We start from the raw sequence: 72,089 nt of genomic DNA, 5'->3' as shown, positions 1-72,089 counted from the left end.
CTGCCACACCTCCTCTTTTTCCCCCACCACCAGACCTTCCCTCTCTGTCTCATCTCTCACCTCCTGATGTATCCCACCAGACCTTCCCCTTGCTTTCTCTGCTTTTCCCCTCACCTTTATCCCTTCCATTACCGTCTTCCCTTTCCCCTCGTCTGTAATTTCTTTCCCCCCCTATCACTCAACCCTTTCTTCCCTACTCAGCCTTTCCTCCCCCTCCCCACCTATGCTTTCTCCCCACCACATTACCCTGTTCCCCTCTCCGCTACCGTTCTTAACCTCACCTCAATACTCCTTCCCCCACCACACCACGTTTTCCCCACACCATGCCATCCCCTTCCTTCCACCACCCTCTGCGCCCTTTTCTCTTCCACATCCACATGACAACCACACCCAACCACCTACTCTCTCTCTCTCTCTCTCACACACACACACACACACACACACACACACACACACACAGGAATCCCAGCTACCTTCGCCAGCCTCACTTAGCATATCTCATCTTTAAAGCTTTAATGACGTCTCCGTAATATACAGAGGGAGAGGGGCAAATGTACCCTGAAACTTAAATATTTCCCTTTTCTTTTCTTTTTTCAACAGCACATTTCGGGGGGTAATTTTTCTCTTTTCGTCTTTCCAGTATGTTTTTTTTTTTTTTTTTACTATTTTCCTTTGATCACTTCATCCGTTTCTCCTGCTTCAAAGTGCCTTTTCTAGTTCTCTTTCCTTGTTTTTCTTTGTCCTTAATTCTCTTTGTCTTAATGTACCTTCTTTCATTTCATTCCATTTTTCAGTTTCTTTTTATTTTCACTTTACATTTTCGTTCATTTATAATCGTTAGCTCCCCTCTTTTCTTTTTACTTCTTATTCTTTAGCTTCTTTCACAATACTTTCCAGTGTTAACATTCCCGCATCAATTTCCAGTATTTCTTTGTGTGTGTCTGGAGTCCTTGTTATGAGACGAGGTGGGTTTTATTTCGTCGACTGAGGGAGCTGAAAAATGCATCCACAGTTTGGTGTTGTGTCAAGAGAACGCATTTTTCCTTTCCTGTTTTATCATCATTTTTATCGCTCCACCTTCCTTCCTCTCCCTGTGCCTGCCTACCTACCTCGTTATCATCTCTTCCCTCCCCCTCTGTCTCCCCCGTTATTCTGTTTTCTCCCACACTTTCTGATCTTTCTCTCATCTCTCCTTCCCTACGCAGTCCTTCCTTCCCTCCTTTCCTTCTTTCCCTACAGTTTCCTTCCATCCCTCCCTCCTATGCGCTATCCTCTCTCTCCTTCACCGTCGCACTCGCTCATCCTTTCCTCTCATACCTCATCCTATCCTCTTCTTTCCCCTCTCTCTCTCTATCTAATCCTCTTCTGTGTTTTTACTAGCCTTATCTTCCTCCCCTCACTCACCCTCCCCACAATCCTCCCTTCCCCATCCTCGCACTATCCACATCTTCCCTTTCCATATTTTCTCCCCCCTCCTCCTCATGACACCCACTACCATATTTACTCTTACCTATCCTCACGTCCCTGTCTTTATCTCCATTCTTTCTCCTCTCTCCCCTCACTGTCTGTATTTCCCCACTCTTCCTCATCCTATCCTTACATCCCTCCCCCTCCCCTCCCGCCCCCACTATCTTATTCTCCCCCCTCCCTGCAAGTTCTTTATCCTGTCCCCCCACCCCAGAGGCGCTCCTGTAAGGGTAAGCAAATACTGTTAGTCGTGATGAGAGGGGCAATAAGATGGGATGCTGAGGCCGCGGGGGAGGTGGCGGTGAAATGTGGGATTATCTGGCAAGGGGGTGGTGAAATGTGGGATTGTCTGGCAAGGGGGTGGTGAGATGTGGGATTGGTCGTGCCGTAGTTTTTTCACACACACACACACACACACACACACACACACACACACACACGCACACACACGCACACACACACACACACGGCTCAAGACTCTGGTTGCTGAGATGTGTGTGTGTGTGTGTGTGTGTGTGTGTGTGTGTGTGTGTGTGTGTGTGTGTGTATCATCCTTTCCTTCCGTTTTCAGTACGTCAATTTTTATCTCGCCCTTTGCTGATCATATTCCTTTGGTCTTACCGTCTTGGCTTGTCCGTTCCTATGTGTGGCTTCATCCCGTCCGTCTCCCTGTCCTTGCTTTCCTGTCTGTCTGTCTGTCCATCCGTCTGTTTGTCCGCCTGTCTGTCCGTGTGTACCGTAAATTCACATGTGTATTTGGCGAGAGAGAATTTTCCTACACTGACATTCATTTATTTCGCCTTAATTATTCCACCTTTTGTCATCGTCGTTTATTTACATCCTTGTCTTTGTCCACTGTCTACTTCCTTCCTATTTTTTCAACTCTATTTTTTTTTATTCAGTGCCTTTTACTCCACATTTTTCTTTACTGTATCTTTTTCCTTCATGTTTTTCGTTCACATTTTCATTTTTTGTTCTAGCTTTACTTATGTTTATTTTTCTTTTTATTGTGTTTTTATGGCCGTATTTATTTTGTTATTTTTTACTCGTTTTCTTACTCTGTTTTTATTATTTATCTTGTGTTTTTATATTTACTCGTATTTATATTGCGTAAGCAACGTTGGGTCTGGTTAGTACTTGGATGGGTGACCGCCTGGGAACACCAGATGCTGTTGGCATCCCTACGTGTCAAGTGGGGTTGGTGGAGGATTAGTGCCCCTCCCTGTAAAACAGTTAACTCTGAGCCCTTGGCCACCCCGTCTGGGATACATGGCGTCTGGCAATGGATGGATGGATGGATGGATTAAAAGAGAGAGAGAGAGAGAGAGAATCCTATTTATCAAGGATCTTAACAAATCCCTATCATACTTTACTATTATAATAAGTCGTTTTATTTTTTTTTCTCATTCTATCACTTTAAAATTCACTCTGTTTAATCGTAAATGTTATCAGAACTATAGGAGTGAAAGAAAAAGGAAATACAACTAATTCATATGCCAAACTTAAGCTCAAGAATGTTTGTAAATGCAGTCGCTGTGATAGTAAAGACAAACCACCCTATTTTATTTACAACTTAAGAAATTTTGTGAATACGGTGGCTGTAGGAATAATAAAAGGTGACGTTAAAGCAGCCAATCCCTTTAAAAATTAAGCTTAGGAAAGTTTGTAAATATGGTAACTATATGAGTAGGTAGAAATGAAATAAGGTCGTCATATTTACACATTAAGGTCACTATGGTCGTTAATAAGGTAGGAGGTTGTATTAATAGAGACTGGATAACTTTATAAATGAGGCCTAGGTATCTTTATGAATGAAGAGAGGAGAATAAGCAAACCATCTCAGTCATAACTTAAGTTCAAGAAGATTTGTAAATAAGACTCATGGTCCTCGGGGATGGGGGGGGGACATAAATGGGCATAGCATTTTTGGCTGAGGATCTCGAAATAAGCGCCTACCGGGAAAATGAAAAAGAAAAAAAAAATGAAAGACTCAATTATCCATGCGCATTCACCTCGCTTGGGTCTTTAATTTCATTTTATTTTGTATTTTTAACCCGGCGTCTGGTTTTAATCGGATGGCTGCCTGCGTTCATCGAGAGAGACCCGGCAAATAAATAAATGAATAAATAAATCGTATGTGGCGTGCGATCATCGAGAGGGTCCCGGTTAATAAATAAAAGAAATAAATAAATCATAAGTGGTGTGAGTGGCTGGGTTTGAAGTTGGGTTTGAATTTGACTTGTATGCTCGCAGACCGAGACGTGATATATATTTCTCTCTCTCTCTCTCTCTCTCTCTCTCTCTCTCTGATATTTGATCGAGAGACTTTTTCAGCTGGAGAGGTTAGGTGAAGCTATCATCGACTCCTTCAGTACTAGGCTATTATTTATTATTTTTTTTTTTTACACAATAATCGTCCGGCAGCACCAAGAATATAACAAAAATAAAAATCCTTGTTGAAGGGCTTTGAAAATTAATCCGGACGCAGTGATATGGGGGGGTATTGGTGTTAATTTAAGATTTTAGGTGGATGTTTGTTCCTGTCTTCTGCATGTATTCTAAATGTACTGTTTACCCTCATTAATCCAGTGGTGTCTTCCATTATACTCAAACTACCACCACCATGCGTTTTGATTCGACGTTTTTGCCCTGCTTTGTACTCTTTCCTCCTTGACTTGGCCTTTTGCTGCTTATTTCACGTAGCTTTATGGCAGAAAAAGACATTAGTACAGCCCTATATTCTTTACACAGCACATCTTCGTGACTGGCACCGTATTCTAATATTAATCTTCTGTTACAAATATGGCAGTTTTAGGCCAAATTAGAGTAAAAAGAGTATAGTAATAGGTGCTTTGATGAAGGTATATTTATCTCGTCCATTTTGAAAGTCTCGCCTAAGCTGAAGAGATTCGTTTGGTGACCGAATTGAAGTGAAAACTGCGTGATGGGATTTAAGTGATTAACCTTTTGTCTTGTGGAGAAATATGCGGTAATTATCACTTCACCGTAAATAGGCACTGGGTGAGCAGACTATGTGACAAAAGGAAATGGCTATGGTTGGAACACTTCATACCACCACTTGGGCACCATTTGCCACCATATTTCGTGAGGCTTAAGGATCTCGCACAGTATGATGTTTAGGGAACGACAAGGGTGTTTTTGTGACGTGTTAGTGGCTTCAGGGAAGAGTAATATAACTATACTCGTTTTACACCAACTTGGCCTAAAATCCCTCTCTCTCCATCTTGAATGCTGAGTTATAAAAATAGGTCGATACTAAAATCTGATGGTGGTTAGAAAGAAGCTCTATGGAAATTATATAAAACGGTAGCATTGTTTCTCTCAGTGCGTTGTGACGTTATCTGCAGAAGGACGGAAATCTAGGCCAAGTAAAAAAAAACTAATCTAACACATGACATCTCCCTTTGATACACTGGGTTTTAACTTGGGTTACTCAGAGTTACCCGCTCAGCATTACAATTACCCGGCCACACCTCACTTTTGCCGTCCTAAATACCACTTTCTTTTTCTCTCTCTGTTTTTCTTTTTTCTCTCACACGTTTAGCGAGAGTGAAAGAGATTTGGGGAATAAGGAAATACTTCACCCCTTACCGTATTCCCTTCCCTCATATCTGTTCATTCTCTACCTCCCTCCCCCCCACTACCTCCCCTGTTACTGCCTCTCCCTCTTATTTTTCCCAACTTTCCCCTTCCCCCTCCCTTCCCCCTCCCTTCCCCCACCTTTCTCCCCCTCCTCCTCTGACTCCCTCTGTCAATTACCTCGATCTTCACTGTTATTGCGCTTTTACCAATTTAGCTCAAGATCCAAACACTGTCAATAACATTCCCTTACACAACACACACACACACACACACACACACACACACACACACACACACACACACACACACACACACACACACTAATTTAACCTGTTGACAGTGAAGGCTTCCTGTCTCTCTCTCCATGGCCAAGTCCGCCATTTTGGTTCTGGAGAGAGGTATTTCATTCCATCACTTCATATAAATTGCAACCCTGACCTGGATAAGGGCAGAGAAATGCGCAGTTTTTTCATTACCTTTTTTTTTTTTTTTTTTTTTTTGCTGTCGTTGCTGTTGTTGTCGTTGATGGTCTTAGTGTTGTTGTTTGTTGGATACAGTACAAGTCATGGCCAAGGTATTGGTAATGTTTGTTATTAGTAGTAGTAGTAGTAGTAGTGGTAGTCGCAGTAGTATAGTAGTAGTTGTATGGATGGATGAATTATTATTATTATTATTATTATTATTTAGTATAGTTAGTTCCTTTATCAACCGGTTTTGTGCTATGGCCACACTTTTGTACTTGCCAGAATAATTGAAACTTTATTTATTATTTATTGAGTTAAGGAGGATATAAGCAGTCGAAAGGGTGCCCTAGAAATATTTCGCCCTACTAACTACTAGAATTTCTCCACACCAGTTCTCTCTTGTTGTAGCCTGATTTAAATATGTAATACGTCCATATGAAAGAAAATGTTTAAGGAATTTACAATGGCGAGAATGACAAAAAAGATTATTATATATGTTAACAAATATTTGTGTCTGTTTACCAGTATTTGATTGCTGTTACCACCTGTCTGTTTACCTGGGTCTGTGTGCATGTTTACCTGTATCAATCTGTGTATATCTATCTCTCCATCTGTCTGTCCGTCTATCTATCCGTATATGTATCTATTTTTTTATCAGTCTGTTTATAACTTTGTAAATAAATGTGTAAATGTAATAAATTCGCGACACGGACCATGCATTTATCAGTTTATTTCTGCCTTTCTGTTAAGTTATGTATGTCTGCCTCTCTCTATATCTGTCTTTGTCTGTCTGTCTGTTTGTCTTGTGTTTTTATCTGACTGTCTTTCTGTTTATCTATCTGACTGTCTGTGTATCTATCTAACTGTATGTCCTATCAATCTTCGTAACTTCCTCTACATTAATTTCCCTTCCCTTCTGGATTTCCGTCTTACCGTTCTGCCTTCCTCCTCCTTCACTCTGCCCTTATCTATTTTGAGATGTCTATTACCGCGTCCGTGATTATCCATTTCGATCTATCATCTATCTATCAGTCTCTCTATTAATCTATGTATATCTAAGTGTCTGTCTGTCTATCAATCAATCAATCTATCTATCTATATTTATAAGCAAAAATTCTGAAATACATAAATGGAACGAAATGGACATGAAAAAGGGTAAATGTTACACGAAAAATGAAAATGTTTAGCAGAGAGAGAGAGAGAGAGGGAAGGGAGGTTGATGACATTTATAATAATAGCGAAACTACATTTATTGTGAGGAAAACAATTTCATAATATTAAAGTAAGAGTCATTTTTAATACCGGCACTGTCAAGTAAGAAATATTACGAGAGAGAGAGAGAGATTCCCCTACTCTGTCACAGTCGGATTGATTTCCCATAATTTTTTCCTCGTGTCAGGGATGCCATTCATTCTTATCCAATTTTCCTTCTTTTCCACAATATATTTGTCATTCTTTTCCGCATATTTTCCTCTTTCCATTTCTCTAACTTCTCCTCTTTTCCTCACACCATTTCTATTTCTTCTCGTTATTTTCCTTTCTTATATTTACTTTATTCCTCTGTCCTCCTCCAATATTACTTTTGTTACCCCTTTCATGGGATTCTTTTTCGTTAATTTTTCTCTACATATTTCTCATGCGTTCTTCTTCCTTTACTTTTCCCTTTTTTATTGCGTTCTTTCTGTATCCATTTTTTATTTTACTTTATTTCCATCTTCATTTGTTACTTCCCTTTTCATTGCCTTCATTTGCATACATTTGTTCGTTGTATTCATTTTCTATTCCCTTTCTTTTCTTTTGTGTTATTGTTTTATTCACACACACACACACACACACACACACACACACACAAAACCACTTGTGTAATAAATCAGTTAAACTCTCTCTCTCTCTCTCTCTCTCTCTCTCTCTCTCTCTCTCTCTCGCATTCTATTGTTTACGTCCTTCCTCATATGTGACCTTTTTCATCGCTCGCCTCTTCCATCTTTCTTCCCTTTTTGCATGCTCCTTTTCATTCCCTTCCTCTCCCACGCTTCCTTCTGTACTGTATAAATATGTAACTCATTCCTCGTCATCCCCCTCCCATCTCTCAAATATCTCTTCTCTCTCCTCTCCTTTCCTCGCGTCTCCTCTCCTCGCCTCGCCGATCTTAGTCTCTGCTGCCCTCACCCACCCACGAATTATCTCTTTGTCTCTCTCTTCTTTCCCTCTCTTCGCTCCGACACATTCATCCTTCTCTCCTCTCCCCGACACACACTTTACGTTCTCCTCGCAACTCTTCTCCTCCTCCACTCCCTTCTCATACAATTCTTTCTTACATACGGTATCCCTAATTATCATCTTTTCCCTCACGCATCTCTGCTCTCCTTGCTCACCATTTCCCTCCCAAGCACTCATCCATCTCTCCTCTCCTTTCCTTTCCTCTCCTCTGTGTTCCTTTCATGCCGTACACACTCCTCTCCTCTCCTCTCCTTTTCCCCACACAGGCACTACTTTCCTACTCTCCTCTGGTCTCCTTTTCTCACTTCTCCTGTCTTTCATACAAACTTGTCTCCCTGCCCTTTCTCCTTCGTCCTCCCCCCTCCCCACTTCTTTCCCCTCTCCCTCCCTCTCACCCTCCCCGTTTTCCCTCTTCTCTTATCTCTTCTCCAGCGCTGCTCTTCTCTTCCCTCCCCTCCCCACACTCCTTTCCTACGTTCCTTTCCTCCCTGCTCCATTTTTTGCCATTTACCTCTCGTCTTTGAAGTCTCTCCGGTCTTATCCTCCCCAGGTGCGCTTGCTGACTCTGTGGCATTCTTCAGAGGTAGCGAGAGGTAACAGGAGGTGGGAGTGAGGTAGGAAAACGAAATATATTGGGAGAATCGGTAGGACTGAGGCATTATTGAGGTTAGAATGAGGTTAGAAAGAGGAAAGGAGGAGGTAGGAAGAAGATAGGAATGGGGTAGGAAGAAGGGCAAAGATGAGGAAGGCAGGGAAAAAAGAGGGAGCAGGAGGGAGATAAAAGAATGAGGATGAGGAGGTAGGAAGGGATTGGTCGAGGTAGGAATGAGGTAGTGAGAGGTAGGAGTGAGGTATGAAAAGTAAGTGAGGAGTGGGAGAGGAGGAGAAAAAATAAAGGGGGGGGGGAAGAGGAAAGGAAATATTTGAGATGTTGCAGAGAGGAGGAAAGAGGTAGGGAGAGATGAGAAGGTAGGGTTCTCGGAGAAAAGAAGTAGGAGGAAGAGAAGAAATTAATAGAAAGAGAGAGAAAAAAATAGAAAGTGAGCTGGAATGAAAAAAAAAAAAAAAAGCAGAGAGAGAGGCAGAGGAGGAAATAGATAGGAAAAGGGGAAGAAAGAAGAGAGGCGAGGAAAAGGAAGAACTGCGATCACTGAAGGAAAGATGTAGGAAGAGAGGATAAGTTGATGATGAAGAGGAAGATACAGAGAGAGAAAAGGTAGAAAGAAAGAGGAAACATGTAGAAAGAGAGCAGGAAAGAAGTAGAATGAGAGCAGGAAAAGCATAAAAAGAGCAGACAAAAGAGGTGGGAAGAGTGGGAGAAAGAGAGTGGGAGAGAGGAGGGAAGAGAGAAGGAAGCGGGTAGAAAGAGAGGAGGAAAAAGGTAAGGAGAGAGGAGGAGAGAGAGAGAGAGAGAGAGAGAGAGGAAGCAGGGCATGGTTGACAGGTGGTGCATTTTGGTATGATTTACAGTGGTAGGTATTTCTCGTTTTATTGCCAGAGAGTACGACATGGACAGCTAGGTCAGAGGTGCACACACACACACACACACACACACACACACACACACACACACACACGGGGAATACAATAACCTAACCCCTTAAGTACGATGACGCCTTGCTTATCATAGTTTTGCTTTCTGTAGACAAATTTATTCATTTTTAATCCCTTTAGTGTTCTACTAAGCCCATGAAAACAGGTCATAATTATTTTCTTAACATCACCAGACGGTTTTACTCAAGCAGACCCTCTCAGTCCCCAGACGCTTATTTATTTTTTCCCTTTCTTATCTCCGGACGGTTTTTTTTTTTCATTTTTGGGTAGTCTTTTCGAACTGGAGGGGTAGACCTAGCATTCATTAAACGTATCACAACTGCAGGTTAGTGTGTAAGTTTAATTTCCCGGTGCTTGCGTGTGCTTGCGTGAATAGAGTGAACAAGATAGCACTGAGGGAGGTGAGAGTCGGGAGCAACGTGGGCCATATACAGCCTTCATTAACAGGTATTTTCTTCCAAACGTGTACCTGAACTGAATAAAACATAGCCTAGAGTAACAAGAATAAAGTGAAAATAAAATTCACAGAACTGAAGGGCTTAAACTTAACCTCCGAGTATTTATGTCTTTTTTTTATTTTAGTAGATTTTCGGATGATTTTTATTTCCTGCTTCTCTCTTTTCCTTGTCATGTTTCTGCATCATTCCCATAATATAATTGTAAGATACAGGGTTTTGGTGGTGGCTGTGATGATATGGTGGTGGTGGTGGTGGTAATTGTGGTGGTAGTGGTGGTGGTGGTATGGTCTTGAAAATGGTGGTGGTGGTGATGAAAATGTTGTGATGATGGAGATGGTGACAGTGGTGGTGATGACGAGAATACTGCTGCTCCTGATGATGATGATGGTGATGAGAGATGGTGTTGGTGAAAGTGAAAATGTTGACGATAATGGTGATAATGGTAAAGAATAATGACGTGACCTCTGTGTGCCGCCTGTCAGTTTATCATGTCAGAATTTTTGGAGGGTTTGTGATAACTTTTACAATGCTGCCTTCTACATCAAGCATTTTTAACTTTCAAGCAACAAATTTCACTAACTTTTTCAGGGTCGAGGTCACAGAAGTCCGAGACCATGCATAAATTTGTGTGTGTGTGTGTGTGTGTGTGTGTGTGTGTGTGTGTGTGTGTGTGTGTGTGTGTGTGTGCTTTAATTTACTTCACTGGTATTTGCGACCGTCAATTAGCTTCATACCAGAGCTCGTACATTGCTAAATAATAAGTCATCTATTCTGAACATTATACATTTTGATTTTGAGAATAAAAACAACAGCAACAACAAAACAACAACAACGACAACAATAACAACAACAGTACCAACAACAACAATGATAATAATAATAATAATAATAATAATAATAATAATAATAACAGTAATAATAATAATCGGTATATTGATAATGCAGTACAGCCGTCGGTTGAAAATGTACGGTAGTAATACATGGCTAATGTGATTGATATTAATGAAAAGGATGTTAAGCTAATTGGGCTGTTGCGTTAATTAAATTGCAATCATCATGGTCATGGAACGAGGTTTGCAATAATATCTGTGGGCAACTTGTTAGCTAACACTTGTAATTGTGAGTCAGTATTACGTATTTTGAAATCCTGTGTATATTTTGCCATGGCGTTATAGCCTGGTGATGATGGTAGCCGTGGTTGGTACTGTGCTAGTCTTTGTAACGGTTCGTACGTGCCCTTATTAGTTTAATCCCGTTCGTGTGACTGGTAGACATACGCGATGGAGGGAGGTTGGGGTGGAGGGGAGAAATTGGTGGTGTCTCGGGTTGGATTGCATCTGCCTGCTAAACGTTCACAGGAATTCCCGGTACACACTGTCTAGGGAGGACATATCAGTGGTGTGTGGGACCCTCTCAGTACAGGTACGTGCTGTGTCTATACCCAAGATAATGTCACATACTCTGTTTTTTATTCGCTCCACTTGCTGTTTTTGTGCCCCTCCAGTGCAGTTGTAACCTCACTTTTTGTCTCGAGCATGAGGGTAAAGGAGCAGTCCAGCCCCCACCCCATATCATCACTCCCTTTGTCTTGTTAGCCCTTCCCCTCATCATTATTCAGACGAGGGATGAAATCAGGCAGGTTGTGAGGGTAGACTTTTACGAGTTTCATACTACAGCCTCCTCTACTTTTTCTTGATTTTTATTTGTTTCACAAGTGAGATTTGTTTCACGATCTTAAAATTGCGCCCTTAACTTTTTTTTTTTTTTTTTTATCGTGCTCCGTAAACTGTGTTCTAAGGCAAATAAATGTACTATTCCCTCCTGTCCATCGCAGTTTTAACCATTCAGTCATGTGTAGCCTAATCCAGCTTTCAAACACCAAGCCAACTGAAAGCATCCCTCCTCCCTGTTGAATCCATATGATAGCCAGTTCTCCCTCCATCCCAAATTACGTTATATTTTGCAACATATTACTCTTTTTTAATCCGAAGTATCCCAACCCTCTTAACCCCCAAACCACTCCTATCTAACCCCAGTCCACCCCTGCACAAGATTAAAATCAGGCCGTCTTCCCTACAGCAGTAAATATTCTGCTCTGTTCTGTTCTGTTCTGTTTCATTTGGTTTTACACAGGCCCATACCTCTCCAAACTCAGTCTCTTGAGCAACCCCTTCCAGACTCATAACCAGCCATCTTTTCCACGCTCTCCAGTAGATATTTAGCTCTTTTCAGTTTTGTTACATTTTATTCTGTTCAGCTCCGTCTTCCCCTCATTTCCAATCCCAGGTAGCACATATTTAATTCCTAAGCCACTCCATCTGACCCGTAACTCGCCTCACATATAACCACTGTCACACCACATCTACCTCCTAAGAACCCCTAAGCCAGTTAACCTCCTTCTCCTCTTCCTCCACACCCGGCCATAATAACATACAACGCGTCATAATTAACATGCTAATGAAGACTAAACGCAGTCCCGGGAAGTCATTACGAGGGCCTTGTCCTGACCTAACCTTCCCCCTGGCCTCTTGTGCCGGTCAGGTCACGGGGAGAATGAGGACTGAAGCTCTTAATGAAGGGGTCAAATCAGGAGAGTGAGAAAATGAGGATAAGGACTGTAGGATAATAGAGAAAGTCAGTAAGAAAATGTTGATTCAATGACATCGTAGATATGTAATCAAATTAGATGCAAATCTTTGACGAGAAGCCGATGGAGGTGCTCACTGTCCACTCCTGTGATGAAATGCTATTTGTAAGTAAATCTATAACGATTTCACTCTTGTAACAAAAAAAAAAAAAAAAAAAAAAAAAACTATTACTCTTGGGTGGTTATTCATAAAACTTATCCTAAGAATAGCGAGGGAAAGAATACTCTCTCCGTGTTCCCTGTGGTTACTCAGGGAATACGAGTATACTGAAAGTGGAATTGTGTGGAGCAGAAATCCCCAGACCTAAAGAATCCTATAAACCGTCCTCATGGTCTCAGTACTACCTTTTTTTATTAATATTAAATACTCTTGTTTATAATTAATATTATCTTCGTTATTTTCCTTTTCACTGCAAGTCCCCCTTTTCCTATCTAAACTAGCGGTCTAAAGAAATTAAGCAATTCATAGCATGACGGGCCCGGGTTCAAATCCCGCTGGTGCAGGGAACAGTTTAAGGATTTGAATTTCATAAAATCAGACTTTACTGTTCTACCAGAAGACCCGCCGACATGTCGTAAAAATACCCCCGCTAATACCAATACACCAGTCCTATATGAGACAGCCGTAGCATGTATTCAGTATGGAAGGTGGGTGTTAGCGCCGAAGTGGTGACATGTAGAGGTGTGCGGTACGTAGGAGGACTACTGGGCCTTGAAAGCAGGCTGTGAAGCCTATGCCCAGAGTCGGTCACATTAAAAAAAAAAAAAAAATGACTGTGTCTGACTATAGCAGTCAAATCAAGCTAGGTAGGTAACAATAGCTGCTACAGGAATGGCAGTTTAGCTGACTGCTCTCGCAGTTCAGAGAAATAAAATACAAACACCTGAAACTAGGGATGGGGTCGTTGTGGCATAAGTTGTTACTCGGAGTCGCGGCACCACTCTGACTTATGAAGGTCATACGTACTAGATGAAGTCAGACGGTGACAGCAATGGAAGTGTACTCTCAAGGGCATCTTTGGCCTAGCACGTACCTGACACGTCCATCTTGTGCAGCAGGTAATAAGAGTTAATTTAATGTCAGGTGTCCATAGCTCGTCATCCCCCAGCCATTACTCCGTGCCCTTCACCCTCAGTCTCACTTCTCCCTTCAGCCTCTGGAACTGGGTGTCATCTGTCCGTCTTATACCTCTCACCCTCACCCATCAGTCTCACCTTCATCTTAGTCGCTAAGCTTCACCTGTCCCCCTCACCGTCACCTCTCATCGCCACTCCCCGTTCAGCATCACCTCTCACACCCCCACCATCCACATCTAACATATCTTTTACAGTCGCCCCCACTCTCCTTTTACCTGTCACCTTCACCCCTCTCACCCTCACTCTTCACCTTTCGCCCCCCACCCTTTTACCCCTCACCTCTCACCCTTACCCTTAGCCCGTCCATAAATTTCGTGTTATTATTTTCTATTACCCCTTATTCCTGATAACATTTCAGGTCCCTCACATCATCCCCATCCTCTTTGGTACACGATATACCTCCCCTCTCCCCCTCACCTTTTCCTCCTGTTCCTCCTCCACCACCAGCACCACCACCACCACCACCACCACTACTACTACCACCACCACAATCTTCTTTCTTTTTCATCTCCTTTTCTTACTCATCATCTTGTGCTTTGTTACTTCGGTTTGCAACTAATGAATTATATTCCTCTTAATCTTCCTCCTCCTTCATCACTCCCTTCGTCCTCTCTTCCTTCTTCCCCTCCTCTTATCCTCTCCTTCCTCCCAAAAAAAATAGATGGGTGGTGGAGGAGGTAATTTTTATGTATGGCTGGGAATATCAATGGTAATTTTGTGATTTCCCCCCCCCCCTTACTTTGCATAATATGTTGAATAAGTTTAGATCCAGCACATTTCTTCTCTTAAGACTTCTAGCCATTGTGTGTGTGTGTGTGTGTGTAAACGTATGTATGTAAATTTTTTTTACATAATGAACTTAATCTACTTTTCTCATGACATCAGCCTTCGCATTCCTCTCAGATGTATTATTATTATATTAAAGTTAGAATCATATTTTATAATTATGTCGCTGTTATTTTTATGCGCATTTTCACGGGCTCGGTCATTGCGAGAATTTATAACACTGTTGTTCAAATAATACAAGCTTTCATAAATTTTGTAACGTTGTTTATTTCCCGTATACCGAGAATTTATGAGTGCACTGGAAAGGTATGATATTATTCACTACTTGGAATTATATCTCATGATGGTTTATGAAATATACATGCACGTACACTTGGGTATACTCACATGTACACATACTGTTCAGCACACACACACACACACACACACACACACACACACACACACACACACACACACACACACACACACACACACACACACACACACACACACACACACACACACACACACACACACACACACACACACACACACGAGCGTCCCCTTCTTCCCTTTCATGTCCCTAACTACATCAAGCCATGATTTGTTGGACCACATAGGGCAAAATAGGATTTCCCTTTGCCTGAGAGGAAAAAATGAAAGAGAGAGAGAGAGACGTAAACATTTTTTTTTTTTTTTATAAGATTTTGGTTGAGGCTGAGAGAAGCTGCGCTGTGACTATTTAGAACTGATATTAAATTATATTAGTCTCAGCCTCTATCTGGTTATTGTTTATTTATCTATCCGTCACCCTACTTTATATCTATATCCGTATAGCCATTTCCCACTCCATGTTCACTTCTTCTTCCCTACTAACATCATTCCCCCCATCCCTCTCATTTCTTGCTTTTTTTTTTTTCTTTTTTTTTTATCCCTCACCCTCTCCGTTCCCCATTGCCCCTCCGCCCCTTCCATTTTTCTTGTACATTCTATCCACATCTCCCTTTCACCCTACCCCCTGCCACTCTCCTCATCCCCTTCGTTCCTGTATCTCATCTTCTTCCTCATCCACCCATCTATCCATGTCATTCCCCTGCACATCCACTCCACCCCTCCCATGCCCTTCCGTAGTCCCACAACCCCCCTCCCATCCCCCCAGTTCCCCTCCTCATTCTCTCCATCCCTCCATCCTTCCTCCCTCCCCCTCCCTCCAAATCTGCCTCCCCGAAATCCTGAACCGATAACATGTTAGTTAAAATGGTCGAAGTTGGGCTGGGAATACATTTTGTCCCGGTATTTTGGTCTCCTCTCCCCACCTTCCTTTTCCCCTCCCCCTCCCTCCCTCTCTATCACCTCCCTCCCTCCCCCCCTCCACCTTCCCCTTCCTCGTCCCTCTCTCCCCACCTTTCTTTACCCGTCCCCCTCACTTCCCTCCCCTCTTCTATACCCCTTCCCGTTTTTCGCCTTCGGCTTTTCCTTCATTTTTTTTTTTTTTTTTTTTTCGCCGATTCTTCCACCTGTCATCGCGTGATTTTCCTCTTCCTGTTTTATATATATATATATATATATATATATATATATATATATATATATATATATATATATATATATATATATATATATATATGTGTGTGTGTGTGTGTGTGTGTAGTATATATGATTGTTTAAATGATGTTTCGTACATAAATTATGTATTTTTAAAATTGCACTGAACGTAATTGTCAGTTTTTTTTTTTTTTTTTTTTTTTTTTGTTTATCATCAGTGAATTAATTATGCATCAAGGCTAAATATTTTGAATGGAATAACCAGTTTTAATTCTAGTTTTGATTTTGATTATCTTATCCTCTCCCTCTCCGTAAGCCTTCGCCTCCCTCTATTCTCACCCTGTCTCTTCCTTTCCCCTTCTCTCTCTGTCTACATCTCTTCCCTCTCTTCTTCCCCTCTCTTCCCTACCCTCCTTCTTCCTCTCCCCACTCTCTTTCTTTCCCATCCATCCTCTTCCTGTCTCTACCTCCCTCCTCTCAGCCTTCTCTAATCACCGTTCCCCTCCTCTCCCTTCCCCCTCCCTCCTCTCCCCTCCTATTCTCTCCCTTTTGCTTCCCTCCCCTCCCTTTCCCTCCTCTCCCCTCCCCCTGTCTCCATATTTCCTCTCTCCTCCCCATCCTGTCCCCTCCAAACTCCTCATATCGCTTGTTCCTCCCCCTCTCCCACCGTCTGCCCTCATTCCTGCAATTCCCTGCCCCTCCCCTTCCCTCTCCCCCACCCATCCCACTCCTCTCTTCCCCTTCCTTCTCCCCTCTTCCCCCATGCAGGTATTTTGTCCCCAACTATTTACTGGAGGAAAGTGTCCAGTCCTGCTTGCTTGCGAACTTCATTTTTTTTTTTTCCTGTCGCTGTCTTTTTTTCGTGGGGGGAAGGAACAGGATGAGAAAAAAAGAAAAAAAGAAAAGAAAAAGATTCTGTCGTGGTTTAAGAAAAGTGAGCATGAGTGTGTGATTGTTATATTTATTTAGTTTCTTTGCATTTTCATTTCTTCATTTGTAAATTTATATGAATTTCGGCTGTCAAAACATGTAAGGGGAGATTTACTGAATGAGCTTGGGTGGTAGGCGAAAGAACCTGTTATTATTATTATTATTATTATTATTTTTTATAGTTTAGTATTATTACTTTTATTTTATGGAAGGTAATAAAGATTGACATCCCCCCCTCATTATTATCGAGAAATTGTAATAGTGATTATGAGTATGATGATGATGATGATTCTACACAGTGAAGATATAACCTGGAAAGATAACGTTAACCCTGAAATTAATATGGAAATGGAGAGAAAATCCGAATGTGCAAGTAGTGTGACAAAATGGATTAGAATTAGGCAAGGAAAACAAACGTTTGGTGGGGGGAGTGGTGGTTAATGCAGAGACGTACTGAAAAAAAGGGTGAAAAATTGTAGACTAGAACTGAAAATTATTGAAGTAGAACATGGTATGAATAATGTAGGGGAGGTATAACAGGCATGATGCTATGAATGTTCGGTAGAAGGTGGGAGTTGTGACAGTGTGAAGTGTGAAAGTGTCAAGTGCGGAAATATCATGGGTGGCAGTGTGGGGTGTGGAGTTTAACAGTGTGGGGTGTGGAAGTGTGACAGTGTGGGGTGTGGAAGTATGAAGAGCGGCAGTGTGGGATGTGACATTGTGAAGTGTGGCAGCGTCAAGTGTGAAAACGTAAAGTGTGGCAGTGTGAAATGCGAAAGGGCAAGGCGTGGCATTGAGAAGTTGCAGCAGTGTAAAGTATAGCATGATAGTATGAGAGGTAGGGAAGTGAGACTTCTGGCAGTGTGAGTTGTGGGACTAAGAAGCGTGTGAATTAGGGCAGTATGCTTTGAGACGTAGCTGAGTGAGATGTGAGTGTCAAGTGTGAGTGAGGTGCATGAGTGTGCAGTGTGAGTGGGGTGTGTCATTATATGATGTGGTTATCTGCTGTATGGTTACTTTTTAACGAACGCCCTGTGCAATAGACACGAAGAGAGAGAGAGAGAATGTGGAATAAGGAAATAGAGATGGAAGTGGAGAGGAGAGAATGGCAGAGAAAAAGAGAATTTCGGATATAAGTACTGTGAGAAAACAAAGACAGAAAAATGATGCAAAGTTAGGTAAGCCGCAGAGAGAGAGAGAGAGAGAGAGAGAGAGAGAGCACTACGTCAACAACATCTTCAGACGGCAGAAAAAAAATCACGTTTTCCATTCCCTCTTCCCTTGAGATTCCAACCTATTCCTAGTGAGACTACTTTTTTCATATTCTCTCTTCTTCACCTCCTTAAAATATTCCCAGTATCTTTTTACTGTTTTCTCTTTATTTCTATTTTTTTTTTTTTTCTTCAGATATCCCTAGTTTTAGTTTTTTTTTCTGATTCCCTCCTGATTTATTTGATCCCTGTTTTTATTCCTCTCTCTCTCTCTCCATTCCATCACTCATTTACCGAATTTTTCCAGTCTTTTCCTTCTGCCTCTCTTGATCCTTCTCTTTTTTTATTTTTCCTCCTTTTCTTCTTTTGCCGGTTTACAGCCTTTGTATTCTCGTTTTTCATTTGGAGTTTATGTTTTCAGGGGGTACTGTCCTTTGATGTCCTCTCCCTGGTTATTTTTCATGCTTCTTTTTCCAATATCCTTTTCAACGGCACCGAGTTTTACCACGCTGTTTGCCCTTTCATATATATATATATGTGTGTGTGTGTGTGTGTGTGTGTGTGTGTGTGTGTGTGTGTGTCTACAGTATGAATATATGTGCTCATATCCACAAGGAAAAGGAAGCACGATATATCTCAAACGCAAACATCGACCTAGATTTGGTGTTCTTGTCCTTCCTTCCTTTCATTTTCGTTTTACTTCTCTTTGTTGTGTTTCCTCCTTATCTCCTCTACTTGTATCACATCACCTCTGCAGTTTTCTGCTTTTCCGCGAGAATGCACACGCGTACAGGCAGACACACTTGTAGATTTAAGTACACACACACACACACACACACACACACACACACACACACACACACACACACACACACACACACACACACACACACACACACACACACACACACACACACACACACACAGATATGCCTACATAAAAGCACACAACCCCCTACACACAAACAGACCAGCAAACAGATAAACGCACGTAAAAACACAACCCCTCCCACACGCATCTCGTCCATTAAATCCAAACAGGTGAGAAGTAGGCGTCAATTAATCCATTCCCTAAGGGTGAGACTGAGGAAAAGTAAACTAATTAGGGAGCACCAGGTGATAGACGTATTGTAAACAGGTCGTAGCACTTACAGATACCGAATTATGTTGCCAGTTTCACCACCTTTATATTATCCTTTATCTTACTAGTGCAAACAGTGCCAATTTTAAGACGATATAAATTGCATAATGACATAAGAGATAATGTTGAGGAGTAATATGCAAAATAAATAGTAAAGGAAGAAGTGTTGCGAAGGCTTACATGCTGACATAATTACGGGCCAGTGACGTGTGTCGGGGGCCGGGTTAAAAATGAGAGAGAGAGAGAGGGAGAGAGAGAGAGAGAATGACGTCTTTTCTGTACTATTTGTGCCCACAGGTGATTTTTACGTACTGTAGTGTAGGGAGGACCTCGCAGTGAAGGGATGAAAATAGTCACCCTCATTCCCTTCACTACAAGAGGATTTTCTAAGGATAATAAATTCGACTGGTGTAAGCACAGTAAAGATAAAATCATCTGGTGGTGGTGGTAGGCATTAGAATTCCATCGTATAGTGGTCACAAGAAGAGAGAAAAAAATCTTGTAGTAGTCACAAGAGCAGAAAAATATTCGTGTAATCGTGTAGTGGTCACAGTAGCAGGAAAATAATCGTATAGGGGTAAAAAGAATGATAGTTAATATATATATAAAAAAAGGATACAGTGATAATAAACATGAAATAAAAGACATCGTTATGAAGGAGTGAAATCTATCGTATTGCGGTCAGAAGAGCAGAAAAGTGATTGTATAATGGTAGCAAGAATGAAAGTAAAGGAAAATGAAAGTGATAATGATGAATATAAGACATCCTAATGAAGGGGTTAATTCAACAACACTAAACCCCACGTATCCAAGTTCATAATAAAAAAAAATAATCATTAAACTTTTCTATAATAAAAAAAAGACTAAAAGTGCTTCATCAAGTTGGCAGCGGAGAGGGAAAATGTGGCCTCATTCTGGACACTCTTGAAAAATGGCGAGACGGTAAGCCAGACCGGCCGAATTTGCAAGTTATGTTGGCAAGAGAGAGAGAGAGAGAGAGAGAGAGAGAGAGAGAGAGAGAGAGAGAGAGAGAGAGAGAGAGAGAGGAGATAAAAGAAAAAGGACGAGAAAATGGCAAAAGTTACATGGAGAGGACAAAGCGACTTGAAGAAAACGTGAGAGTATTAGCATCTTGAATAATGTCAGCGACATGATGTATTTGTATTTGAAGGAAAATATTAGTCTTGAAAAAGATATACACGAGTCTAAGGAAAATGTTAAGATCTTTAAGAAAAATATTGAAAGACAGTACTAATTTGGATGTAGTCTCATGAGCTGAGTAAAATCGTCTAGCGATAATAATAATAATAATAATAACAATAATAATAATAGCAATAATAATAATAATAGTTAAAATCCGTTATCGTACTAAAGGGTTTAAAAAGTTAGAAAAAATATATATATAAAGCAGCCTCAGAAAATACCTCATACTAACCCTCCTCACCACATCACCCTGTCCCATCAATTTCGTCCTAAAAAAAAAAAAGAAATGATGCTGAAGTAAGTTTATGGTCAAAGATAAATTAGGGTAAATGTTACATGGATCTCACGGAAGATAGAATGCTGGAGGAATGTTGGAGAGAGAGAGAGAGAGAGAGAAAGAGAGATGGGGGGGTGGGGGAGGAATGAAAGCATCTCAAGAAGCCACAAAATATACAAGTAACACACACACACACACACACACACACACACACACACACACACACACACACACACACACACACATAGTCGCTCAACATCAGGAGAAAAAACCATGCAACTCCCGAAAACCGAACACGGAGGGGGGGGGGAATAAGAAAACAAAGCCAGAAACCAGGAGAACGAGGCAGGTAAAAAAAAAATGAAAAAATGAAGAATTCTTTTAAGTCAATGTAGCATCAAATTTAAAAAAAAAAAAAGAGAGATAATACTGGAAAGGAAAAGACAAACAAGGACCAAAAACAGGAAGAAGATTGATTGAGAAAAGCTAAACGCGGAAAAAAAAAAAATGTATGCGAGAACCAAAAGGAAAAAGCACACAGGGAAAAATACAGAAACCAAAGCGAGAAGGAAGAAAATAAAAGGAAAACAAAATCGAAAGGCAGGAAAAATCATCATAACACCAAATCAGAAAGAAAAATATATTTAAAAAAAAAAAAAACATATATACCGCCCCAGAAGTTGCAATCTTGACTCGCTGGAAAATTTACAGGAGGCAAAGCAAGTAAGGAGAAAAAAAACGTAAGGAAAAGACGTGGAAAAAAACAGAAAATTAAAATCCCAACCCACTCGAAAAATTTTGCAGGTCAGAACCGGAAAAGAAAAAGAAGGAAACCAGGATGATGAAGGAAGAAAAGAACTAAATAAAGTAAAAATAATCTAGAAGTCGAAATCCTAACTCGCTGGAAAAAAAAAAAAGGTCAGGCAAAACTGGTAAGGAAAAGGAGAGGATGAGACCAAAAAAGAAGACACACACACACACACACACACACACACACACACACACACACACACACACACACACACACACACACACACACACACGGGAAGTTGAAATCCCGACCCAGTGGAAAAATTTGCAGAAACAGCGGTGGGAGCTTTGTGCGTAAATTTAGCAATAGCGGAGGCCCTCTTGTCCGCCGTAAACCATGCAAGACTGCGGCTCTCCAGGGTATAAACTCAAGCCACAAAGACCTGTCCTATTGGGAGGGAAGGAGAGAGAGAGAGAGAGAGAGAGAGAGAGAGGATAATTTCTCTGAAGGCAGTGTACCAGGTTTCGAGAGAGAGAGAGAGAGAGAGAGAGAGAGAGAGAGAGAGAGAGAGAGAGGAAGGAAGTGGATAATTTCTCTTAGGCAGGGTGTACATTTTTTTTTTTTTCCAGGGGGAAGGGAAGGCAATGGAATGAGATTATGGAAGGGGAAATAAAAGAAAGGGAACCGAAGAGAGGAAAGGAAAATGGAAAAGGTGAAAGGGAAGGGGAGGGTCGATTCTTGATGGGAAGCACCTCCCCCACCTCCCCTCTCCTTTCCCCCACCCTCCCACCCCGAATCTCTCCAAGGGATTGTGTTGTGTCAGATTCTTGAACTTGAGTGTAGTTGTGGTCCCGTGGTGTGGGTGGGAAAGGGAAGGGAGGGGAAGAGAAAGGAAGGGATGGCATGGGAAGGGAAGGGAAAGAAAGGAGGGGATGGGGAAGAGGAGAAAAACAAAGGAAGATTCTTGAAGGAAGGAGAGGGCAGGGGAAGGAAAGTAAAGAGGAGGGAAAGGGAAGTTAATAAAGGAATTAGAGAGAGAGAATGGAAGGATATTTAAAGGAAGCGAGAACAGGGAAAGGAAGGGAAGGGAAGGGAATTCGAAAGGATGGGAATTAAAGAAATGGGATGGTAAAGGCAGTTATGGAAAGGGAGAGGAAGGGAAGAGAAAAGAATGGAAGGACAGGGGAAAGGAAGAGACTGGAAAAAGAAGGAAAGGTAAGATGGAAAGAGAATTTTTGCCTAAGGGAAGAGAAAAGAAGGGAAGGGGAAACAGAGGAAGGAGACTAGAAGGGAAGGAGATAGGAAGAGAATAGAAAGGAAAGAAAGAAAATGAATGGGAAAGGGAGAAAAGGAATTGAAAAGGGAGGGCAGAGGCAGGACCCCCACTCAGCATCACCACCACCAGTAATCTCTAGGATAAAAATATTGTCTAAGGTTCTTGAACATGGAGTGTAGTTGAGCTCTTGTGCCTGGAAACGAGGAAGGATGGAAGGAAGGAAGGAAAGAAGTAAGGAGGAAGAAAGAGAGAGGAGATAAGAAAGAGGTGGGGTGGGATGAAAGGGAGGAGGAAGTGGAGAGGAAGGAAAGGGAAGGGAAGGGATGGGAAGGGAAGGTACTGGAAGGGAAGGGAAGGGATTTGAAGGAAAAGAAAATAGGCAGGAGGGAGGGAGAAAGAGAGAGGAGATAAGAAAGAGGTGGGGTGGGATGAAAGGGAGGAGGAAGTGGAGAGGAAGGAAAGGGAAGGGAAGGGATGGGAAGGGAAGGGACTGGAAGGGAAGGGAAGGGATTTGAAGGAAAAGAAAATAGGCAGGAGGGAGGGAGAAAGGGAGGGAGGAAGGAAGGAAGGAAGAAAGAGTTGTGGCTTAGTTTTATAACAAGGAGGAAATTTTGAAGAGAAAGTGTCCTTAAAGTGAATGCAGTTTAGTTCTCATAATAAGAGGGAGAGAAACGAGGAAGAGAAGAGAAGGAAAGGGAAGGGTAAGGAAGGGAAGAAAGACATACGGAAAGAGTTTGTAAAGGGAAGGGAAGGCTTTTGAAAGAAGGCGAGACTCCTCAGAAATTTCTTAAGGAAAATGTTGTGCCAGGTTCTTGAACTTTGGATGTAGTTGAGCTCTCGTGTTTATGGTGGTGATGGGAGGAGAAGGGAAGGGAAGGGAAAGGAAGGGAAGGGAAGGGAGAGGAGGGGAGGGAAGGGAGAGGAGGGGAGGGAAGGAGAAAGGAGGAAAAGGAAGACGAGGGGAGGAAAGGGAAAGGAAGGGAGGGAAGGGAAAGGAAGGGTTGGGTAGGGTAGGGTATGGTAGAGTTAGGAAGGGAAGGGGAGGGAAGGGAAGGGAAAGGAAAGGGAAGGGAAGGGAAGGGAAGGGAGGAAAGACGGAAGGGGGAAGGAAGGAAGGAATGGAGAGGAAGGGAAGGGAAAGTTAAGAATTAATTTCAGAGGGAAGAAAGAAGAGTTTGTAAGTGAGATTTTTAAAAAGAGGACATTATCTTGAACTTCCATGTATAGTAGTTGAGCCGTGTTAATGAAAGGGAGAGGAAGAAAATGTTTTAAAATTAGAAGTAAGATAGGAGAGGGAACTGTGAGAAGTTTGAAGGATGGGTGTAGTACGACAGTTGTGGCTACGATTCATTTGTGAACGAACGCAGCGAATAGCAGGCTTTTGTCCTTATGCAGTCCACCATATTCCCTTTGGGGAATGAGGAGGGGGACTTGGGGACGTGTAAAATAAGTATAATCACCGGTATATACTAAGTTAATGTATTGGTAATATAGAATGAGGTGAAGTTACAGATGGAAAAGGATGGAAAAGAAGGAATTAGGAAAGAAAAAGGGGGACATGGAAAAGATTTTGGAAAGAAAGAAAGTACATTTCTTTCACTTTTTTTCAAGCAACGCGAAGACTCAGAAATCTCAAGGGAAAAGTTGTTGGCCTGGTTCTTGAACTTGGTGTAGTTGAGCTGTGGTGGTGGTGGTGGTGGTGGTGGGAAAGAAGGGAAGGAAAGCAGAAGGTAAGGAAGGAAGGTAATAGCAAGGAAAGAAAGGGAAGTAATAAGAAGGGTAGGGAAGGAAACGGAAGTAAAGGATAATGGATACGAGAGAGGAAAGTAAGGCAGTCCATTAAAAAGAAGGGAAAGGGATGCGAATGGAGGAAGGGAGACATTGAGCAATCAAGGAAGGGAAGAAATACTCTTGTGTTAAGGAGAGAACAGCAGAAAGGGAAAGAACAGAAGGAAAGGGATAGGATGGGAAGGGAAGGAAAGGAGCGTGAAAGGCTGGAGCGAGATGGACAGAGGGGAAAACAAAGAAAGGATATGGAAGGTGAGGGAAAAGATAGGAGGGGGTGGGACGGGAAAACAAAGGAAGCATAGAGATGGAAAGGAAAACAGTAGAATGGAATGGAAGGGAAAAGAAGAGAAAGGATAGGAAATTGTGAGCAGGAAAAGAAATTGGAGGAGAGGATGGAGGGAAAAATGTAAGGAAGGAGATAAGCGACGAGAAGGAAAGGAAGGAATAGTTTGGGGAAAAGTTTGAGAAAGGAAGAAGGACATTTGTAAAGGAAAAATATCTTTGTCGACGGAAAATATCTTGAGCTTCGATATAGGTGAACTGTGTTTGTGAGAGGGAAGGAGGAGGAAGAGGGGGACATGATGGGAGAGTGTGGGAAGGGGAAAACAGAGGGGAGTGTAGAAGGAAAAAAACAAGAAAATGCGGCAAGCGAATATTAAACGTAGAAAATGTAAGAAAAGGGAAAAAATATGAGGGGAAGTAGAAGTTAGGAAAATGCGGGAAAGGATTAAATAAAACAGTATGACGTGAGAAAAATGATAGTATAAGAGTATGGAAGGAGTAATAAAAAAGATGTGTGTGGGAGAGAAAATAGTGGAATATAAGTATAAGAAGGGATATATAGTAAGATGTAGATAGTGCGAAAGGAGAAAGAACTAGCTAATGTGGAATAGGAAAAGAAACAGGAAGATAAAAGTTCAGAAAAGGAGACAGTAAAATGGATGAGAGTTTGAGAGAGGATAGGAGATTGTGTGGAAGGAAATATAAAGGAAGGATAATGTGTGAAAATTGAGATTAAAAAAAATATAAGTTATATACACTGGTATATATGGCATAATTTAGGAAGAGAATATAAAGAGGATAGAAAAATGTGGGAAGGAATTATAGAAGGAAAAATTTGGAAAGGAACGTAAAGAAGAAAGATGGTGAAAGGGGAAAAATGGGAAAATAAAGGCAGAAATTGAAAGGGAAATCACAGAATAAATATGAAAAAGTAAGATTGTGAATGGAACTTAAAAAAAAAAAATGAAAGGAAATTGAGAAAGGCGAAAGGAAGAGAATGGAAGAGGACGACAAGAAAAAAACAAAAGGGAAGAAAGAAATATGGAAAACGAAGGCGAGAAGCAAGAAATTGGGAGGGAGAAAAAAGAAATAAAAAAGGCGAAAGATATGAAGAATTGGCTGTAAGAGAGAGAAAGAGAATCTCGAGAGGGAATATTATGCAAGGTTCCTGAATTGTGGTGTTGTCGGGCTGTGTCAGAGAGAGAGAGAGAGAGAGGGGCAGTGGGAGGGGGGGGGCGAAGAAAGCAAGGAGTAAAGAAATTATTGAAGACGAGAAAAAAATCAGAAAGAGGATTGAAAAAATACAGGATATAAAGGAATACAAGAGGAAGGAGAGGAAACAGGAAAAGACAGACCAAGGAGAGAGAGAAACGAAGGAAGGAAGAGCAGGGGACTGGAAAACCGAAGGAATATATGGTAAGGGAGAAATGGCGTGGAAAGGAGAGGAGGGTGAATGAAAGAGGAGAAGGAGAAAAAATAGGATGAGAAGGACGGAGTGTGCAAGGAGGATCATGAGATAGACATAGATTGATATAGATGAAAAGTGCTTACAGACCTGCCTACTTACCCACCTACCTACCTACCCATCCACCCACCTACCTACCTACCCACATGCATAAATACATACGTAGAGGTAGAGAGAGGGAGGCAGACAGACAGGGAGAAGATGAGGGAAGAGAGAAATAGAAATATAGAGTAATAAGCAAATATAGTGATAATGATGGTGATGATGATGATGATGATGATGATGATGATGAGAGAGAGAGAGGGAGTGAGGGGGAGGGGGGACAAGATATGCAGGCCGGCGGAGAATCACTTGTAAACTTGGCTTCGAACTATCCATTTTTCCCAGCCAACTTGGTAGCTACGTGACCAGTCCCAGCTGTCTCCTCTCCCTTCTCTTCCTCTTCCTCTCACCCCTCTTCCTTTTCCTCTTCATGTTTTGCTCTCTTCTTTTGTCTCCTCTCGCTCCTCCTCCTCCTCTTCTGTCTCTTGCTCCTCCTCTTAGTTATCTCCTGCTCCTCTTCCTCCTTATCAGCCGACTTATCTCCTTCCTCTCCTTCTTGATTTCGCCGACTGCCTCTTGATTCCATTTCTCCTTCATTTTCTTCCAGTCCTTTTCAAGTTTTCATCTTTTTCCTTCCTTTTCGTAGCCTTCTTTATCCGATATCGCCTTGCTCTTCCTTCTCCTCCTCTCCTGTGTTCCGTTTCCTCTTCCTCTTTGTTCTCTCTCTCTCACCCTTCTAATTTCTTCTTCCATATTTGTCCTATTACTTCCGTCGTTTTCCTTCTCCCTTCCATTTTCTTCCTTCTTTTCATCCATCTCTCAGCTTCTTTCTTCCCTCTCCCATTTTTCTTCCTCATTCCTTCGTTTTCTTCCTTATTCCTTCTTCTTTCTTTCTTTCTTCTCACTTTTCTTATTCGTTCTTTTAATTCCTTCTCCCTTCTTTTTTCCTCCTTTTCCTTTCTTTTTTCATCTTTTTTTCTTCTCACGTCTTTCTCTTCATTTTACCATTTTCTTCTTTCTTCCCTCTTTTTCCTCCTTCCACATCCCTTTTGTTCTTTTTCCTCCTTCTCCATTCCTTCTCATTTATCATTTTCTCTTGTCTTTCCTTTTCTTCCTTCTTTTTTTTCGTCTTCTCTTTTGTCTTTCTTTTCCTTAGCTGCTTTCCTTTTTTATCATCGTTTTGTTACCTTTCCAGTTTTCACACACTTTCTGTCTCAGCTCCTCTGTTTTTTTCTTTCTTCTTCCATTCTTTATCAGGTTTCCCAGTGCATCCCTCCTCTTCTTCCCTTCCTCATCTTTCCATATGTTTGTTATCCCTTCCCTCTTCTTTCTCCTTTATAATTTATTGCTTGTTATTCGTTATTCTTTATTCACCTTTTTCCCCTGCCTGTTTAGCCTCACCTGTTTTTTTTTTCTTTTTTATTTTTGCTTCGTTTATGTTTTTCTTCGGTGATCTCTCTCTCTCTCTCTCTCTCTCTCTCTCTCTCTCTCTCGTGTGTGTGTGTGTGTGTGTGTGTGTGCGTGTGTGTGTGTGTGTGTGTGTGTGTGTGTGTGTGTGTGTGTGTGTGTGTGTGTGTGTGTGTGTGTGTGTGTGTATACCGTACTCAACGTTTCCTCCTTCCATCTTAGTATCCTGTCTTCCTTCAATCTTTATCAATTATTTGTATTGCTTCCTTCTCCTCAGCCCCTCTCCTAACACCCTATCCTATCACCTCTCTCCCCCTCTTTCGCTTCTCTCACCTTTTCATCTCCCCTTCCCTTCATTCTCATTATCCCTCCCCTCTCCCCCTCCCTTCATTTTCATTATCCTTCCTCTCTCCCCTCACTTCCCCTCTCTCCCTCTGGGTCTTCATCTTCTTCAGTAACTCTGGTAACTGGTGAATTTCTTGAGGGACGTAATTGTTGAGGGAAGAAGAGTAGACCTTGTGTAATGGTACTTGGGGGGAAAGAAGGGGAGAGAGGAGAGAGGGGAGGAGGGAAGAGCAGAAGACAGGAGAGGGGATGGAGCGGAACAGTGGAGAATGGGAAGGAAGGAAGAGTAGAAGTGAGGGGGAGGATGGAGAAGAAGAGAGGAGGGAAGAGGAAAGGAGGGAAGGCATAGAGATAGGAGAGGAGTGGGGAGTGTTTGAGTTAGAAGTGAGGGGGAGGATGGAGAAGAAGAGAGGAGAGAAGAGGAAAGGAGGGAAGGCATAGAGATAGGAGAGGAGTGGGGAGTGTGTGAGTGAGAAGGGAGGGGAAGATAGGAAGAAGGAAGAAGAGAGGAAGGAAGGGAGGAAGAAAGAGATAGATAGAGGATTTAGAAAGGGAAGGTAGAGAGAAGTGAGGAGGAAGGGAAAGGAAGGGGAAAGGGTGAGGGAATAGAAATGGAAAGATAGGAGATGAGAGATAGGATAAAAATGGAGAGAGAAAAAGAAGAGAAGATAGGAGGAGAGGGAGATAGAGAGGAAGAAGAACAGAGGAGGAGGGCGATAGGTAGGAAGAAAAAGAATAGGGAAGGAAAGAGAGATATGGAGTAAGAGAAAAAAAGAGGGGCGGAGAGAGGAAGGGAAAGGAGGAAGAGGCTGGAAGGTTTAAAAGAAGAGAGGAGGAGGAGGAGGAAGGAGAGGTAAGAAGGAATCAGAGAATAGGAGGAAGAAAGGAGAAAATTAGGCAGAAGGGAGAGGGAGAAAGGCAAGGGAGAAAGAAAGAAACGGAGGTGGTGGGGGAGCAAGGATGGAAAAAGAAGAGGAGGAGGGGGAGGGGTGGAGAGGATAAAAGAGTCACTGAGGTAGAGAAGAAAAGGAGCGGAAAATGAGATGGAAGACTGGAAAGGAGAAAGAAGTTATGGGCGGCTGAAGGAGAGGTGGAACGGAAGAAAGGAAGGAAGAAGAGGGAAGGGAAGAGGAAGAAAAAGAGGCATCGGAAAAGCAAGGAAATAAGGACGGAATGAATAAGAGAAGAGGGTACATGAAGGAGAAAGGAAGGAAGAAGAGGGAGAACAAGGGAGCGAGAAAGGAAGAGGAAAGAAGGAAGAAGGGAGAAAGGGTGATGAAGGAGAACAGAAGAAAGAAAACAGTGACGAGGAAGAAATGGAGGGAGAGGAAAGAAGTGAGAAGGAAGGAGAGATGAGCAGGAGTGGAGGTAGAGAAGACAGAAAAAAGGAAAAGAAGAAAGACAAGAAAGATAAGAATAAGAAAGAAAGAGGAAAGAGAGGAGGAAGAGTTGGAGATATTTTAGGAAGTAAGAGAAAAGAAAATTGTAAATGTTCGGTGCATGAAAGGAAGAAGAAAAAAGAAACGGAGGAATAGCCTAGATAAGAAAATTGAAAAAAACGAAAGAAGGGAGAGAAGGGGAAACTACTGCAGGAGGGTAGATAACAAGAAGTCAAGGAAAAAGAGAAACATTGGAAGGAAATAAAAAAAAATAGATAAATAGGACGAATAATGACAAAGGAGAGAGAGAGAAGAGAGACAGACAGACACAGACAGAGAATTCTGTGAACGTGTGCATGTGCGCGTATAATAAGCAAGTACCCTGCCCTTATTATGTGTACCGTACTCTGTGTGCTTCAGTGAAACAATAAACATGTAGACTTCTGAAGCATAACCGGAGGGGGGGAAATAGAGAGAGAGAGAGATAAGGAGGGAAGGAAGGGAAAGTCAAGGAGGGAGGAAGGGAATGAGAAGGAACGAAAAGAGGAGTAGGCCATGGAGGAAAGGGGTAGAGGGATATGGACAGAAAAAGGACGAGAAGGGAGAGGATTAGTGATGGAGAGAATGGGACCGAAAGATGGAGACAAAAGGGAGGAGGGAAGAGGGAATAGGAAAAGGTGAGCGAGAAGTGGAGGAAGGGTGAGGATGACACAACTCTAAGTCTCTCATTAGCAATCATCATCACTCCCATATCCCTTCGTGTTTTCATCTCTCTCTCTCTCTCTCTCTCTCTCTGTATATATGTATGTATGTACTGTATGTATATATGAATAATCACCTGTCTTCACCCTGCCTTCCTCCCTGTTTGAGTGCCCTTGTTCTTCCCCATCTTTCTATGTCATTTTTCACGCAGTCTACCTCCGTATTTCGTCACCCTTTGCTTGCCTCTTCCTGCCTCTCACCCTGGCACCCTAAACCTACCGTAATGGGCGCAGCTGATGTTTGTGTGTGTGAATTTAGCCTCACTTACGGTCATTACGCCCGGCTTTATGGCTACCTGGCCTCGCGCTGCCCTCATTTGGGGATCAGGTAAGAGAAATTATTACCTACCTCTCCCTCTCTCTCTTTCCTCCTCTCTCCTGACTCATTTTGACTTAGGTTCATTCTTTGCTTCACTAATTTATCCGCTGAGGTAATTTTTTATTATATATATATATATATATATATATATTAGACGCACCTTTAGACCCTCCTTTCCCTGCTACTGTGGTCTGATTTTGATGCTTTTCCTTTTTATTTCCTCTGTTTTTAGGCTCCTTTCTTTGGGCTTGTCAGTTTATGATGCTTTCATCCCTAACCTTGTGTCGTCGAGAAAAATACAGAGCAACATCCCTCTAGGAAACAGCCGCGATCGGACCAGCAAGTGTGTCGCTGTTTGCTTTCCTTTTTACACGTGTGTACTCCTTTTCGCTTAAAATATCGCGCCTTTGCGGTTCGTTGGTTATGTAAATGAGAACTTCCCAAACATAGATGGATCTATTACACAGGAATCCCAAACCGTATGACATCGTTTATTATGCCATTTTATCTTTTTAGAGTACAAATAACTACGAAGAGTCATATTCGCACCACCGTCACTGGCTGGCTTATATATCACACAGCTTCATTTACGCACTTCTCTTCATATCGTCGCCGGCAGGGAAAAACAGGCAGGGGAAATCTAACACAAGACTCACTGGCACAAGACCACAGATTTCGAACTTAATCCTGGCGTATGGCTTATGCGTAACCTGTTATCATTGCCTCGCACCCATTGATGTGGTCAGGTGAATATCGGTGGGCATAAGCTGACGCGCTAGACTTCGTGTGGATTTGTTCTGATAGTCCTATGTCAGTAAGCTTTTTGAGTGGCTAGCCAGATGGTCAGGTGTTTCTCTCTCTCTCTCTCTCTCTCTCTCTCTCTCTCTCTCTCGTCCCTTCCAACTTTCCCATTCTGTATTCCCGATTCAACTTCTTCCTCCCTCTTTCCCCCACCCAGCTTCCCCCTCATCTTTCCCAACACTCAACCTCCCTTTTCCCTTTCCCTCACCCAACTCCCTCTCCATTTTCCTCACCTAGTTACCCCACCCAACCTCTCCTTCCCATTACCACATCCAACCTTCCCTCTACATTCTTCCCTCACCCAACCTCCCACTCCCTCTTTTCCCCACCCAACCTCTCCCCCCTTCTTTCTCCCACCCAGCCCCCTCTTCTCCCTTTTCCCCACCCAGCCTATCTCTTTCTCCTCCCGCTCCCCCCACCCCCACCAGGAACTTAATATCGACTCCCGCATTAACCCGATACACTGGACTTGTTTCATTTCACATCGGCCATTCCATCCCGACGGGTCACGGGTGTCGGCCTAATCACGGACGGGAATAGGTTGTTTGTCGTTGCGTAATCGGTTTGTAGGGGTGTTTGGAGGTGTGTTTGATGGTGTTTGGAGGCGTGTTTGGGTGTTTGGAGGCGTGGAGGTGTGTATGGGTGTTTGTAGGCGTGGAAGTGTGTTTAGATGTTTGGAGGCGTGGAGGTGTGTATGAGTGTTTGGAGGTGTGGAAGTGTGTTTGGAGGCGTGGAGGTGTGCTTGGAGGCTCGCAGGTGTGTTTGGGTGTTTGGAGGCGTGGAGGTGTGTTTGGGTGTTTGGAGGCGTGGAGGTGTGTTTGGGTGTTTGGAGGCGTGGAGGTGTGTTTGGGTGTTTAGAAGCGTGGAGGTGTGTTTGGGTGTGTGCAGGCGCGGAAGTGTGTTTTGGTGTTGAAGGCATGGAGGTGTGTTGAGGTGTTTGATGGCGTTTGAAGGTGTTGGAGGTGTGTTTGGGTTTTGGCGGTGTTTGGGGGCGTGGAGTTGTGCAAGATCCAATTTTGACTAAAGTTGGAGGAAGGGTTTTGGGATTCACCGTGGGGTAAATATCATGTTTTGAAGAAAATTAGTCAAAGATCAGTAATGCAGAGAAGGGACGACCGAAACCGATTTTTTTTTTTCTTTTATACATTGAGGTGTGTTTGAATGTTTGAAGGTGTTTGGAGGTTGGGAGGTGTATTCAGGTTTTGGGGGATGGGTGTTTGAAAGTGTTCTGTCTATCTATACATCTGTCCATCTCTTTGATCGTTATTTAATTGAGACGGGGAGACTCGTGCCTTTTAATTGAAGTTCAGGATTGTCTCGCCCGAGCGCTCTCTCTCTCTCTCTCTCTCTCTCTCTCTCTCTCTCTCTCTCTCTCTCTCTCGTGTGATTAGAACGCCCCCCTCCCCAAGGATGCAGACAGGTGAACTCAGGTGTCAAAGTGGGGGAATGTGTTTACGTCTTCTCAAAGTGTTCTAATTATCTCTCTCATTGTATTCTTATCATTATGCATGGAGTGGTTGTAGGTGTTTGCAAGATGTCATAGTGTTTTCAGGTGTTCTATTAATGTTTTCAGGTGCTCTGTTAGTGTGTCCTTAGGAAGTGTTGTCGTGTATAGTGTCAGTGTTCTCAGGTGTTATGTGAGTGTCCATAGTAAATGTTCTCATGTGTATAGTGTCATAGTGTCCTCAGCTGTTTTCTTGTGTGTTCATAAGTGCTCTCTCTCTCTGTGATAGCCTAGCAAAGTGATTCAGATGAGAGCGAATCATAGAGTCTAAGATGGGTAATATTCGCACATACTGCTCTTTCATGGACGCTAAAATTCAGGTGTTCTATTCCACGTAACGTCAGACGATTTTATTCAGGCAGAGTAAATCTTATGAGCTGAGAGTTCTGAGTGTGCGTCAGATACAGGTTAGTATGATTCATAGGGACTTGAGAATTCTGAGTGTGTGTTTGGCTCAGGTTAGAATGAGTCACCGGAGCCTGAGTGCGTTAGACACGGGTTCGAGTCCCGGCTTAGGTACTTCTCAGGCTTTTCTCGTGAGTGTACTCCTCAGCTTGGTTCCAACTTATTTTCCACAATTTTTTCTCTCATACCCCGACGCTACAGTTAAATAATTAGACTAAATCGGTGAGATCCCCCCCCTCTCCCCCTCAGTCCTCTCACAGCTTGGGAGTATTAGCCAGCAGTGGAAAGGGAGAAGAGGTGAAGTGCTAGGCAAAAGTTTTTATCCGGATGAACAAGACAGCTACTGCGTCCAAGGAAAATGAGGGCGGTATCAGTGTCCTATTCGTAAGGGAACCGATCTGTCGTCCTTTTAGACTGTAGGAAAATCGGATCATGGTGCGGCTCAATCGTGTTCGTTATGATTAATAGGTGAGACAGGAAATAAACTAGTGGAGGAAAGATGGCTTGTACGAGGAAAGAGCTATGAAGGGGAGGCTGAAGGATATTTATTGAATGAAAATAATCGTCGTAGTAGTAGCTGTAGTAGTAGTGGTGGTAGTAGTAGTAGTAGCAGTAGTAGTAGTGGTGGTAGTAGTAGTTGTAGCAGTAGTAGTAGTAAGGGTTGTAGGTGTCGTTATTTGCGTCGTTAATGTTATTGATGATGTTTTTATTGTTTTTGTGAAGGATATATTTTCGGATGGGCTTTTAACATGGATTTATAACATTTTTTTGAGCAGTTCTACATGCAGAATATATAATTTGTGACTTTGATCAGATACCCCCAGTGGTTATGTAACCTGTTTCCCTTCTTTGGTATAGAGTAGATTAGCCCTGTACTTTTCCACTCAGTATTATGCATTCTTCCAAATAAGTGTTATATTTTGCTCTCAGTGTTATGTGTTCTTCCTTATAGGCATAATTTTTTGTACTTGCTTCATACAATCGTTTCTGTCCATATTCCCTCTGTTTTTTTTTTTTTTTTTTTTTTTTTTAACATGTACCGCTTGAGGAGTAGAGATTTCCCCAGTGTCAACATAATCGTCTACCGTTGGAATAAAATGCTGAAATATGACATTACTCCCACTCAGCCCCACACTCCCACTTCACCCACCACTCCCATTCAGCCCCACACTCCCACTTCACCCACCACTCCCATTCAGCCTCACACTCCCACTTCACCCACCACTCCCACTTCACCCACCACTCCCACGAAACCCATCATTACTACTCAACCCCCACTCCTACCACTCCCCCACAGCTCCTCTCGCCACTCCACCCACCACCCCACTCCTGCTCAGCGCACCACTCCCATTCCCACTCCACAGCGCCACCCCTGCGCCATAAACCGCCGGCAGACACATGGCACCATTATGGGTTTTGCTCCATGTACCCGCCTTTAATTTCGCCTTAAGGCCACAAAGGACCTCGCTAGGGCCCCCCCCCACACACACACACACAGGTAACGCTCTCGCCTGCCAACTGGATGACGGGAGTTCGCGCCTCGCTCAGGTTGCGAAAAGTTTCACTGACGAAGTGGGTGGTTACTGTCCCCCTGGAGCAAGGGGACGGGTGTGTGCGTGTGTGAAGGTCACAGCCTTGCCCTTAGATCGGACTATATGAGCTCTCAGCTCCCTTCCGGGAGGGTAAAAGCTGACGATCACGACCATCAAGTGATCCTGACCGACCCGGTGAATTACACACACACACACACACACACACACACACACACACACACACACACACACACAGTCTTAAATGCATGCCAAACATATGGTAATGTGCATCTCCTCAAGCGTGTGCAGGTGTAATGCATGCGTGTATATATATATATATATATGTATATATATATATATATATATATATATATATATATATATATATATAATTATTAATTTATTTATTGAGAGAGAGAGAGAGAGAGAGAGTCTCGTAACTGACTTTCTGCTTAACATTTCGAAACATAAAGCGATCACCTTTGAAGTATTATACTCGACATTTTTTTTCATTAATTGTACAGTATTTTTTATTGTTTCCCGTATTAAAGTAGCACAGTTAGCACGAACCTGAATTTCTGGTTACATTGAATTACCAGTTAGATTTGATGTAGTGCTGCCTGCTTCTTCCTTCACCTTTATCATTGTAGTTCTGCGTCTGCCCTCCTCTTCCTAATTCTCCCGTTCCCTCTTGTCAATTTTTATTACTCTTCGTTCCACTTCAGGTGGTTCTACACTATGTGACAAGTCCAATGGTTTCATGTTACCCAGGAAACCAGTTGCATCTCTGACAGGAACCAGATACCGGAATGATGTTTAGCCTGCTTTGGTGCTTCTGTAATTGGGCGTCCATACAAGAACCAAACTTCCACATTTTACCCTGCGCGAGGCACTTGGCCGCAGTTAAACATTACAGTAGTTGTTACATGTGACGGTGCTGCAGGGGCAGTTGTTTACCTGCGGTTGATGAGTCTGCTCGGCCAGACTGATCGAGGTTTGTCAGAAACAGTAGCAGCAACCAGACAGACCGAAATGTAAGCTCCTTTTCTTTAGCCTACTTCTGTCTGTATGCTTACGTGTTACTTGTTTACCTGTGTGTGTGGGGATGGGTGGGTGGGTGTGGGTGTGTGAGTGCGTTTCCTTTTAGTTGTATGGGTCTGTGTGTATTTTTGCAATTTCCGCCTGTCTTATGATGCTGTGTTTTTGCTATGTTTGTATGTTTATCTGTGTCTGCCTTTATCTCTGCCTCCTTTCTGCACTTATTTGTGTCTCGCATACCGGAGCTAGGTTTGTCTGTCAGTCTCTCTCTCACCCCTAACTTCCATGTCGCACTGTATCCCTGTCTCACTCTTTTTCTGTTTGCCTTTGTATCTGTTTTTTGTTGGTGCGGTTCTGTTTGAAGGTTTCCCTGTGTGTGATTCTGTTTGTATCAGTCTGCATGTCTCTGTGTATGCCTCTCCACACACACGTTACTCAGTAGACGCCACCGCTTCACCCTTCCCCTGTCCCTTTCTCAGAAGCGCCTACTCTGTGGCGCTGCGTCTCGGTATCCTGCGGTATCCTCCCCTCCCCTTCCCTCTCCTCTCCTCCCCTTTCCTCTCCTTTCCTTTCCCCACTCCTCCCCCCATCCCCGAACAGAAGTTTGGCTTGTGAGAAAGGGTCTGACGAGCGAGATAGAAGGCCAATAAAAGTGCAGAGCGCGCACACACACACACACACACACACACACACACACACACACACACACACACACACACACACACACACACACACACACACACACACACACACACACACACACACACACACACACACACACACACACACACACACACACACACACACACACACACACACACACACACACACACACACACACACACACACACACACACACACACACACACACACACACACACACACTAAAACAAAACATCCTCGCCTGAGTTAGAGGTAAAAGACTGTTTAGACTTGTTGGACCTCCATCCCATCCCATCCCAACCCAAGGGCGAAGCAGCTTGAAGAGAGAGACGTGACGGACGAAGACTTAGGAAACTCAAAACTCTTTTATTTCCTTTCAGCACTGGTTTATTTTTGTGTGTAGTGCGTCTTCAGTATGCTGTCATTTACCTGCCAGTCTTTCTTCCTCCAAACTTGTTTTAATTTCAGTTTCGAGAGGAAATACTCGCTGAAGAGGTAGGAAAGAACCTCCTTTAACCCATTATCATCGGCGCGCCTCAGTGGTTGCCTCAGCGTACCGGTTAATTAGTTTGAATTTTGCCGGCAAGTTTGGTTTGAGTGGATCGTCAGTGAATTTGACCCACTCATGCGCTGCGTGACTTCAACCCCATTAACCACACCCACTAATTAAGTTTGAAATCAGTGGTCACGTGCCAACCACTGCCTCGTTGAATAATCTGACCCGCCCGGCCTTCCCTCCCAGCGCCAATGTACAGGGATGCAGTGTATTTCTTTTCACAATAAAGGGTTAGTTTTTTCAAGGATGTTGTCTATGCAAGATATGTTTCTGTGTATCAAATTAACCTATGAAAGGATTAAGTTAATGGCATGGTAAGGAGCCCGGATACACATCTAAAATATGCTGTATTGTTGTTGGTGTAAGAGGTCCCATACGACCTCCAAGATTACCATTGTCTTTCTGTATGTGGCACGATACTGTTCTGTTGTACTCTGTAACTTTGTCCCTAGTACAGTGACAACATGCAACAGAACGAATAGCGAGGTTTCATACACAGAGTACATAGCTAAAGAGTTTATTTATAGGGTCATCTAAGCCCACGACAATCAGGCCGTGGAGACATCAGACGGGAGAGCTGCGGTGTCCTACAAGACACTCCGATTTTCTAAGATACTGGTGGGAGGCTAGTTGACGGAGATGGTGGCAGAGCAAACTAACTTCCTGAGGCATAAGACGTCATTTATAGTTTATTTTATGGGAAACTCCTTGTAGTGAAGGGGCTGATGAGGGCTGTATTAACTTCAATTCGTAATGTCTCTCCAGAGCTGATGGTGGCAATAGTAGAATAATAGATAAGTCAGCTGGGTGAAAGGGGTTAGGATTGGTGATGTGCCTCTGCATATTGTGGTACTGTGTGATGGAATAATCTTCAAGAAGCTTGCAAGGATTAAAGCTCATGTTCAAAGCACCTGACTTTCATCCTTGTTAGCGCTGAAATCCATTCAATATGATACAGACATTGATGTCATTTTTCCACTTGCTTTCTCCAGACGACTTTATTCAGTTAGGACAGACTGCAAATTGGTTGGGTTAGGTACAGCTTTCAACAATCCCTTCATTACACACTGCCTCTAATAAGATGAACAAAAAAAAAAAAAAAAAAAAAAAACTCTGACGGCAAAAAGAATAAAATGAAACGTCCTTAGGTTGAAGGGGTTAAACCACTAAACCTCGGAGAAAAATAAGCAATTATGGAGATGAAAAGCGCTACCCTATCCACCAATTTCCTGCTCACCCCGACCTCTGACCTTGTTTTCTTGCGCTGACCCCACCTAGCTGCTTGTGTGGAGTACGCCGTGACCCCTCCGGACGCGTTCATGACCCCAGGTGCTCCGCATGACCCCGTGACTCGTGCGTAAACAGGAGCAGGAAGAGGGGTCAGCCGCAGTTCCCAAGACCCCCACCTCCATCCCCCACCATACCCTCCCTGCTACCCTCACCTCGTCTTCATTCACTACCTTCTTACTTTTTGCTTCTCTTATTCCACCCCCTCATCCCACCTAGACCCCACCCAGATCCCTCCCCTCACCCCAACCCACCACCCTCATCCCTCCACTAACCCCACCCTACCACCATCATCCCTCCCCTTACCCCTCCACCATCCCACCCCCACCTCGTCTTCACTCTTTTGTTATTCTTTCTCTTTCGCTGGTTCTCCTCATACCCATCTCTAACTCATTCATCCTTCATCCACACGTCCATCCCTCCATCCCATTCGTCTTTCCACTCCTTCGCCCCCTTTCCCTCCCCTTGCAAGTTCTCCAGACTCCTCTCCATGATGTTATCCTTCACCCTCTCTTTTTCCAACCTGAGAAGTTCACCTCACTCTCCCTCCCATTCCCCCACATTCCTGTCTATACGATCCCTTCATGCTATTCATCACCCTTCCCTCCTCCGGTCGTTCCATTTCCCTCTCATCCCCCACACCTTCCCCCCCCCGTCCCCACCCCTCCCTCTCCCTCTTCCCCACCATCCTTCTCTGTTTCCATTCATCACCTCTCCCTCCCCTCCTCCTCCTTCCCTTCTCCCTGTTACGCTTCACCTCCCTGCCCCTCCCCCTCCCCATCTAACCTCACCTGTCTTCCTGTAAGTTTTCCCACACCTGTTCTTTCATTTCTCGCACACCTGGCCGTCAACACCATCTACCTTCTCATACTTTATCTTCGCAAACAAGTCTTCTCACCTCTCATACATGTGATCCTTTTCACTTCCCACTTACATCTGCTTCCCTACACTTGTCCATCTCGTCTATGTAACCCCTTCCATACACACCTGCTTCCCCACACCTATTTTTTCTGGTTCATCTTTCTCATACCTGCCATTAACTTTCTCAGGAGCTGTTCATCTCATGGCTTTCTCTTTTCTCACTGCTTGAATGTTCCATTACACTCCTATTTACTATCGTTGTTGCTCTGGATTCTGTTCCTTTTAAGCCTTAATTTTACCCCAGATGATTTTTATTTAGATAAGGAAAACACTCTAGTGGTGAGGAGGGTTGTTGAAGGTTATAATCTAATCCCTCCACTCCGACTACTCTCTAGTTTAATAAAATCGTTTGTAGATACCAAAAAGAAAATACGAAAAGGCGGTCATGCAGCACCAGCATAACTTAAAGTACTTTCGTTCAATATGTCCTCAATCTGCTTTCCTCTGCCTACAGCCTGGAAATGAATCGGGATAAAGCAAATAAAATAGAATAAAGTATAAATGAATTGCGCTAAAGCTCATGGAATGGTTGAAAGTGGATATCAGATGGAATAAAGAACATATCATAGTACAAAGTGGAAACAGATTGAGTTTAATTGCCAATAAAGTAGGAATAAAGCTAAAGTCGTGGTAAAATCTGGAGTATTATGATTGCCCTCCTGTGTTCTGGCTGCCGGCCCACCCTCCGGTCCCTCACTAATGATGTCACGGTAAAAGTCTGGGGAATAAAAATGTACCCTCTGGACTTAACCCCCCCCTCTCTCTCTCTCTCTCTCTCTCTCTCTCTCTCTCTCTCTCTCTCTCTCTCTCTCTCTCTCTCTCTCCCGTTTCCCTTTTTCCACAGTCTCCACCATTGTCCCTCGCCTTCCCCCAGTAGTCCTTAGACACCCCTTTCCCCTCTCCTCTCCACTCCCTTCCCCTCACACACACACACACACACACACACACACACACACACACACACACACACGAGCCCCTGCGGAGGTGAATATTTAAGTGTGTTTTGGAGCATGGCCTCTTGATGTAGTGGCAGCTTGTTTTGACTCAGGCGTGGTGGCTGTGTTTGGAGGGTGTATTTTGGCCCGAGTGTTGTATAACCCACCAAATGTTGCATAAAGGTAAGGAACGCTGTATAAAGCCATTTGATGTTGTATAAAGCCACCTGATGTTATACTGAACCATCTGGTGTTGTATAAAGTCATCTGATGTATCTCTGGATAATCTATAAATGTATTTGATGTATGAAGAAAGTGGATGTTGTGTATAACCATTGTTTTATAAAGGCATGCAGTGTATGAGGCCACTGGATGCCGACATGATGATGATAATGATGATGATGATGAAGATGGATTTGTACCCTGAGAAAGCATATGCAGGCCTCATGAATATTACATCCACCCAAAGGAGAATTAGATAACTCATTAATACTGGATAAACCTTGAGGAATATAATTTAAACCACAAAAAGCTGTATATTGTGTAACTTAATTGCTATACTCTACCCACTTTAACCTGGCCTAAAATTTCCATCTCTCCAACTTGAAGGCATAGCTGAAAGAAGAGGTTAACATCATGGTTCTAGTAACGAAGAGGTTTTGTGGAAAGATGTAGAGCTGTACCACTGCAATAAAGAATGGTGCAAGTCGCGCACAAAAAAAGAACGTGTTAGGGATGAGTATAAAGCCGTAGTGTTGTCTTGTTCCGCGTTTAGCTGCGGGAAATAAGCTGCAAAGTGAAGAAAATCTCCGCCAAGGAGAGGTGAATGAAATATATAATAAGTACGTTATCAGTTAACTTCAGTGAATATCACGTTGTTTACAGGGACCATTATCAAAAATTATTTCTAGCTCCAAGGTATTACTGCTTGAACTGTAAATAAAACCACTCGAATGATTATAGTTATGGAATTTCCTTGAATAATGCGAAAGTCCCGTGAATGTTGAATTAATACCATTGGTTCTGTTTAACGCCTCAGTAGTGGAGACCCCGAAGCCACCCCTACACTTCAGGTCAAATAGATGTGAGACCACCAAATAATGCTGTGCGTCCCTGCAGGTTCCCACATCCCGGCCCATTGCAGCGAGGTTAAATCAACACGGCCACAGTGAATGAGAAATTTGTGCAGAAAGACAAAGCACAATAATCGCCTCCCCCAGCTAAACATATTCATTCCGAAAAATCACCCCTTCCATTTCAGGTTTACGATCTATAATAGAAAAACATTCCCCTCTCCCTCCTGGTTTGCGACATGCTGTTATAAAAAAGAAAATCATCCAGAAAAATTGTTCACGCGTTATAACATCAGAGTCTTAAAAATTATTCACCCCCTCCCTCCTCCCACCGGTACACGACAAGCTGTGAAAAAATGTAAAATCCTCTCCTGATTTCTGATCTGTTAAAAATTTCCTCCCCCTCCCCCGTGTGCGACAGGCTGTTAAAAAAATCACCCGAAAAATCCCCTCCCCCCTCCCCCCAACCCCTTTGAGCCCGGCACTAGCAAAAATTACCCCACCGCCTCACTCCTTTGACGGCCACCCAGGCGAACCACAAGACTTAAGCCACTTCATTATGCACGAACTTTATTGGGTTTCATTCACTACATTGACTTCCTTTATTGGGTTTTATTCACTACATTAATTTTTTTATTTTTTGGCTATTCCTTTAACTCCCTTCCTTTATCGGCTTTATTCAGTTCATTCGTTTCCTTTTTGAGGTTTCAGTGTGTGCTTCTTCCGCAGCCTCTCTCTCTCTCTCTCTCTCTCTCTCTCTCTCTCTCTCTCTCTCTCTCTCTCTCTCTCTGATTTCCTTATGTGTGTGTGTGCTTGTGTGTGTGTGAGTACAGTTATGGTTTGACTGCGCGTGCGCGCTCGTGTGCCTGCACAAGGCGGGGGAACAGGCGACAGGAGGGAGGTTAATTGGTGTGAGGCTAGTACCTAGAAGGCTTCACCCTTCCATCCTCCACCTTACCTCCCACCCTCTTCCATCTTTTTCCCACCCTACCTCCCACCCTCTTCTACAGTATGTTCCTCCCACCCTCTTCTACAGTATCCTCCTTCCACCCTCCTCCCTCGTCATCCCATCAACCACCTTACCTCCCACCCTCCACCACCTTACCCCTACACTCCTCCACCTTACTTCCTACTGTCCTCCACATTACCTCCCACCCTCATTCCACCATTCTCCCACCCTCCTCCATTTTCGTCCTATCCTCATTCCACCTTTATCCCACCTTCGTTCACCTCATCTTCCACACGCATTCCACCTTTTTTCCACCCTTTCCACTCCTTATTCCTTTATCCCTTCACCCTCTTCTCAAAAGCTTCTCGTCCATATCATCACACTACCTTCTACTCTTCTCCCACCCTCTTTTCCCTTCTCCCATCCCCACACCCACCCTCCTCCCACCCTCTCCTCGCTAATGGCGCCTACATTAACCCCAGGAAGGACGCTGCCGTGGCAAAATGGAGGCATTATTTAAGCAAGGCAGGATAAACTAGGGTGGGGGCGAGGTGAAGACGGCAGGAGGAGGGGAGGGGTGGAACTGGAGAGCAGGAAGGGCTGAAGATCTTGGCTGAGAGAGAGAGAGAGAGAGAGAGAGAGAGAGTGTGTGTGTGTGTGTGTAATTCACCGGGTCGGTCAGGATCACCTGATGGTCGTGATCGTCAGCTTTTACCCTCCCAGAAGGGAGCTGAGAGCTCATATAGTCCGATCTAAGGGCAAGGCTGTGACCTTCACACACGCACACACCCGTCCCCTTGCTCAAGGGGGACAGTAACCACCCACTTCGTCAGTGAAACTTTTCGCAACCTGAGCGAGGCGCGAACTCCCGTCTACCAGATGGCAAGCGAGAACGTTACCACTGTGTGTGTGTGTGTGTGTGTGTGTGTGTGTGTGTGTGTGTGTGTGTGTGTGTGTGTGTTTGTACTGAAGTGGAGAATGTTGAAAAGTGAGTAGTCGAAGAGAGGTGTACTAACGCGAGTATTTAAGAGCTAGGCCGGTGAGGAGGAGGGCTGGTGGTTGGATTGAAGAGGGAAAAGTTTGGTTGAATGTGGTTAGGATGGGGGGGGGTTGAAGGGGAGAGGGTTTGGTTGAAGGGGGGGGTTGGTTGGGAATTGACAGGGAGGGAGTTTGAATGAATGGGATTTGGTTGGAAGAGGTTTGGTTGACGAAGATGCTGTAGAGAAGGGGGTGCTATGGAAAGGGAAGAGGTTAAAGACAAGGAAGTGATGGGTAAGGGAAGAAGTGAAGATAAAAGGGTTGAATCGGAAGAGGAACTGAAGAGGGGATGGCTGAAAAATGCAGGGCTAAAGAAGATGAGGACATGGTTAAGGGGGAGGGGGAGCTAAAGAAAATATGATGAGTGGAGAGTGGTAAAGAGTGGGAGTCAATGAAGAGGGGAGTATAAAAAGGAAGAGATGCTAAAGGAAAGACTAAAGGAAGCGAAGTTGAAGAGGGGGAAGCCAAAGTGGAGGGGAAGGAATTGAAATGACTCAGAAGTTGGGTCGGATGAAGAGTGGGTGAAAGGTAAAGAGGATGGGGAAAAGGCAAAGAGAAACAAAGTTGAAGTAGGGATGAAGTGCTGAGGAGGATGGCTACGTGGGAGATAAAGATAAAGGTTGTGCTGAGGAGGAACGTTTGCTGATGAGTAGGGTTCTATAAATTGGCAGCGATGAAAAGGGCGCGAGGTTTGATTGAAAAACAAGTGCGAGTTTTGTAAATAATTACACACACACACACACACACACACACACACACACAAGTATATATCCACCCTTGCTCTCCAGTTGTCCTTGCAGAATATCCCACATCCAACCATATTCCCTCCCAGTGTCACTCCCATCTACTCCCACACTGCCATGCACTTCTTGTTCGTTTCTTCCGTTCCCACACACTCTTCCGCACTCTCCCGTATTTCCTCATACTCCTCCATTCTCCTCAAACACTCTGCGACTCTCCCACTTTCCCCATAGTCTGTCGAACACTTCCACAATCCTTCCACACTTTCCCCGAATCTCCCACACTTTTCACACCCCCTTACCGTCAACCAGTCACTTACCGGCTCCCACATCCACCCACACCTTCCCACACCTTTCCACACCTTCCCACACTCTCCCACACCTTCCCACACTCTCCCACACCTTTCCACACTCACCCACACCTTTCCACACTCTCCCACACCTTTCCACACTCTCCCACACTTCCCACACTCTCCTACAGCTTCCCTCACTCTCCCACGCTCACCCACAGCCTCCCAGACTCTTCTACACCCTCCCACACCGTCCCACACTCCCACGGTCTCACATTCTCACACTCCCCAACACCCTCCCACGCACTCCCACACTTTTCACTTACCCACATTCATCCTCTGCCACACTTTCCTCGCACACTCTTGAACACTTTCACATAATCCCACACATACCACCCCACATAATCCCACACATAATTCCCACATATCCCACACATAGCTTTCCACATATCCCACACAGAATTCCCACATATCCCACACATACTTTCCCACATAATCCAACACACTTTCCAGCACTCTGCCCCAGTCCCCACACACACCCTCCCACTCTCCCCCCCCACACACACTTGTACACTCCCAGCTTCTCCCACACTCCCTAGCCGCCTTGCTGTCACTCCCACCCCGTCCGCAAATGGAAAAAGTTTAAGGTCAAGCCGGAGACGCCAAACAGGAATATGGCACACACTAGATTGCACCTGACGTTGTGTGTGTGTGTGTGTGTGTGTGTGTGCTACTTTATTCTTCATTTCTTGATGGTTTTATTTAAGGGAAGGGAGACTTATAGTAGTGAAGCCATTAATGCAAACTGTTTCTCACCTCTTCATCACGAGAGATAAACGCCAGACATAGTAAATTAGTCTATAGTTCTCTTACCTTTACTTTCCCTCGAGTTTCGTCCTTTTTCAGCCTATTTCACGTAGCTCAGTGGCAAAACAAGACAGCGCTACGGCTCTACATGCACACTTTAGCACTTCTTCCTGACTAGCATCATATTCCAGCTTTATCACAGCTCGAAGGCATGTTAGTTTTTTTTTTTTTTTTTTTTTTTTTTTTATGCGAGGAAGAAGGAACCAAAGGCCATGAGCCCGCAGTAACAGTTCCCTCCAAGAGAAAAACAAAATACAATAGAGAGCCAAATTCAAGATCCGATCATTTTGAGATGCCTGGACACACTACGTTTGAAAGACTGGAGATCATAGGCAGCAGGAAATACAGACAGAGGGAGACAGTTCCAGAGCTGACCTGTTGCATGAATGAAAGACTGGGAGTAACGGTTAACTCTTGCATTAGAGAGTTGGACAGAAAAGGGATGAGAGTTTGCTGCCAGACGGGTGCTACGCGCCCATCGTAGAGGTGGAGGAATGCAAGCAGACAGTTCAGAGGAGCAGTGACCATTAAAGTAGCGATAGAAAAGAGATAAAGATGCAACAGTGCGGCGAAGAGACAGAGGTTGAAGGGAGTCAGTAAGAGGAGGAGAGTTAATGAGACGAAAAGCCTTTGACTCCACCCTATTGAGAAGAGCTGTATGTGGGGAGCCTCCCCACACATGAGAGTTGTACTCCACACAGGGGCGGATAAAACCCCTGTATAGAGTCAACAATTGTGCAGGGGTAAAGAAAGAGCGGAGTCGGCTTAGCACACCCAATCTCTTGGAAGCAGATTTTACAAGAGATGCAATATGATCTTTCCAAGATAAGTCCCGAGTAAATGAAACCCCAAGCATGTTCAAGGATGATGCAGGATTAATCTGAATATTATTAAACATTAGTGGGTATACCTGTGGAAGATTTTGTCGGGTTGATAGGTGTAAGAACTGAGTCTTAGAAGCATTAAAGACAACCATATTATTTTTACCCCAGTCAGAGATATGAGCCAAGTCAGACATTAGGTGTGCCATAGCCTCATCCCTTGTTTCTTGAAGTAACTGTTGAGATGGGCGTTGCGGGAACCGAATGGAAAGGTGAAGGGTGGAGTCATCAGCGTATGAGTGGATAGAGTTAGATGTACAGCTTAGAAGATCATTGATGAATAAAAGGAAGAGAGTTGGTGATAGGACAGAGCCCTGAGGAACACCACTGTTGATAGATCTAGGAGAAGAACGATGGCCGTCTACGACAGCAGCTATAGAACGACCAGAAAGGAAGCTAGCGATGAAGGTACAGATAGAAGGATAGAAACCGTAGGAGGGCAGTTTGGAAATTAAAGATTTATGCCAGACTCGATCGAAAGCCTTTGAGATGTCAAGTGCAATGGCAAAGCTTTCGCCAAAGTCCCGAAAGGAGGATGACCAGGAGTCTGAAAGGTAGGTGAGAAGATCGCCAGTGGAGCGTCCCTGACGGAACCCATACTGACGATCGGAAAGAAGGTTGTGATAGGAAAGATGCCTTAAAATTTTTTTATTAAGAATTGACTCGAAAACTTTTGAAATACAGGACGTTAAAGCAATTGGACGATAGTTGGAGGGTTGGGAGTGGTCACCCTTCTTTGGGAGTGGCTGAATGAGAGCAAACTTCCAGCAAGAAGGAAAGGTACAAGTTGACAGACAAAGGCGAAATAGTTTGCCTAGGCAGGGTGTAAGCACAGAAGCACAGTTTTTGAGAACAACAGGAGGGACCCCATCAGGCCCATATGCCTTGTTAGTACTGAGGCCAGTAATGGCAGAAAATACATCAACTGAAGAAATTTTAATGTCAGCCATGAGGAAGTCAGAGGGGGGAAGAGATGGAGGAACAGCACCGGAATCGTCTAAGGTGGAATTGGAGGAGAAAGTCTGTGCAAAGAGATCTGCTTTATCAGTAGAAGAAATAGCTACAGAACCATCAGAGTAGAAAAGAGGAGGGAAGGATGATGAGGTAAAGTTGTTAGAAAGATTTTTGGCAAGGTGCCAGAAGGAGCGGGAAGAATTCGAGTTGGAGAGTTGAGAGCATTTAGTATGGATGAAATTATTTTTAGTAGAGCGAATAACAGACTTAGCACGATTCCGGGCAGAAACGTAAAGATTATGTGATTCAGGGGTGGGTTGGCTCCGGTACCTTTTGTAGGCCTTCTCCTTGTTGCGGACAGCATTAGAACAAGCGTGATTAAACCAAGGCTTTCTTGCGTTAGTCAAAGGATATGAGAAAGGAATGTATGCTTCCATGCCCGAGAGAATAACCTCCGTAATGCGCAAGGCACACTCAGATGGCTCACGGCCATGGAAGCAATAATCATTCCAGGGAAAATCAAAGAAGTACTGCCTGAGGGCCTCCCAGTCCGCAGCTCCAAAATGCCAGAGACGACGTTTCCCTGGAGGGTCCGCAGGCCGTACTGGAGCGATAGGACAGGTTAAGGTAATAAGGTTGTGATCGGAGGAGCCCAACGGAGAGAAAAGATTAACAGAGTAAGCTGAAGGATTAGTTGTGAGGAAGAGGTCAAGTATGTTGGAGCTCTCTCCAAGGCGGTCAGGGATACGAGTAGGGTGCTGTACAAGCTGCTGTAGGTCATTAAGGATAGAAAAGATGTAGGCTTGTTCACCAGGTGGATCCGTGAAAGGAGAGGAGAGCCAAAGGTGGTGGTGAACATTGAAATCTCCAAGAATGGAGATTTCAGAGAAAGGAGAAATGGACAGAATGTGTTCCATCGTAGAAGTAAGATAGTCGAAGAATTTTTGATAGTCAGTAGAATTAGGGGATAAGTAAACAGCACAGATATATTTAGTCAGAGAATGACAGGAAAGCCGAAGCCAGAGAGTGGAGAATTCAGAAGAATCAAGTTCAGGAACACGAGAGCAAGATAAGTCGTTGCGTATGTATACACAACAGCCACCTTTGGCTTTGAAATGAGTATAGAGAAAGTAGGAGGATACAGAAAAGGGTTTGCTGTCAGTTGCCTCAGACAGCTGAGTCTCCGTTAGAAAAAGAAGGTGAGGTTTAGAGGAGGAGAGGTGGTGCTCAACAGAGCGAAAGTTAGATGAAAGGCCGCGAATGTTGCAGAAATGAAGAAGAAGAAGAGAGTCAGACAGTGGTTCCAGGCACCTCGAGTCGTCACCGGGAGAGGGGCAGATGGCGGGGGCATTTATGGTCCCCTGGGGACTCCGAGGCTAGGTGAATTGACGCCATTTTGGTAAATTTTGAATAGGAAGTGTAGTGTGTACTGTGCATGTAGTTTGGTGAAGATAGATAGAGAAATTTGTACTGGAGAGCATGCTGGCCTACTCTCTGTGTAACTGAGACACTGAAAAAGTTCAGCAAAGGGGGATGGTCAGGAACTAGTCCTGAGGGCTGATGAAACGGGAGCTCCAGCACTCCCTGTCATCAGCTTTCCATCCACCTCGGGAGTACTGCCCTGCTCGACTGGTGCTACAGTCTACTCCAAGTTGAAGTGAAGGAATTATAATGACTACAGTACATTAAAAAATACATAAACATACATAAAAATACATTAAAAAATACATTTGAAGTGTTTCGTCGTACTGATGCCGTTCCAAGAAATATGTTTAGTTCTTCATGCACATTATGAGAGAGGCGGCACTTCTTCATCCCTCACACTTAACAACACTTCTCCTGGCACTTTCTTTGCATCTCGGTGGCCCTTATCGCTACCCTGTTTTCTTTCTTTTATATCAGTCGGTTGGCGTGTGTTATCTGCTGGGCGGCTGAGAGAGAGAGAGAGAGAGAGAGAGAGAGAGAGAGAGAGAGAAGGGTTTGGAGAAAGAAGACGCAGAGAGTGAGGGGTACAGAAAAAGAAAGAAAGGGAGAACGAAGAAGAGAGGGCATAGTGTAAGAGAGAGAGAGAGAGGGGGGGGGGTATAGATGGAGATAGGTGTGCTTCCTCACAGTGTCTCTAGCCCCCTTGGTGTCTTCAGTGCCTTCGTGGTGAGGACTTCGAGAGGAAGGCTGTAGTCCACTAATGAATCGGGGTTTGGAGGGGCGGAGGGAAGAAGAGAAAGGAGGTGAGGAGAAGAGGAGAGGAAAGTAGAGGCGAGGAGGAGGAGGAGGAGGAGAGGAGAGACTGCAGAAGTGAAATGATAGAACGGAAGGAGAACGGAGGGACGAGTGATAAGAACGGAAAGATGATGACAACACGAGTGACAGGAATGAGAGATGGGAAGAAGGGAGGAACAGGAGGAAATGAGAGAGAGGCTAGGACTATGAGGAGGAGGAAGAGGAAGATGAGAGGGACGAAGAACAGAAGGAAAAAGGATTATGTGGGGATATAAGACTGAGAGAAGATAATAGGTGAGGGCAGGATAGGACAAACTGATAGTGGGGAGGATTTAAGAGAAGAGAGATGATAATGGCGAAGGAAGGGGAAGGAACAAAAGGTGATATGGAAAAGAGGAGGAAAGGAACGATAGGAGGGAAGGGAGAAGGAAGGGAGCAAAAGTTTCGAGGAAGAGGCAGATGGAAAGGGGGATTAAGGGAAAGGGAATATGCGAGGGGGAAATAAAGGTGAAGTGTGGGGTATCAAAGGAGAGAGAGAGAGAGAGGTGCGATAAAAGAAGGAAGAGGAGAGAGGAGATAAAGTAATGAGGCGGAAGAGAAGGTATGCTCAAGAGGCAAGCAGAACTAATGATTCTCTCTCTCTCTCTCTCTCTCTCTCTCTCTCTGTACCCTTGACAGTGCTCTCCCAGGTAACCGACATCTCATAACTTTACCTCTTCGACCTAGTATGTTGGAGAGAGAGAGAGGGGGGGGGGAGAGAGAGACGACGACAACGACGACGACGACGACGATGATGATGGGGATACCGATGGTGAGGGAGAGGAGGGATAAGGAAAAGAGGAAGGGAAATGCAGTGTAAGGAAAGAAAAGAGGAGAAAGTAAAAGGTTGAAGGAGCGTGGAAGTGACCTAACAGGATAAAATAATATGAAGATGAAAAATGGATGAAAGTAGCAGATAGGAAGATATAATGATTACTACAGTATTTCCTGTGTGTGTGTGTGTGTGTGTTAGAGAGAGAGAGAGAGAGAGATAGGATATGGAATGGGACGAAGGGAGAAGGAAGGGGGAATGAGAGCGAAAAAGAGGAAGGAGAATGTAGAGAATGACGGAGTGAGTGACAAGGGAAGAGACTGAAGGAAACATGCTAATACTGTTACCTCCTTCCTCCACTCCTGTTTTTCATTTACTTGTCTTCCTTTTCCCTTCGTTTCCCTCACTTTCGCTGCCTCATTTCTGTTCCTCCCTTAACCCCTTTCCTCCTAGCACCTTTCCCCCTTCATTCTCATTCTTCCCTTGCCCATTTTCCCATTTCATCTTCCTTCTCTTGCCTCTTCATCATCTTCAGCTTTCACCTTTCATCCTCCTTTGCCTCTCTTCCCGCTCACTCTTTCATCCTCTCATCCATTTTACCTTCTCCCTTCTTCTTCCCTTCTCTTCACCCACCTTACTGTCCCTTTCCTCTACCCCCTTTCATTTCCCCAGTCCTCCCTTCTTTCCTCCAGCGTCCATTATCTCATTACACGTAACTACATTTCTCCACGCTTTTCCTCTCCTTCCTTCCTTCCTGTCCTCTTTTTTCCTCCCTCTCTCCTCCTCTTCCTTCCTGTCTCTCTTACAGCATCCCTCCCTCTCTGTTCCTTGATGTCTTTTCCATTTTTCCTATCCATTTTGCCCTCCACTTACCCCTTTTTGTCACCCATGCCTTTCCCGTTCCTCCTCTTCTCTTCCTTCTTTCCATCCCTCTTTCCCATTTGTTTTCCTCTTTTCCTGCCCTTCATTCCTAGATCCCATAACTTTTTCCCTTCACCCCACTTCATCCCCTATATCACCCTCCCCTTCCCCTTCCTCCTTTTTGTTCCCCTTCCTCATTCCCCCCATATTCATTACCCTTTCCCTTTCTCGCCTTCCTTTCCCTCTCCTTTATAACCCTCCCCCTGCACCTCCCTTTCCTTTATATTCCTTCCCCCTGCCCTTCCCTTTCTCCTTCCCCCTCCCTTGTATCTCTCCCCTCCCCTTCCCCCCTACCCTAAGGCGCCACCTGTTACAGTACTCCGTAGGACAAGTCGGACAGGAAGGACCCCAGGCTAGTAGACGGGACAGAGGGATGGGGAGGAAGAGAGGGGGGGGTAAAATAGGGTAGAGGTTGGAGGGGAAGGGTTGGAGAGGGAGGAAGGGGAGGGAGTGGGGAAGGAATGGAGAGAGAGGAAAGGGAGGGAGAGAAATAGAAAGAGAAATTTTACCTGTCTGCAACGAAGAGTATCATCTTTATTTTCATCACGTGAAATTATGCAGTTTTCCTGAGCGATTTTTCTTTCGAGTCATCATCATCGTCATCATCATCACCATCATCATCACCATCATCATCATCGTCATCATCATCATCATCATCATCAATCATCATCATCATTCCCACGTTAATAAATGAAGTGTTATATTTTTTATGGACCAAAGTCATGATATCGCCATTATGCCCATTTGTATTCAGCAGTTTTTGGCGGCCGTGTGTTGGGTATTGAAACACATAACCTGACTGCTTTGTTGGGAATCCCCGTGAATGTTTCCTATGCATCATTGATATCCGATGTTTGGACAGTGGGAAGAGAGAGGCGGGGAGGAAGAGGAGGTGGAGAGGAAACAGGAGAGTAAAGAGAGGGAAGGGAGCTGAAGGAGAGTTGAGAGAGAGAGAGAGAGAGAGAGAGAGAGAGAGAGAGAGAGAGAGAGATTCAGATGGGTCCTTATGTCATCATCATCATCATCATCATCATCATCATCACCATCATCTACTTTCGAAATCCAGAGCTAGGTGTGTTTAATTTGGGGGACATGACAGAGGAGAAAGGTCACAGGTACGAAGCAGCTTGCAACACATATGCAAGGCGCAGGGGTCGCACATCCACCCTACATATTAATAACCGTTTCAACCCTCGGACGCTTTATTATATTTAATTCCTGCCACCGCCAGACGATTTTATTAAGATCAGGAGAGCCTCGGTGTTTTTTTTTTTTTTTGGGGGGGGGATTGATGAAGGCTGTACTGACATCTAATCCCCCCCTCCCCCGGTTGTAAATCTTTCCTAAGCTGAATAAAATCGTCGGAGGAAAAAAAAAGAAAAGGCTTCCTCGCAGTAAAGGGGAAAAAAAAAAAAGTCATATACCAAGAGAGTTAAAATTTATCACGTCTCACCTGCACAGTAAAAAGAGCTGGTGAACGTTTGGCTCCATCAAATTAACAGATTAATGTAACCCAACTCCCCACAATCTACTTAAGAATATTGCTTTAATCGAGCATAATGGAATCGTAAGTGATATTATGGAAGGACGGTGGTTTCGGAGGCTTGGTTTCATCTCTCTCTCTCTCTCTCTCTCTCTCTTTTCTCATAAAATTGACGTCATTTTTTCAGTTGCTTTTTATACTGTCAGCGATTTAACGCAGTGAAAATGTTCATCTAGAATACGTAGGTGAATTAGGCCACTTTAGCTCCCAAATGGCGGAGTTGATGTGATTATAGCGAAGCGTTGTGTGATGCTGGAGAGAGAGAGAGAGAGAGAGAGAGAGAGAGAGAGAGAGAAATATGTGTCTTTTAATATGTGAAAATGACGATGACGAGGAACCCACACGCGGTGACACTGTGCATTCTGGGTGGAGCAATTGCGACGTCCACCCAGGAGCCACACCTCATATTTCCCTGCACCTCGTTTTGGGAAGGACTCTGGTCTGACTCTGGTGAAGCATTGCCTACTCTACCACAAGGTGGCTTATGATCCGTACACGGTGTATGTGCTGTACTCTACCTGTAGGACGGCCCCACTGAACCTGTTGCTTACTTGTGGTGAGCGGATCTACCCGGCCAGACAGGCTTGGGTTAAACAAGATCAGCAAAAGCAACTGCAACAAACTGGGGTTAAGCAACAACAACAACAAGCATGTGAGAAAAAAATCACTAAATATACGTGACACTTGTTTTCTTGTTTCCATTTCTTAGGTGATATACGCATGTGCATAATGTACAATACATACCGGTATAATATATATATATATATATATATATATATATATATATATATATATATATATATATATATATATATATATGTATATGTATGTATGTATATATATGTATGTATAATTGTGTGTGCGCGTCCCTGTGTAGGCTTGTACATATGCTCAAGTATACATATATAAATGCATGTATTCCCCTGTTCATGGTTGCGGGGGATAGTGTCTGTGTGTATGTCAGTGTGTGTGTAGGATAATTGGTTAATACAAGACATCAGCCCCCACAGTTGTTCAATTAAGCCAAGCCCCTGTGGATTAGTCCCAAGTGGCTTAATTACTATAACCCTCTATACTCCACCACGCCAGCTGGTTTACCCGGAGGCATAATTAGATTCATTACAAACGGTGTGCTAATGGCTTCTGTAAATGGCTGTGATTCCCTGCCGCAGATGGAGAGACTGTATTCTATCCCCGTGGGCTTAGGGGGCTGCCTAGCACTGGGTTCCTTTAGTAAATTATTTTGTGATGCTTAGATGAAGGGTGCTGGATTTTTCTTACGAGCTAGGCTTAAAGGGTTCACAGCACTGAGTTGTTGTTGTTGTGGTTTAGTTTGTGTTGCGTGGAGATAAAGAAACCATATTTTCCCGGGGGTTGGGAGACTTTCCGACACTCTTGTTTTTTATTTTCATTTTTAGTTATTAGTGTGTGTGTGTGTGTGTGTGTAAGTCGCGTTGCTCAGTCAAAGGGTACTTTATTGTCCCGTAAAACTGAAAGGATTCCTTGGCACCGAGTTGCTTTAGTACACACGATCGAAAAAAAAATAAAAGTAAGGGTGCACATGTCACGTGAATCAGTCTGACACCACAAATAATGGCTATTACAAATTGTCCATTGATTTTACTGCACATATTGGTAGCACAGTTTTCATGACAGTGACGTAAATTGTTTGCGTATGATATTTCCCAGTCAGTGTTGTTTTCAGGCGCACGTTGAGAAATATCCACGAATCTACTTTATTAATGAGTGACTAGAAATACCCCTCATTCTAACAGGTATACCGGCGAGTGTACCCTTTTAATGAGTGACCTGAATACCCCTCACTCTGCAAGAAATACCGACTAGCCTGCCCAAAAATGAGTTCCTAGAAATACTCCTCCCTCTACGAAAAATACCAATGAGTTTACCCAGAAAATAAATTACTAGAATACCCCTCAGTCTACTAGAAATACTAACGAGTCTACCCTAGTAATGACTGACTAGAAATTCCCCTTAGTCCTCCCTAACAGTGACTGACCTCGGGTATTTTTTTTTTTTTTCCCGTCCGGCCAAGTGTGGAATAATTAGTGGAAATAAAAATCAGCTACAGTAAAATGAAGGCGACTGGGGGAAAGGGTTGTTGGATGAGTTAGAGTATTAGTGATAATGTACTGGGGAGATGAAGTACTTGGGAGATAAGGTACTGGGGTGATTAGGGCCTGGGGTGATGAGGTACTGGGGAGATGAGGTACTGGGGTGAAAGGCACTGGGGTAATGAGATACTGGGGAAATGAGGTACTGGGGTGATTAGGCACTGGGCTAATGAGGTACTGGGGAGATGAGGTAGTGGAAACTGGAGAGAGAAAAATTATTGCTTCTGTCAGAGAAATTTATTTAGCTCATGGGAGTTTATATATATATATATATATATATATATATAGTCAGAGGGTTAATGAAGACTATCCAAACCTTGCAGTCTCTCTCTCTCTCTCTCTCTCTCTCACGTCACTTTTACTCCACCTTGTTCATGAAACTCTAAAGAATTAAAAAATAAAAACACTAGTCGTACATTATTTTTGGCTTCTCTTGTCAACTAAGCCAACAGTATAGCTTTAGCGTGGCCAGTTTAAGCCAGGCTAATGGACGGTAGCTTTGGCCAGATCTGGTTTTTATATGCAGTGAAGTCCATGATTTTTGAGAGGGTGGGCAATAGGATTAGGATGACGACGACGACGATGATGATAATGAGCAGTAGTAGTAGTAGTAATCATGGTAGTAGTAGTAGTAGTAGTACTGTAGTAGTAGCAGCAGCAGCACTAGTAGTAGTAGTAGTAGTAGATTTGTATTATTATTTTTATTATTATTATTATTATTATTATTATTTTATTATTATTATTATTATTATTATTATTATTATTATTATTATTATTGTTACTATTATTATTTTATTACCGATACTTATTTCGTATTATTTGTATCAGACAGGGTTACCCATCATCCACGTTATAAAATGAGTGACGTGAGTGCAGAGGAATTTCTCTCAAAATATTTTACTACTAGAGAGGAGGAGGAGGATGCAGTGCAAAGCTAATGTATAGTTCTTTCACCTTAAACTGGCCCAGATTTTGGTCCCATTATTGATTCTTTCACGTATTTCAGCGGCAGAATAAGACAGTACTACAGCTCTTTATGCCTTGCCTTGAACTTCTTTGTGACTAGCATTATATACAAGTTTTAATCGCTTGTTACAGCTCATCATTGAAGGAGGTCAGACTACAATTATATGCCAAGATAGATTAAAAAGGGTATAGCGTAATTGTCAAGGAATGTACCCAATATGATGTGAGGCTTACCACTAAATCAGGAGGAAGGAGGTGGGCAAAGGTAGGATTAAATGATGTGGAGGTGAATTTCAGGAGAGATTTGACCCAACATACTCGTATAGCATATCTTGTGTACGGAACAGTCAAAAGCATATGAAAATGTAGTTGACGAGTAGGGTAGACCCAGATCTTTAATGGTGGTGGTTTTTCAACTTGATATTTACCTCGACTTATAATTTTCCTGTATACTCATAATTCAGTTTTTCCCTCTCACACGTCGCTGATTAATGACGTGGCCAGCTCAGCACTCCACCTTGACTTATTCAGCGCCCAGCAATTAGTGAGTGCTTTCGTGGCTGCCATGGCGGGAAATCATACTTATAAACACCCCTTCAGCGCGGGGACGCTATTTTCGCTATACGTGTGCGCCTTTAGGATTATTTTTATTCATTTTTATTCGGGACACGAGAGCGGTTTTGCAGTGAAGGAATGTTGAAGGCTATTCGCGGCCTCTCCCTGTCGAAATCCCTCCAGAGCTGAATAAAATCATCTGGTATTTGTAAGACTGAAACAAGCAAGACGTCAACACAGGCAAAAAGGTAACGAGTCTTCTGGAGTAACGAGACTTCTGGGTAACGAGTTAGCTGGGTTAAACGAGTCTTCCAGAGTAACGAGTCTTCCGGAGTAACGAGTCTTCTGGAGTAACGCGAATGAATAACGAGGCTTGGGAGTAACGAGTCGACTGAAGTAACGAGTCTTGGAGTAACTGGTCTTCTGGGGTAATGGTTCTCTTGAAGTAACGGTTTTCTAGAGTAACGGGTATTCTACATCTCAGCACTGCAGTGTGAGATGATCAGCACTCAGCAATTCGTAGATATTATAAAATCACACTTATTAAACACCTTACCCCACTAGAAAAGATATATGTTTTTGAGGTCTGAAGAACAATGAAAAAGGCGTTTCGAAATAGATGTTCTGATTGAGTGGTACTTGACATTTCGCTTGATCTGAATATCGCAGGAATATTTCTTTTTATTTTTACGGAAGCTTTGACAGATCAGCGGATCAGTGGGCGTAACTTTGAAAACCGCGATTTGTGTGGAAAAATAAAGGTGAAAGAATGATGGAAGGAAGATATATATAACTACTTTAATACGAGACTTCTTGTAGGGAGGAAAAAAAATTGCTTGCTTTATTTCAGAGAGAGAGAGAGGAGCTTAGAAGGAAGGGAGAGGCCAAGGGAGAGCACCGAGAGAGGAAGGGAGGAGGGAGAAGAGGAAAGGAGGGAGGGAAGGAAGGAGGGAGAAAGGGAACCACTGTGCTGCATAATTAAAGCCTTGTCCATTATGCTAGAAGGTGACAGGCATCAGAGAGGAGGCGCCGAGGGAGACGAAGGAAGAGAGTCGCGGAAGATGAGCCGAGGGAAAGAGGAAGATGAAATGGTAAGATTGAGGAAGGAAGGAAGAAGAAGCAAGAAGAAGAAGAAGAAGAAGGAGAGAGAGAAGAGAGAGAGAGAATGAAATGGTAAGACTGAGGAAGGAAAAAAAAAAAAGAAGAGAAAGAGGAAGAAGAAAGAGAGAGAGAGAGAGAGAGAGCATTGTAAGAAGATAGATTGGGTAGAGAAGCTTGGCAGGAAATACGGTAATAGCTAAAGTCTAACAACAAAGAAAAGTAAATGGAGATGTTGCATATGAGAGGAGTTGGAGGAGATAATGGAGAGATCAGAGAAGTGGATGATGTTGGAGAGGATAAGAGGATGATGGATTGGTAAAGATGAGAGGGAGGAGAGAGATGGTAGGGTGTGGATTAGTGGAGATGATATGGACTGGTGAAGAGGATGGAGGGAGTGGATTGGTGGAATGGAGAGGACGAAATGGATTGGTGGAGAGGATGAGAAGGAATGGATTGGTGGAGAGGATGAGAGGGAGAGGATTGGTGGAGATAATGTGTGTGGATTGGTGAAGAGGGTGGGAGGGAGAGGATCGGTGGAGATAATATGAGTGGATTGGTGGAGAGGATGGGAGGGAGTAAAGTGGTAGGTTGGATGGAAGGAAGACGAGAAATTGAAGGAAGTCGAAGGAAAACGAAGGATATTGGTAAAATTTTGAGAACTGGAGGAGGGAAAAAAAAAAACATGGAGGGGCTTGATGAAATTAGGGAAGTTGGAGAAAAGCAGAGAACGTTGAGAGAATGGAGGCAAACGAAGAGACAGGATTAGAAAAAATAAAAATTGAAGGGAGAGGATGTGTGAGGACTGGAGAAGGTAGAAGAGAGGATGGAGAAAGTGGAAGATCTAAGAGAGGTAAATAGGATGAAGGAAAGGATGGAGAAGGTGGAGTTTAAAGAAAGAGGAGAAATATGGTGAGGACTGGAAAGAGTGTTGGAGGTGATGATGGAGAGGGTGGAGGAACGAGGACATTCTGGGGAGGAGGAGAGAGGTTGGGGACGCAGGAGGAGAATTGGAGAGGGTAGAGGGGAGAATGGATCGACTGGAAAAAAAAAAAAAACGATGGAGGCTTTTGAGGAACATGAAGAATCTCGAGAGAGTAGAGAAGATGAAGAGAGTGGAGGAGACCCAAGAGGGAGTAAAGGAGGAGATGGAGGAAATACTGGAGAGGTTGGAGAGAGTAGAAGGACTATTGGAGAGGGTAAAGGAGAGGATGGAGAGACTGGAGGAAAAACTGGAGAGGTTGGAGAGAGTGGCTCAGAGGGCCCAGTAGCGGATATTACAACAGGATCCGACACCAATTAAGTCTCAGCAGACGGACACTAGGACTAAAATAGGCCTATATGCCCACCAATAAGGGTGTGTTAGGCCTAGGGTGTGCAGTGTGACGTGTGGGAGTGTGTAGAAAGTGTAGCAGGCTTAGATTGCGTGGAGTGTGCAGTGTAAGGGTGTGTAGAATGAGTGCAAATAGCCCTAGGATGTCTGGAGTGTGTGGTGTAGGGTCTACAGAATGATTGTAATAGGCCTAGGGTGTGTAGTGTGGTGTAGGGATATTTGAAAGTAGTGTAGTAGCCCTAGGACATGTTGAGCGTGCTGTATAGGGGTGTGTAGAACGAGGTTAGTAGGCCTGTGATGTGTGAAGAGTGCTTTGTAGGGTGCAAGTATAGCAGATCCACTCCATTTTTCTGAACTGCTGCTTTTCTTTCTCAGCTGCTGCCTCCTTTATCCTATTTCCCTCTTCCTTTCACTTCTCCCCTCTTTCCCATGTATACTTTATCCGCCTTGCCTTTCTCCTTTCACACCTCTTCTCTTCTTCCTCAGGGAAAGTTTAATTTCTTGCGAAGCCTCTCGTCCAGACTGGCTATGTAAATCTTGCACTTATACCTTCTTCTTCTTTTCTGCTTCAAGTAATTTCAAGAACAGCGAAAAATACAGAGGGTACAAAAAAGCATTGTTATCAGCATTATCTCTGTTTTCTTACGATTTATTGCTTCTCTTTCAGCAACTTTTTTCTGCCGTTCCTATAAAATTTCCTTTGGGGTTTTTAGTCGTACAAAGTGTTGTTTCTACCCTTTTTCCTGTAAGGCGTGAATTTCGATTTTTTTAAAACTCTTTTTTGCTCTTTCAGACGATTTTATGCAGCTCAAAAGAGGGTTTTCAAGATGTATTGATTAGTTACATTAGATACGCCTTCTATAACCCATTCTGTACGAGCGTTCTTGCAGAAGTTGCATAAAATCATTTGGAGGCAGCAACAGCAAATTACAAAAAGAGGTCTGCACATCGAAAAGTTTAATACTCTTAGGGTCTGGTGGGTTAGGAGAGCCAACTGCTCTCTCTCTTTCTCTCTCTCTCTCTCTCTCTCTCTCTCTCTCTCTCTCTCTCTCTCTTCATTTCCTCCCCCCTCCCTACGTTGAACATGGATGAAGGTAATGGTAAGCTTGAATTAGGTGGTGGTAAAACTGGATATTTCCCTACCCCCACCCCCAGCCTCACCACATTAGCTTTTACACACACACACACACACACACACACACACACACACACACACACACACACACACACACACACACACACACGAGAGAGAGAGAGAGAGAGAGAGAGAGAGAGAGAGAGAGAGAGAGAGGTAATGGGAAGCTGGAGTGTATCGGTGTATTAGCTGGATATGTCCTCTCCCTCTCTCCATATCTCAGCCTCACGACATTAGTCATTATGCACTCACCTACTCTCATACCTGCCGCACATACACAGACACTTACACGTATACATCCATCCATACATACACACTATGGTAAGGCAGAATATATTAAATTTCGTTAGGAATGTAGAGCTTTGCAGGAGAAGGACGCCTTCACGTGGTGGCACCGATATAACCGAGCTACACCTCTTCCCGTTTATATAAATATCGCTCATCTCCCTCCCGGTATACTGCCAACCTCAGCCCTCATTGAACCGGGTTCCCAGTGCAGGTGAAATTACAGCTACAATTAAAGTAACACCACCAGGATAATAGGGTAGGTTAGGGTGAGGTAGGGGTTTACCAGTGTGAGTTAGGTCGGCTTAGGTTATGGCAAGGTAAGGTAAGGTACAGTAATTGATGTTGAACTGAGCTGAGGTGTTGTGTAATACGTTAAGGTTAAGGTAGGACGGGGAATGTTAAAGGAAGTTAGGTTAGAATGGGGCACAATAGTGTTAGGTTGTACTTGGAGAGTTTATAATATGATAGGGTAGTGAAGGGTCTGTTAAAGTAAATAGGTCAGATTAGGGTATGTTTGTTTAAAATAGACTGGAATTTAAAAAGCTGGATGAAGTGTAGTACAATAGGTCAAGTTATAGTTATATTTGGGTAGAGTAGGGTAGGCCGGATTTGAGTCGGGCAGGGTATGGCAATTAGTGTTATTCATTTTAGCTGTTGACATACTTTTACTAATTTCCTTGCCCCCTTAAGACGATTATAATTATTTTAAGTGAAGCCTCTCTCTTTAGTGAAGGGGTTAGGGCAATGAAGGCTTTATCTAACCCCTCCAGATCGAGGTGCCTCTTAATTGAGGAAAATTGTCAGGTGATAGAAAAACAAAATATGTGATGAGATTGAAAGGATATATATTGTCGTCCCTCCCCCCTCTTACCCCCTTCTCCTCCTACCCTCTTCCCTCTCCATGTCATTGGATTGTTGGGGTTGATTTCTCCCACCCCTTCTCCCCCCCTTTCCCCACCCCACAGTCTTTGCGGGGAGTTCATCAGAGAGAGGTGGATTGAGCAGTCCAACCACGTCCTTCCACTCCACGGATTTCCCTCCATCTGATTGCTGCCCCGCAGTTTTCTCTCTCTCTCTCTCTCTCTCTCTCTCTCTCTCTCTCTCTCTCTCTCTCTCTCTCTCTCACACACACACACACACACACACACACACACACACACACACACACACACACAAAATATTTGTTTATGTTATTTTATATTGCCTCAGTTTCTATCTGTTTGCGTGTTGTTTGTCTTTCTATCTGTCTGTCATTATCCATATGTCTGTTTGTCTATCTTTATGTATGTTATTTTATGTTTTTTCGTCTGTCTGTCTATCAATATCTATATCTAAAACCCCTGTGTGTCTGTCTGTCCATCTCTCTGTTTTATCCGATTAGAATTAACTGAGTCCAAAGTTTTGCTGAACTGGCGTAATGAACCAGAGCTTCGAGAGGAGGGCTTTAGTTGATATATTTCTTGTTTTTAGACCGATATTTCTAGTATTATATTGGTATTATCTTTACTGTGGTGTTATTTATCGTATTATTGTTGTATTCTTGTGTTTTAGTGGTATATGTCTGTGTTATGTTGGTATTTGTGGTGATGGTGGTATTTCTTGTGTTGTGGTGATATTTCTTGCGGTATGGTCGTATTTCTGGTGTTAAGGTGGTATTGATTGTATTATTGCCGTGTTTATGGTGTCGTGGTGGTATTTGTCGCGTTATGTTTTCTTGTGTTCGTATTGGTGGTGTTATGGTGGTATTAGGACACTATGGTGATATTTCAGAATCACACAAACGTTCAGCAAATGGAGAATTGTCTGTATGGTGTGTAAAATGTCAACCACACGGGCACAAGATTTTCACAAGCATTTCACACCCTACACTCCAAAGTTCCCTCAACACCTAGAGCACATATTTACAAGCATTTTCTCACCCTACACTCGAAACCTTCCACATCTAGAGCACATTTCTACAATTATTTGCTCACCCTACACTCCAAAACTCCTTGCACACCTAGAGCACAGTTTTACAAGCAATTTCTCGCCCTACACTCCAAAACTCCTTCCACACCTAGAGCACAGTTTTACAAGCATTTTCTGACCCTGCACTCCAAATCTTCCTCACCTAGAGCCGTGCGTCATGGAATAGATGGGGTCACGTCTAAAAGGACAGAAAGTCGTGTGCCTCATCCCTGCGGCCTGGAGTTCCATCGGGATTAATAAAACATGGCTCCAGCGTGCACAGTAGATCTGTTTACCCATGTCAGGCGAGTGCAAGGCCGCCGCTACAGTAGGCTACTCTCCAGGGAAAAAGTGCATCAGTTATTCCTGTGATGTTTTACTAGACACGTAGTGATTGTCTGTCACTTTCAGTCCTCAGGCATCATATCAGGGAGGATTATCTATGGCCAGAGAGACGTTACAAGCCCCTCTCAGCTTGAAAAAAATAACCAGCGGACGAAAGTGAGGAGCATAGTAGATAGACTGAGACTTTAGGAGAAGTTTTGTTCTTAGATTTACAAATATATGCCTCCAGGTCCCGTAGTTTCATCGGGAAAGAAGACTCCCTAGCACATCTTCCTTAACGATTTATTTTCCGAAATACCCATTAATATCCCCACCTTTGATTCTCATAACTTTTAAACATCGACTTAGATTGCACGAATTACACACAAGAATATAGTAACGGAGCAGAATCAGAAATAAACCGGTAAAGAAGAGGTGTTAGTAAGCTTCCTAACCTTGCGAGAATACTGCACTAGGGCGTTCTTCTAGAGTTTACCCATAGTATTATTTCAACGCTATAAAATATCTCCTAGTTACTGAACCACCATCTTACCACAACGCCACCTCAACGCCAGTGTACCCCCGTCCTCCCAAAGGTACCTAGCGTGGATATAATGCCGGGGGATGGGGAAAGGAAGGGGGGCTGGGGAAGCGGAGGGGAGAGGGGTGTTTAGTATGCCGATGGTGGGGGGCGGCTGGACGTGGGGGGCATATCCTAAATAGGGAGCATCATTATCTGGTTTTGGCGGCGATATTAAAATTGTATGAGAGAGAGAGAGAGAGAGAGAGAAACCTAGAATCAGTCGTGTCGTATTCATTTGTTCAGTCTTAGATAATCATTGACCATATTATAGAAATGAGGGCACGAAGGTATGAACAGGCTCCCAGGTCTTTATTTTAATTTCATGGAGCATGTGATGATATTAGAACACGTGTGACCCTTCAGTGTCGTTTATGTCAACGTTCTTTAATTTTGTATACAGGTGTTGCAATAATGACCGCCCAAAATTATGAGCTTCCTGATACCTTTGTGTACCTGGTTTGAGTAATGCGGTTGGAGGTTCGAAATCAATGGTGAACCCGATGGACTACAGGCTAAAATTCCCCTTTTTTTTCCTGCAGACTACTACCATCCTCCTCTCGGGGATAGGGAGGAAATTGAACGACGTTTATATGTTCCACTGGGTGAAGGCATTAGGAGTGGTATTATCGTCGGTTGAGGAAGCTCCGTAACGCTTCTTCCTAAGCGATTTATTTGGCTTCTTACACTTTAATATCCTGTTCTGCGTTCTAAGAATCCTTGTAATAGTGCCATACTCTATATAAACAATGTACAAAATGCTACTAACCAGCCTTTATCCCAAAATAAATCACTAAGAAAAATGTGTTAGGGAGCTTCCTTAACCGACGAGAATACGAGCCCTTGGGATGAGATAATTTAAGAGAATGAGTTAATGTATATGAGAGAGGGGTATGTGAGCTGGGGGGAGAGTAGCGTAACTGCAGGGGACAGGGCGACATGGAGGCGATTTGTTTTTGGCCATCCCTTACGGGATTGAGGCTTCTGGGTATGGGTAGATAGATAGGCAGACAGATAGATAGTTAATATATTTGTTTTGATGTATTTGTAACCTATAAAGAGACATCGGGACACAATGGAACAGTGACAAGGGTGAACAGAGTGATTATTGTTGCAGGTCAGATGAACCGCCTCGCCTCACTGTCTCAATAGTCTCGCTGTGCATTATCTCTCACTCACGCCATCTTTCTCTGCGGCGCGTCACTGGCACTAGGTCGATGGCTGTGTTTACTTTGCGTGGTGTATTGTGGTGATGGTGGTGGATGTGGTGGTGGTGGTTGCGGTGGTGGTGGTTGCGGTGGGGACGTTTTTTTGGTTATTGCTGTTCTTTGCGTCTTGTTGTTAGGGCTGGTGGAGATACTGATGGTGATTTGTTGTGTTGATGGTAGTATTGTCATTGATTTCGTTTAATTATACATACAGAAAGACCTAGATACATAGATAGGTAGATAGAGATAGATGAATATATGGATGTTCGGATGGATGGCAATATTATCGTTAGATAGACAGATAGCTATATAAATAGACAAACTGGAAGATCGATAGATAAATAGATAAAGATACTTCTCTCTTTCATATTACCTACTTTTCATCATTTCCCATTTTATGCTTAGGCTTCTTATTTGGTACCTTCTCCTCATATCCAGCTCTCCCTCACTCTTACCTCCATGATCTCCATTTCCATTATTCTTCTGTATCATCTCTTTCCTTCATACCTCCCTAAATAGTGCTTGCTTTATCATCCGCCCTTTTTCCGGTTCCGTTTCCCTTCCTTAACTTCTTTCTCCATCATTCCCCCTTCCATATATTCCATTCCTTTTCTTTTCTTCCATACCTCCTCTCTCTCTCTCTCTCTCTCTGTGTCCATACATTGCCATTCTTTGTTACTCCATTATATCCTACTCCCAGTTTTCCTTATTCATTTTCCCTCCCTTCTCCTCCATACCCCCCCCCCCATCCCATTCCCCGTCCATTCATCTCCTCCTTCCTCGCCTCTCTCCCCTTTTCCCGCATTCCCTCTTCTCCTTGTCCGTATTTATTGTCAGGTACTCCCTTTCCAGCCTTCCATTCCATTTCTTCCAAATCTTTTTTTCTTCGTCCTCCGTTTCTTCCATTCATCTTACAGTCTTCCGCTTTCGTATCTCCGCTTTCCTCTTCTTCCCCAGCTTCCTCTCTCTCTCTCTCTCTCTCTCTCTCTCTCTCTCTCTCTGTCCTCCATACATCACCGTATATTAATCTCCTTATGGAACTAATGCCTAATCTCTGGAAATTTATTACCACAGACCTCAGGGCAGAAATACCTTCTTTTCCCCATCTCCCTTACCACTTCCTCCTCCCCTCGTTTCCCTCCTTTCCACCCCTCACACCCCTCACCCCCTTCCTCTCCCCTCGCTCCTCTTATTTCATTTCATTCTTACACCCCTCCCCTCTTCCCAACTCCTTTCCATACCCTCCCTTACCTCTCACCACATCATTCCCACTCACTCTCCCCTTCCGCCCCAGTCCCCCTTCCTCCCTCTCTCCTCACTTTCCCTCACACCCCATGCCTTTCCTCTCACTCCCTTCACCCTTATTCGCTCTTTTCCACTTTCCTCCTATCCTTAACCCCAGCCCTTAACCTCTCACCCTTCCCTCTACCCTCGTTCCCCATAACCACCCTCGTCTCTCCTCACCCTCACTCATCTCCCCCTCACCCTTCTGTGCCTTCCCCCATCTCCCCCTCATCCCCCTCACCCCCCTCATCCCTCCCCAGAAATCAGATACCCATAAGGCGGTGTCATTTCCCTGAAGAATTTCCATACAATTCCCATTCCGTACTAATATGTTTGGGAATGGGAGAGGGGAGAATGGGAGGCTGTAATAAGCTGCTGACATATGTGGGTGAAGGTATTGATTGGGAGGACGTCGGTATATGGATTCTCTCTCTCTCTCTCTCTCTCTCTCTCTCTCTCTCAGTTACATTTTTGTGAGCTTGTTTATATATATATATATATATATATATATATATATATATATATATATATATATATATATATATATATATATATATATATAGCATTATGAATTTCTTTTGGGGTTAATATTAAGTAACAAATGCAATGTCAACATGGGTCCAATTCTCAACGGTTCCGGAGCTACAGTTGTTGATTGTCTTGTGGGGACCTAAATGTTTTCCCTCATGTTATCCATAAGGCCGTTGGTAATTTTAGTTCTGTGGTGGTTGAGAACTGAACTTCTGTTAATTTTTTAAACCCTAAAATTGCCTCAAAGGACCTCTTGCACTTAAAAAAAAATAATAATAATCTCACGGGACACACAGTATATATATATATATTTTCCGTGCTCAGGAATATCATGAGACTCTATGACCTAATCTCGAGTGTGTTCTTAGCTTTTTCTCGTCCAGTTACCTGTGAGAGATTAAGCTAATTTCTGTATAAACATTAGTTAGATATTTCACTTCTGGGAGGAGAATAGTACCTTGGCGAAGGAAAAAAAAATATATATAAGATTATTTATTGAGCATAGGTAGATGAGTAAGATGGTATAGGCAAGAGCGTAAGAGCACAACACGGTAGCCTAGGAAGAGGTGAGCGAGCGTATCATGGGAGGGCTTTAGATGAGAAGGTGAAGCGTAAATAAGTGTTAAATGGCGAAAAGATTGCAGCATCAAAGTGGCGTAAGACTGCGCGCTGGACAGTCCTGTAGTAGCGTAACAGATGAATTAGCAGAACTTTGGGGGGGGGGGAATTGTAGCCTGAATTGGGACGTAGTTTATGTCCGTATTTGCGTAAGATGATAATAAGAACATTCATGTATTTTGGACGTGGAATTTAGGCTAACATAAGCTGGTGTGTAAATGAGCGAAGACTTTGAGCATTAGAGCGTAGAGTGAGAGCATAAGGGATCATGTCAGAGGCAGAAGGGCGTATGTATCACGCGTAAGAGCGTATATTGGAGCAAGAATGTATGTTTTCAAGATTGGGTCACTATTTTCAACGATGCCGCAAGAGATCAAAGCAGCGGCAAAAGATAGTGTATTTTAAGTATGTCGTCGAAGATGGAGCTTAAAGTGTATATATTAGGTATAATTTTGTTTGGAGCGAAGAGTGTCTATTGTGGGTGTAAAGGTGTAGATAGAAGCCTGGTGGGTATGTTTTTTGACGTCAGGGCGAAGTTGGGAAAGATCGTATTATACATATCTCGAGAAATTAGCTATTCCGAATTTAGGCTTGCAGCACCGACGGCATTTTGTTGCTTTCACCCTGACTTTACACAGAAGGTCTTATGCGTCTCTGTCTCCTCATTACGGTGGGTACGCAGCAGCTCTATATCCACTCTCTCTCCTCCATTGTTGTCCAGCTCTCTATAATGCGTGGTTTTACCCTCATTCTCAGTTCGCCATATACAGCGCTGATCATCTCTGGAATATTACCTCATAGTGTTTCCCTCTGCCTACGACCTCCAGTGTGTCCAGGCATTTAGAATTGACATGATCTTGAATTTGGCTTTTGTACTGTATGTGTAACTTTCTTTATGAACAACTTTTGAAGGTTTTCGTATTAGTTGGATTAAAAAAATAAAACTCTTCAATGATATATTGTGGATAAAGAGCATATTTCTTGGCCGTAAAACTGAAAACTGAAGGCGGAAAAGCGACACACGGTACAATCCATCAGGGTGTTAGGCCGCGGCGAGCCTGCGCGTAATTCCCAGCCGGTAGTTCGTGCCTCGTTGTGCCTGATTGGCCCAGTTTTGTGGCCGCCTGAAGGAGCCATTAATTAAAATCATCCCAGGCGAGGTGAGGAGGGAGAGAAGTGTGGTTGCGTGAAGGCGGGAGTAGTGTGAGCGTAGCAGTAGTGAGGGAGTGTGAAGAAAGGGGAAGGGTGGGCGTGTGGGGGAAGGGGTAGTGTCAGGGTGTGGGGGAGAGAGTAGTGTGAGAGTGCGGGGGAAGGAGTAGTGTGAGGGTATGAGGGAAGGAGTAGCGAGGGGGTGTGAAGGAAGAGGTAGGGTGGGCCTGTGGGGGTAGTGTAGGGGTGTAGGGAAGGATGTAGTGTGGGAGAAGGGGTAGTGTGGGCATGTAGGGATGTGAGGGGCAGGTGTATCTTGTGTGGGAGTAGTTGAGTAGGTACATGTGTAAGAATGTATAGAGGTGTATGTGGTGGGAGGAGTAATGTGGATGTATGTCTGAAGGTGTATTTGGTTGTGTGCGTGGGGGGGTGGGAGTGACAGGAGTAGAGTGAGTGTGTGTGGGAGGGGGGGAGTGACAGTAGTGTGTGTGTGTGTGTGTGTGTGTGTGTGTGTATGTATGTGTGTTTTAGCAACTTCCCTCTGCATGCACCCCGTTGTATGTGTGAGTTTACATGTATTAGTATGGAAATGTGCGTATTCATGTTCGTGTGCGTGTGTGTAGCTCAGCCAACCCTCCCTCCCTTCTCCCACCTCACCTGTCACCTGAGTTAATTACAGGTGACCGTGGACTCCATTTCCATATCAGAACGGTGGGAAAGTGTTCTGGGAGGGGGAGGAAGGTGAAGGGGGGGATGGACTGGAAAGGGGAAAGGTGAAAAGATCAACGGAAGGGAAAGTGCCGTGGTGAGGGGAGGAAGGAAAAGGATAGGATGGGATGAAGAAGGAGAAGAGGGATCAAAGGAGGTGAAGGGAAAAAGGGAAAGGCGGCATGGAATGGGAGGGGTAAAGGTGAGGGATCAGAGGAAGGGAAGGTGAGGAGGGAGCGGGAAGAAAGGAAGGTTATGGTAGGCTGGAAGCGAGGGAAAGGGAAGGAAGGAGGGAAGGGAAGGAAAGCTGTAGAAGAGGAGGAAGAGGGGAAGGGACTGATGGAATAGAAAAGGAGGAAAGGAAGGGATGAGTGTGTGATGAGAGAAGGAAGAAGGAAAGGAAAGGAAGGGCTAATGACAAAAGAGAGTGGGCCTTTGAAACAGAAGAGGAGAAAGGACAACAAAGAAAGGAAAGGAAGTGAAGAAATGAGAGAGGAATGATATCAAAGAAAGGGGGTGGAAGGGATGTAATGGAAAAAAGGAAGAGAGAGAGAAGGACGATAGTGGGCTAGGTTGATATTTGTTAGAAGAAAGGTAAATAATCAGCTTGACGGGAACAGTGAAGTATGTGGTATGAAAGGCTGGGCAACAAGGATGAAAGGAAAGAATGGAATGATAAAAGCATGAGTGGTAAATGCTGTCTAGAAGAAGTGAACGGAAATCAGTAGGCTTATTAGAGAAGTGGAACAGGAGGTATGGGATGGTGGTAGAGGAGTAACAAGGGAAAAGAATAGTAGCGAATGGGGTGGAATGGGTAGATCATGTGTGAAGCGAAAGGATGGAAATAATATAAAAAATAATAGAGGAGGAAGGAGAGGCGAACGAAGCATCGATTTTATATTTTTCTTACACCATCCTTCCTCTTCTCTTTCCCTTTTCCTCCCCTCTTTCTCAGTCTATTTTCGCTTTTTCCTGTCCCTGCAATACTTTCTCCCCCCTCTCTGTTTATATCTGTCACTCTTTGTCGCCACACACCTTTCCCTTTCATCCATTCTCTCCAATTCGCATTTTCTTTCTTTATTCTTTTCCTCTCCTCTCTGTCTCTGGGTTGTCTTCGCGTGACCTTAAGACCCTCCCTAGCACCTCCTCCATAGCGATTCATTCTCTTTGTATTAAAATTAATATTTTTACTCTCTTATGCCCTGTTATTCTTATCTCTGAAATATCCACACACACACACACACACACACACACACACACACACACACACACACACACACACACACACACACACACACACACACACACACACACACACACACACACACACACACACACACACACACACACACACACACACACACACACACACACACCGTCTCTCCTACTCCTACGCCGCCTCTCCCTCACCCACACAGCAATAAGCCCATCACAAAATTACCATACAAATGTTTCTTGGGGTTTGGTTGTCTCTCTCGCCAGCCTCCCACTTACACCCACTGGCACCATATCTCACCCTGGCACACCCTCCCACACGCTGACGCACCCTCCCACACCGTGACGTACCCTCCCACACCCGTCCAGACCTCGACACGCTGCCACATCTTCCCACACCCTACTATTCTCATCCAGCTTCTCTCAGAGCTACCACATCCCCCCACACACACCTTCCTACGCCCATCCAGATATTTTCACAGTTCTTCACATCTTCCCAAACAGTCCCACTTACCCTATTTGGTCCTCTCACCCTTCTACATCTACTGACACCCTACAACACCATTTCAAACGTCTCATTTTTTTTCATACCCTTCCACACCTTCTCACACTCTTTCAGATATTCTCACAGCCCTCCATATTCTCACATACCATTCTTCCTAGTCTTCCCACACCCTTCCTCATCCACCCACAGTACACCCAGCCACATCCTGTCATATCCTCCCTCCCTCAGCAGCTGCCACACCCTCTACATTCTCCCACACATTCTCATACCATAACCTTCTCATCCGTACGATCTCACAATCTTCCGCACACATACAAACTCTGCCTGCTGATTCCCGCAAACCCTCACATATCGTTCTCAGCTCTTCTCTACTACTACTACTACATCATCCCCATCCCCTTACCACTTTCAGTTCGATGACGATGTCGTGTTTCATGTTTTATTCTTGCTAGTTTCATTCACCTTTATGTGGCTTAAAAGAGAATACTTGAAATGGAGGTGATAGATATGGCCGGAGTTAACCCTCTTGCTACTAGATACCATTCCTGTGGTGAGTAAAGTCGTCTAGAGGTTGCAAGAATGAAATAAATGTCACCGGACTGAAGGGGTTGAGGTGCCGTATGAAAGAGTAGTTTGGCAAGACAGGGATGCTGGAGAATAATCATTACACACAAGCTTTATAATTAACTGCCACCTCGCTCTCTCTCTCTCTCTCTCTCACACACACACACACACACACACACGTTGAGTCACCTGTACGTGCCTTGCAAAACAAACACACACCCTACCGCAGAATATTTCACCCTGTTGAACACTCTCACCTTTTCACATGCTCACTGATTCTGAGCAGAACCAAGTACCACCCATTCCCACACCCTGTCTGCATTTTGGTTCTCGTACCCACTGTATACCCAGCGTACACACACATACAGTACACCTTGCCCAACACAGCCATATCCTAGCACTCGCACCCAAGTCATACCAATTTCATTCACATATTTCTTACCACTCACGCTCTACCTAATACTCTTACACCCTGCCTAACATACCTGCTCACTGGCTAATACATTCACACTTTACTCAGCACATCTACACTGTTAAACACACCCGCACCATACCTAAAACACCCACACAACCAGTTTCACCCTTACCCTAGCTACCATATCCACGCCATGCCAAACACCCACACCCGTCCAGCCTTACCCACACCCACCCTGTCTCACCCACATACAGTCCGTCTCGCTCACACCCCTCCCCAAACTACCCATCGTAATAGAAATAGTAAAATCCCAGTAAAGAAGACTGTACGGTAATAAAATCAGGGAATTGGTTGGAGCCATAAATCGTGGCCGTAACAGCAGGTTCCTGGTCTTGGGCGTGGAAGCTGATTAACCAAGCAAACAGGTCGGCTTTATAGGTGTGTGTAATCTGGTAGCTCTCACGCCTCTCCTCTCCTTGCTCAGCCACCACACCGCTCCGCTTCTCTTTCCTTCTCCCCCCCCCCCACCTCTCAGACCTGTCGTGCCCTTGCCTGCTCTGTCAGTCTTACCTTGCCTTACCTTGTCTTTAACTTTGCTTGTCCACCTCTCCGCTGCTCCACTTTGCAGATCTATTCATCCATCCATCTCTCCTTATTCGTGTTTACATCCCCATCCACCATCGCACTAATACTACCTTCCCACCTACACAACTATAATCCCATCCTACTCTCACCACCACACAAATCCTCCGCTCCATCTTGCTACTGTTTCCCCAGTCATGCAGGCCACACCACCCATTTTCTTCTTTATTAAATATGCCTACCCATTCCTTACAAAACAACCCCACCACCACCACTGCTCTCTACATTTACCTGTTCACTCCTTCACCCTTCCCCGCTCTGACCCTTCCTACCTGCTTATTCCCTCTCCTTCCTTCCCCACTCCAGTTTACCCCCCTCCCCACTTCTCTCGCTCTCACATGCCCACCAGCCTTCTTCCCTGTCTCTCCCCACGGACCAAACCTGCCCTCCCCAATCCATCCCATCCTTACCAACCAGTGTCTTCCCTATTCCCCGTCCCAGAAACCTACCAATCCTTTCTTTTCCATCATTTAATTCCTCACCTGCCGTGCCCTGCCGTGCTCTACCCTTCCCTGCTTTTCCG

The sequence above is a fragment of the Coenobita brevimanus genome, chromosome 18, assembly GCF_032717465.1.
Source record: "Coenobita brevimanus isolate Jiangsu-jjx chromosome 18, ASM3271746v2, whole genome shotgun sequence".
In the NCBI taxonomy this organism is placed as follows: domain Eukaryota; kingdom Metazoa; phylum Arthropoda; class Malacostraca; order Decapoda; family Coenobitidae; genus Coenobita; species Coenobita brevimanus.
Note: the sequence above shows the minus strand (reverse complement) of the source record.